At 47.4% G+C, this 71,485-nt stretch overlaps 1 protein-coding gene across 3 annotated transcripts; it reads right to left on the bottom strand.

Annotated features, from left to right (window-relative positions):
- Positions 1 to 15,192: 15,192 nt before the first annotated feature.
- On the bottom strand, positions 15,193 to 53,165 carry SLC6A8 (solute carrier family 6 member 8). 3 transcript variants are annotated; one of them, XM_053296055.1, is made up of 13 exons: positions 52,359 to 53,165; positions 41,735 to 41,866; positions 37,024 to 37,276; positions 36,744 to 36,876; positions 32,239 to 32,373; positions 31,240 to 31,343; positions 29,691 to 29,815; positions 26,305 to 26,417; positions 26,011 to 26,148; positions 23,545 to 23,647; positions 20,981 to 21,081; positions 17,063 to 17,233; positions 15,193 to 15,595 (listed from the first exon to the last, which is right to left on the bottom strand). In XM_053296055.1, exons 1-13 carry the CDS (start codon positions 52,642 to 52,644, stop codon positions 15,452 to 15,454), a joined length of 1,938 nt encoding a protein of 645 aa, XP_053152030.1. In that variant the 5' UTR covers positions 52,645 to 53,165; the 3' UTR covers positions 15,193 to 15,451. The 3 variants fall into 3 exon arrangements, with proteins under 3 accessions (XP_053152030.1, XP_053152031.1, XP_053152032.1); XM_053296056.1 differs by having other exon boundaries at positions 41,735 to 41,786; positions 52,359 to 52,492; XM_053296057.1 differs by lacking the exon at positions 52,359 to 53,165 and adding an exon at positions 46,160 to 46,163 and having other exon boundaries at positions 41,735 to 41,786.
- Between the last annotated feature and the right edge of the window lie 18,320 nt (positions 53,166 to 71,485).

The raw sequence follows: 71,485 nt of genomic DNA, 5'->3' as shown, positions 1-71,485 counted from the left end.
CCATCTAAACATGCACATAAAGTAGACACCAGCAACAGCCACTGGAGGGATGCTGTGCTGAGGCTGGATAGGCCCAGATGCTCTCCCCCTGTTGAAGATGAAGATAATCACCACTTTGAAAGGTGCATCTTTTGAGTTAATGGGGGTACATTTTATACATTTTAATACTACCTGTCCACTTGCATACTTCATCATACCTGTCTATTTGCATACTCCATCATTAAACTTGAAAAATGGACTGCAGAATTATATGAACTGCTGAATTAAGCTTAACTTGGTGAAGAATTTTGCACCTTTAGTTCATAGTGGGTGCTCATCCATTAGTTTTGCAGATCTGTAGAGCAACACAGCCCTCAACAGTCTAATTTAAAGACATTGGGGGGGGGGAGGGTTTCCTTTATGAATGGAAACTGAACACAAAATATCTCTGTCTTGTCCCTGAACCTTTAGACCAAAAAATGTAACTGCTTAACAAATGATGGATTAATTATCAGAAGCTGAGCATTCCTCTGCAAGTGCTGAGAAAAAGATATACTGTATATCTCCATCCTCGCCACACACAACCCGCCCCACAATCCTAGAGAGGTAGAAAGAAGATAGACTATAGTTTCTAGAACTTGTAGGATGCCATTTTGGTCTGTTGGAAAAAATCCCACAGCTACACTTGGGTCATTCTGGTTGGCCTTAATATTACCCTAGGTTGTAAGCAGCAAGGTTGGTTCTAGTAAAGCCAACTGTGGTTTTTATTGTTCCAGAAAACTGATTTATTATGCACTAGGACCAACCATGAGAGAGGCAGGGTTCTGGATTTGGTGGTAGTTTCTCCTCTATTAGACTGATGGGTCAAACTGCTTCTCTCAAGACCAAACCAGATATGACATGGGAGATCCATTATGGGATCTTCCATTGTCTGTCCCCACCACACCCCACCCCAATCTTAAAGGCTTCTGTGGGAGCTGGATTAGATTAGGGCTAGGGCAGAGCTGCTTTTTAATTCTTTCCCTCAAAGTGTTAGTCCTACTCCAAGCTACTGTTGCTGGGGGGAAAGAGGTACCTGTGTGGTTGAAGGAAAAACACCAGTAGCTGTTTTGGGGGATGATATTTTGATCAGGGAAACAAGACTGTGGTTGAGGGGGCAGAGGTAAATTTGATTAGTGTGCTAAAAGGGAATGTCTGAAAACTCCTATTCTGGGTGATAAACAGTGTGACATTTCAACTGGAAACGTCTTGTTCATGTTATAAACAACTTCTCAGAATGTGAGAATTCCAAGAAGTAACAACCACTTGGTCAAAGTGAGGCCCACAAACATATTGGTCCCTGACTGGATTCTTCTAGCATAGAGTATATCTCAGTAAATGTTAAAGAAAGAAAATAACTGCTGGATAAGACCCAGGCCTGTCAGCCCCAGTACTCTGTTTTCAGCAGTAGCCAGTCACAGAGCGTCTGTTTCACTATCGTAGTTAATAAAGAGCCCTTGAAAGATCTATCCTCTGAATTTGTCTAATCCACACACCCACACTCACACTTAAAAATAAAATAAAATCTGGCCTAGTGGCCATTACTACATTTTGTGGTTCCATAAATTAATCATGCATGGTGTGAATAAATATTGCCTTCTCAGCCCGGAACCTATGGTGGTAATCTTCATTGGATGTGGTGGTATTGAGAGAGAGAGAGAGATTTATCTCCATTTGAAATGGTATGAACTTCTTTAATATTCTTGCCTCTGCTACAAACTGTTCTTTGTAAGAAGGCTTTCACTGCCATTTCATCATGTGGCCACAGCGAATCAGATAAAATGAAGGGCAGAGAAGTAAAATGGTGAGAAACAGCCAAGGGGACAGTAACTAGTTTTGGAGCAACTGTAGAAACTGGGACTGTGCTGCTGATGCACTAAACTAATATTAATATTACCCAAAGACAGTGATATGCTGGAAGTATCCATTCCTTTACTCACAAAGCACAGGATGCAAAGATCCCCACCCCTTGGATACGTTAATGTAAATTAATGCACCTTGCTCATAAAAGTCTGCCAAGGTGTGAATGAGAAAATGGTTTGGAGGTGGGGAGAAGAATATATAGGAAGTGAGCATGTATGGAGTTGGTCCATCTAGCTCATAATGGTCTACACAGACTGGCAGCAGCTCCCCAGGTTTTCAGCTGGGAGTCTTCCCCAACCCTATCTGGAGATGCCAGGGACTGAACCAGGGACCTTCTGCATGCAAAGCAGATTGTCTGCCATTAAGCTACAGCCCCATTCTTGAATAACAGCGAAGGGACTTGCCTGGCTTCTGTGTTGCAGGATTAAGATTCTGTAGTGCAGTGTAGGCAGGATGCCTCTGAGTCCCAGTTGCAGGGGGGGTAACAGCAGGAGAGCGGGCATGCCCTCAACTCCTGCCTGTAGGCTCCCAGCAGCATCTGGTGGGCCGCAGTGTGGAACAGGAGGCTGGACTAGATGGGCTTTGAGCCTGATCCAGCAGGGTAGTTCTTATTGTAAGGACCTGGGGCCAGTGGCTGTCTCCATCAACTTCAAGTGTGGCCCTCTACTAAATTGTTGGGCCAAGGTGAAGCTTCAGCCAAAGCGGAATACTCTGCACAGTCCCTTGGCAGCCTGCAGAGACTATCATTCTCACTGTAATGGGAAAAGAGCCATCTTGAGCCCCTGCACCTTCTTGGAAGGTGTGCCCCTGTAGCTCTTCCCAGCGCTTTCCCCCAGAGCACTTAAGAGAGGGCTTCATCTCTTTTACGAGCCCTCCCAGCAGAATCCAGTATGGTGTAGAGGTCAGCACAGTGGGAAATGGTTTTCAGACTGGAGGGGTATGGGGGTTTTTGTTTTGTTTTTTTGCCAAAGTGGCCCCCCCTTGAAAAACAGTGAAATCACAGCTGTATTGAATGCACATCATCACATTTCCAGAAATGGTAACGGCAAATGCAGACAAAATTGAGGAAGACCAAAAGTCCATCAGTGGGAGCTGTGTGATTCAGCACTATGACTAGGCAGGACCACAGATTCCTACCACATGTCATGATCAAATGTGAGTGGGGCCAATGCTGGAGCCCAGAGATCTATAGTGATCTGAGTTAATGCCTTAACCTTTGGCTGGACTTCCAGAAGCTTCATGAAAAGCAAGAGCTCTTTCCAGGGAGTGGCGATCGTTCAAGTGGGAAAGTACATGCTTCGCATGCAGAACGTTCCAGGTTCAATCCTTACCACCGCCAGCTAAAAGAATCTCCAGTGATAGCGTTGAGCAAACATTATCTTCAAGACCTTGGATAATGGTTACAAGTCGGAACAGGTAATGGCACGGAAAGATAGTAGGCAAGATCAGGGATCCTCAACATTGGGTCCCCAGATGTTATTGCACTTCAACTCCCATAATCCCCAGCCCCAGTGGCCTTTGGTTGGGGATTATGGGAGTTGAAGTCCAATAACATCTGAGGACCCAAGGTTGAGAAACCCTGGGCTAGAGGAACCCATGGGCTGACTCTGTATAAGGCAGATCCATCACTTCAGCAGTGTCCTGGGATGGGACTGTGGATCAGATCCTTTGCAAGCAGAAAGTCCCAGGTTCAATCCCTGGCATTTCCACTGAGGACGGGGAAAGAGCTATGTCTGAAAGGCTGGGGAGTTGCTCCATCAGTGTAGACCGTGTTGAGTTAGGTGGAGCGACGTTCTGCTTCTGCGTAAGGTAGCTTCTTATCAAGCCTTCCCTCTTCCTTGAGTGTTCCACACATGGCAGGAACTGGCTAATGGAGGGTGGAGTGGGGAGATTGGAGAATCAAGTGACTGCTGGAGCAGAGTGCAATTCCCAAAGCACTCCTTGCTTTACACTCTCTGTCCCCCTCTGCCCTTCCCCAGTTAAGGGAGACCATCACTGGGTGTCCCTCCAGCAGTGCCAGAAACCCTTGATTCAGCCCTGCCGTGATGTCAAAATCAAAACTTCCGGCTATAGTCATGACAAGGCTCCTGGTAAGCTTTTTTCCTGTTGCATAAGCTGACACCAGCCCCCATCCAGCCCCTGCCGCTGCATGTTTAGTAACCCAAAGGTAACGGGAGCGGGGAAAGGATAACTTCCTCTTTCTTGTTTTGTACTGCTATGTATATCTTTAGATTTACTGTTGACATTCAATAAGAGTCAATAAATGCCTTTGGCTAGTCAAGTAATTAGACCCATAATATACCACTCATATGAAGGCTGAAAGCAAAGAGTATTCACCTTCATATTCTCTTGCTTTTTTTTTTTTTTTTTAAGAAAAGCTCCTATAGGAAAAAAACCTCCAGTTGCCCAACTGCTCAGAAACGTATGTCACGCAGCAAAAAACTGTGTTGACACCGCATAAAATGTGCCTAGCTCCACCATGACAGCTAGGAGCTAGACAATAAGCCATGAGCCACGGTTGTAAATATCCTATTTTTAAAAGATGCAGTTTTGTTTCTGTAAAAGACTGCATAGCCAGATTCAGGGCAATTTAGCTTGTGGATTACCCCTATGGCAACTTGTTCCTCCTCCTTGACTTCCAGCCATGTTCCCCTTACCCATGCAATACCCTCCCCATGCACACACGTTCTTGAATTGATGTTATTAAACCACTTCCAGTACTAGTCTACAACCTAATGTTACCTTCCCCATCACTGTGTTCCGATCTTCATTTACTTGCACTTGGTTGTGTTTTTTTCTCCCTTGGCAGACAAAAATGCAACAGGTGTCGTAGCTCTTCTTCACTGGAAGGCACAAAAGGGTGGTTTCACCTGTTGAACTGTTGCCTGCACAGAGCTGTTAAAGCCAAGGGAGCCCTGCCAAAAAAAAAAAAAGTGGTGGTGGTGGTGATACATCCCTGTGGAGTTTGGGCAGGTGTGAGTACCTAACCTGTAGCCTCTCACTTGCTCTGCCTGAGCTTTCCTTTCCATCAGGCCTGGTTTTCTTGGAGGAACTGCTGTGGCGGTGGCATCTGAGCTGCCAGACTTGGCAGAGGGGAACCTGAGGCACTAGCAAGGACAGGGCATTGACTGCTTGCTGTGCTCCAGGCCAGAAGCCTCCCTCCCCTCCCCTCCCCTCCCCTCCGGCTGCACAAGCAACAGAATGAAGCTTGATGACTTTAAGATTCCCAGCCATGGAGGTGGTGTGGGGAATCAAGTTCAAGTGGGAGGCCAGAGCAGCCTTCGTTCTGAAACCAAGCCTAAGAGGAAGCTCTGACCTCTTTGTTTTCTTCATCTTCGCACCACTCTGTGGCTCCCTTCTCTGCTCTCCCCTGCCAGAATGGCTAACTACCCATTCTGTTGCTGGCCTGGCTATTAAAACTAAGTTCTGGCAAGTAACCAATACCACCATCTAAAAAAGCCAGTAAGCTTCAGTGATGTGGCCCAACGAAGAGTGCGGGTTTGCCATTCACCCCAGGCTTCTCAGGCTCTGTCCTTGCCAAATTCCGCACTGGTGATGTCTGTGCCTTTTTGCCAGCTTCTGCAATGGCTCCACATACAACCTGGCAGATCCTGCTAGACTTTGCCCTCCTGGCCCATCCATCCATCCTTTCTGCCCCCTCCCCCCACAAGATACTCTTTTGCATAATATGGAAGAAATGCACCACCTTTCACATACACAAACTGATGCATGTGCATTCATAATTTGATACCTTCCCACACCTCTAGAGATGGGCGCAATCCATTGAGAACTTATTCTCACCATATCCTATGTCCAGCTTGCCTTTGTTGGGGATTTTTGCATGAGTTCCCAGTGAATGTGTGAGTTGGCAATATACTGTCCTGTTCCTTAATGCTCTTGCGTTCACCCTAACCTCTTCCCAGGGAAATGGCTGTGTTCTTTGGGGAGTGGGAGGTGCTAGTCTTCATGGCTGTGGCAAGAGGTCTGTGACCAAGGCTGCAGAGAGGTAACCCAAGGGGAAAGATAGTTCTCCAGGACCCTTCAAGCAATCAGTAGAAAATAATATGGCGGGGAGTAGCTTTGTGGGGCCCACCCTGGGGCAGACAAACCACCGCCGCAAGGAGCCACAGTGCTTTCTAAAGTGAGACGTTCTGGGACCTAAGTCTACCTAGAAGTCATTGCCCCCTAATTCCACATGTGTGAAGCTGACTGAGGCACCTAGCATCACTGAGTGAAAATTTGAAGAGATGTCAAGGTACCCCTAGCTGGCCTCCAGTGCAGAACTATTTCCCTCTTTCCCATGTGTTTTCAATATAGCCATTTATTATACCTGTGGAATCCTGATGTGATAGAATGGTATTTCAAACTGCTGGTGTGGGATGCTGCTTTTGGATGCTTCCCCTAGTTTGTTTGTTTGTTTTAAACCACCTAGAAGTAAAAATATATACCCGGGAGAAAGACTCAAGCCCAGTCTGATCCTTGCTGTGTTTTGTTGTTTTTCTTTCCTGCTCGCAGCGAGTAGTATTTCGACACATGGGAGCCTTCCAAAGTGAGGATCTCCGCTATCTGAAGTGCAGTCTAGCCCCTCATTCCGCTGCCTGTATCTGGAACAGGCATGAAAGGAGGGAGTGGTTTGGAAATTAGAAAGGGGAGAAGGTGGATAGGGCAGGAGTGTAGCTATAATTGAGCAGATAGGTTCAAAGAAGCCAGGGGCCCCAGCTCCACCTCACCCTACTTTCTCCATTAACTCCCCCACTCTGAGGGGCCATCAAAGAGGGGGAAACCCCCCTCCACTTCCCTAACTATGCCCCTGGATGAGGGGAGTCTCATACTTGGGCCCTCATATGTTGCTGGAGCACAATGCCCATCGTTCCTAATCCCACTGGGCTTTGCGACTTGTAGTCCAACGATGCCTGAGGGCCCAAGTTTGAGAACCCCTGGCCTAAGGAGAAAAGCTTCCTTTTGTTCTTGGCTCTTCATCCTGAAGGAGAATGGAACTTCAGGTCAAACCTGGAGAGTTGGTAACCCTGTGTCCTTGCCATCTCTTCCTTCCAGAGGGAAGGAAGCTATAATTGAGCAGAAGCGTTCAAAGAACCCCAGCTCCTGAAAGCCCCTGAGCTCCACCCTCCCCATTTTCTTCATTGCTCTCCCTCACTCTGAGGTGTTGCCGGAGAGAGGGGTGAACACAGGCCCCCCCTCTCTCCCCTTGCTATGCCCCTTCTTCCTTCTGTATGACTCCTCAAGGGGAAGAGAGCTGGTCTTGTGGTAGCAAGCATGAAGTGTCCCCTTTGCTTCACCCTAGTTTGCATTTGCATGGGAGACTACATGTGAGCACTGTAAGATATCCCCATGAGGGGATGGGGCTGCTCTGGGAAGAGGACCTGCATGATTGTATGCAGAAGGTTCCCAGTTCCCTCCCTGGCATCTCCAAGATAGAGCTGAAAGAGATCCCTGCCTGCAACCTTGGAGAAGCCGCTGCCAGTCTGTGTAGAAAATACTCAGCTAGATGGACCAATGGTCCAACTCGGTATACAGCAGCTTCTTCCTATGTTCCTATCTTGTTCCCTGCACCAACCATCCTCTGTTCCCCAACCCCTTTAATATCTGCTCCCATTAGCCACAACACAGCTCCTCGTCCAACACCTTAAAAAACACACACACATCATCACCGTACCAAACCGCAGGTTGTCATATCTCCAGCCATTGCACTGATTTGCAAGTCTCCGTTTGAACTTCCCACTGACCATCCACAAAGTATCTGGTGCATTAGGAACAGAAGTTGCCCACTCCCCAGCCACCCATCCTCAGTAAACAAAGCCACAGTCAGCTGGAAGGTCAGGGTGGCTCCTTTTATTGCTATGTTCCATGACAAAGTTAGCACAAGAAAAATCACAGACAGTACATAACCTGCGCTGGGAGGAGTGAGAGCTTGAAGAAGAGGGTTTGAGACAACACTGGCATTGAGACAACACTGACGACTTTAAAGCTGCAACCCTGGAAGACTGCGTTTGGATGCTCCCACGGCTCTGGCAATGCCCGTGTGAGCGAGTGTGCATGTGAGAAGATGGAGCTGCTCTCCCAGTTCCCTTCCATGGAAACGTGGCCCTGAGCAATGGTGAGACTGCCGGTTGCCATTTGCCCTTCATTTTGCAGGAAGGGGGAGGGCAGAGACTTGACACTTTCACAGAGCTGAGACCACCTTCTAGCTGCAGCGGGTGTTTGGGAAATCCCTAGCCAGGGCCAGTTCTCTGTTTCAGGGGGCTCTTAGCAAATTGGCCTCCATAGGTCAATGGGAGAGTGGAGGCAACATGGGAACGACTCTCCTGACTGGGAGCTGTGTTGCCACTGCCACCACATAAAGGCTATGGGCACATAGGTGGCTCAGTAGGGAGCCCTCTTACCAAGCTTCCCAAAGCCAGTGGGGAAAAAATAATTCCCATCGTTTGTGTGGAAATGGCTGATGGTAGAACTGGTTGGAATTCACAGGTTTATAGAGTCTGTTACTCTATACCCTAAAAACAGTGCTTCTCAGATTGGGGTCCCCAGAGGCCAAATGCCATTGTTGCTGAAGATTATGGGATGGTTGTAGTTAAGCAACATCTGGGGACCCAAGTGTGAGAACCCGGCTTATTTATTTATTTTAAAAATTTACATTTCTATCCCACTCTTTCTCTGAGGAGCTCAGAGTGGTGCACATGATTATTTTTATCCTCACAACAACCTTGTGAGGTAGGTTAGGCTGAGAGATACATGACTGGTCCAGAGTCACCCAGTGAGTTTCATGGCTGAATGGGGATTTGAACTTGGCTCTTCCCAGTCCTACTCCAACACTCTAACCACTATACTATGCTGGCTGACTTAAAACAATGCTTGTTAGCAAAACATTTTGAGTTAATATGCACCCTCTAAAAGATATAGAGGTCATTCATACAATTTAAAAAACCTGTGTTCTACCCAGGTTTGGGAGCTGTGTGTGCTCCCAGTTTTGGTTGTGTGGAAGCAAGGTAAGAGTAAAACCTGGGTAGAAGTGATTGTGTGGAAGCAAGGCAGGAGGAAAACCTGGGAAGCTTTTCCCACCTTGCCTCCACACAATCACTCCTACCCAGGTTTTACTCTTACCTTGCTTCCACACAACCAAAAATTGGGAGCAAACACAGCTCCCAAACCTGGGTAGAACACAACTTTTGATTGTGTGAAATGCCCCATAACTTCATCCCCCTTTTCCTCAGTCATTCAAGAGTGGACAGTACTGGATTCTGGGCCATATCAGCTTGAACTGCAACTTAGTAAGGAAAATTATGAAGAGGCATAAATATGGTGCTCTCTGCCATAGTTCAGGATGGGAGGTCAGTGGGCTACAGACTGCAGTCTTGGTCCAAAGCAACAACAAAAGACCACTGAGCTGGTTGGCATAGCCCAGCGAATTCCTCTCCAGTCATTATATGAGCAAGGCAGTTACAGTTATTATCTCTTAGGGAAGGTAATTTGTTTTTGTCAGAGAGAGAGAGGGAAAATTTCTGGCCTGCTTTTGGCAATCTGTGCCAGTGGTGAATGGCCTTTAAAACCACCAAGCAAAATCTGGCTGCATTTCAGGCCTTCATCAGTCACAACTCTTAGGACTTCAATCTGCTTGATCAAAGGGTTTGTTGTTGTTGTTTGCAGTCTGGGGGTGGCGCAGAGCCATGTCAGGACACATAGAAGAGGACAGGGGAGTAGTAAGAAGGAAGAGATGAGGTAGGACAAGAGCAGGTGCAAAGGGGTGTGTTTAGCAAAGCCTGGGGGGTTTCTGTGTGGGTGAAAAAAAGCCAACCCAACCCAAAGTTAGTTAGACTAAAAATGCTAGTCTGAGTCATACAAACCTACGGCCTCATTGCTCATCCAGTTGGGAAAAGAGGTTGCCCCCCGATTCTCCTTTCAAACATGCAGCATAAACTGGATGGAAAGTGCCCAAGGAATCACTATCGCATGGAGCTGTAGTCACCCTTGGCTATTCTCCATCAAGGTCCAAGCCAATCTGTTCAAGGACTGCTTCCTCCTGCTGGTCTCCTCTTCAGTGCCCTACCCTAGAAACCCTGTGCCCTTCCATTTGCAGCAAAAAGAATGACCCAGGAAAGGCATGACTCCCCAGGGTTAGGGCAGGTACAAGGATAACATCCAAAGCAATCTCCAGCAAACTGTTTTTACACTTAGCAGGGCTGTGCTATGGGGCATACAACAGACACTTCGGAAAAGGACTGACAAAGCATCTTGGTGAGAAGATTTTGGGAAAATAAATCTAAATTATTCCCTTGATAAGCCAAGGCAAACCTGGACTTCAACCAGTTCAGAACCAAAACCAAGTTCCACCTCTAAGGCTGTGTCTAAAGCAGAGGCCCTTAGTAAGCAAGAACTTTGTTTCTTAATGCATTGTTTCCATACAGTGTATTTCAAAAGCCTAGCAATTTTTACCCAGTTAACCCTACATGAGGGCTTCCTCTTCCCTCAATTGCTGCAGGGGGAGAGATGAGGTATTCTTTTAATTTGGAAGGTGGAAAATTTGAGTTTTTTAAAAAAATCTACCAGCTTTATACACATTTATCTCTATATCTAAATTGCTCAAATTGTAAGCGTGTATGTGTGTGTGCATGCAAACACTTTAAAAATACTGAAATGTTGACTTTGTAAGAATACTACATCAGTGTGTGTATAAAAGAAAAAAAATGTTGAAAAGCAATCTTTGTTACTGGCAGTGGCTGAATTTGAGCAGACATTAGCATGGTCAGATTCTAAAAGAGTTTTTTAAAGTTAGAAATGGGTTGAAAGCTTTAATTTTAGCTGCTGAGGATATATTTTAATTGCTAGGTCTGAGAATACCAAACACACACATCTTTTGGCTCTGATGCCATAATGGGAAACGATAAAGACACTTTTTATAGATGGCCTTTCATTCTAACAGTGAGCCACAGTTTTTAGCTTGCAATTCAAGAAACATCTCTAAAAGGCACCTATATTGAGATTTTGGTATACTATGCAAATATATTTAATCAACCAGTCAGTTAAAAGGCAGGCAATTAATCAACTAAGAATTCCATAATCAGCTGCCAGCCTCAGTTCAAAGCAAAACAAAAACAACTGATACAGATGGTGGAGAAGAAGGTCAAGGGCCAGAACGGAAGGTGGTCCAAACTGCTTGCCCAAAGGACCTTTGCTGGTGCAAAAGGACATGACATTAAAGAGTTCTGCTGTGACAAATCTTGTATACAATTTGGAAATAGCATGTAACCTGTGTGCAGAATGTTAAGCTTGCTTGACAATTGCAGGTGGGTATGTTGCTGCTGTGAATGCAGTAAAATGAAACCCATGTGCAACTGTTATATGTCATGATCTGCACGTGGCTTGCATCAGTGGTGGCTCAAGATCTTGGTGGGCTGGAGGCAGGGCGCCAAATACTGCCCCCCCTTGTGTCCACCCTCCTGCCCTACTTCCCCCTTGGGGGCGGGCAGAAGGGCATCTTACCACCTTGTTGGTGCCCCAATAACCTACTGCTTGAGGCAACTGCCCCACCTTGCCTCAAGGAAGGGCCGCCCCAGTTGCATGCTACTCCCCACTTAATGAGTGCTGCTGGATCGGGCCAAAGGTTCCGTTGCTCCAGCACTCGGCTTCTAAAAGAAGCCAGTCAGCTGCTTGTCAGAGGCTCACAAGCAGGGTATGAAGGCCACAGCCCTCCCCAGCATCTAGTATTCAAAGGTATACAGCTTTTTAACACGGCACTTTCTGTGCAGGGAATCTGTCATGCCTGAAAGGGCTCTATGGCTGTTTTTTGGGTGGGGGAAAAACCGGTTTCCACATTAAAAGCCCTGATAGGAGAATATGCCAGAGGACAGTAATACATATATGCTGTGCATGGATGGAACAAATCATTCAGCTATTGGCTAGTGTGAACACAGTTTACACCCCAACATGACCCTGTCCACTTTTCCTCCACCATTGCTACTTGCTGTACAGACATAACCCTGCCCTTTCCCTCCCAACTCCTACAATTTGCAAACACCCCAGTCTCCTGTATCATGAGGTTGGTTTGTTATGGTATTTAATCTCATATATATATATATATATATACTTATGAAACAAATATAGACAGAATATGTATAACTTTTGCCACAAAATAGAATTCTGTGATTTTTCTCTCTCTCTTTTTTTAACAACTTGCAGAAATATTAAGAAAAGTAGACATTTCTCTTTCCTGTAGAAGTGCTTCCTTTAAAAAATATACAAGTGGGAAGCTTTCTGCACAGTTAAAGTTCTGTTTGAGATATATAGATATATGTGTGTCTGTATGTATAATGCTCTCTCTTTCTCTCTTAGAAAATGTGCAAATTAAAAGCTTAGCAAAGGTTGTTTTGTGGGGGGCGGGCAGTTAAGCGTAGCGGGACACCAGCAACTTGATGTACAAGCAGAAAACTGGCAAGATTCTGATGGGGAACTATAGGGGGTTGGGTGTAATCTTGACTAGGGGCACGCAGGACACCTAGGTTCTTTTTCCGGCTCCCTTAAGTGAGAATTCCACATTTGTTTTTTCAAGTCCAGGGGACAATTTCCACAAGTGGTAGACAACACACACTGTTTTCACAATCCTCGATAGGGTAGGAGACAGTTCGGGAGCTGTGCACGCTCCCATTTGCTAATTGTCTGTAAGTAAAAAGCAAAGTAGGAGTGGGAGGAAGTGATCATCTGCTAAGCAGCAGCTGGGTCGGAGAGCACCATCCTACCCAGCAGCTGTACCCAGTTCTTTAACGAGGCAGGAAGAAAAGCCCTCTGATCAGCTGCTGCTTAGCAGGTGATCACTTCCTTTTTCTCCTCCCTTGCTTTTTACTCACAGATGAATGGTAACCGGGAACATGCACAGCTCCCAGACTTGGGTAGGACACGTCTCCTACCCTATTTCCAATCATGTGAACCATCCTACAACGTATTACTCAACACTTCCACAAACTGGATTCTGGCGTCTTGCATGGCACAGGTTAATTAGGCAGCCCACACAGTGAGTTCTAAAATGTGCTCCTTAGGATGCAGTCACATGGTTGCATTCATAGTGCTCCTTAAGTGCCTTTCACACAAAAGGCAGGGGTGGAAAGAAGATTATCCCTGGAGAAACCAGGTGTCTTTGCCCTCTCTACAGCTGTTCCAGGTCAGTGGTGGATTAATGGAGAGGCAGAACAGGCATTTGCCTATGGCGGCCAAATCTGAGGAGCAGCAAATTTTGCACCTCCTCAAATTCTGCCACCCTTTTTTGTTTAAGGTAAAAAGGGTGGCAAAAGCCCTTTTGCCTCTGGGTGGCAAAAAGGTTGGTACTCTGTTCCAGGTACCAATGCATCTGAACTGCCAGTACTTGGTGTGATATGTGCAAATACCAGATCTTTTAAATGAGCACCATGCAGAAGCCCTCCTGGAGTCATTCCACACATTACACAGGAGCAAACCAGGGGCTGCCACCATGTGCATTGTCAGCAGGGAGCTGCAGCCAATCTCAGCTCCTTGACCAGTGTACTTGTATGATGTGTGTGTTTGTCAGCCACATTCACACTTTGATTTTAGGTGTACTAAAAACTACCCAAAAAACCACCACAGGGCTCTCTGGGCACCAGGAGTCGAAATCAACTTGACGGCACACTTTAAAAACTACCTTAGGGTTTAGATGTGTGTCCCAAAAATGCAAGGCCTGAAGAGGCTAGAGGCTATGACCTCATGGTTTGTTCTCTGCTCTGAATCCAGAGGAGAATTAAGAGGTGGTGGCAGAGAGGGCTGGAAAGTAGAGGGAGCATGTAGAATGCAGGACATTTAGAGAAGGTATTTGTACACTTGGAAGGGATAATGTGAGGATTGAGAATGCCCCGCTCTTATGCACAAGTGTGAGATAGAGATATGCATGGAACAGGCTCCCTTTGAACCGCTGGTGGGGCGGGGGTGGCTTTAAGGACGGGGGAGCCTGCACTTACACACACCCCCAGCGCTCTGTGCATAAACTGTCCAGTGGGGTGGCAGTGTAACTCCTTGCCACTCTGTTGTTTCATTGACCGGAAGTGCCATGCCTGTGCGTGATGTGCACATGCACGGCAATTCCGGTCACTGAAACAACGGGGTGGCAAGGACGTATGCTGCTGCCCACCAGACTATTCATGCACAGAGCGCCAGAGGGGGAAGTGTGGTGGCAGGTGGGGTGGGGTGTGTGGCGGGATTAAGTGTACCCTCCCCTGTCCTTAAAGCCATCCCCACCCCCACATTCAAACTGGTTTGAACCTGGAGGTTCTGAACCTGTTTGGCATTCTAAGAATAGAATGCTGAAGAGGTTTGTGCACATCCCTAGTGTGAGAATGCCTCAAAAGCACTACCCTGAAGGGGAGCCATTTGAGGGGCCTTCGTAATACTATGAAACTCCAGTCTGTCTCTGTGATGTTTACAGTTTCCTGAAAAGCATTCTTGTAACTCAAACTGTAACATGGGGCAGGTTTCTAGCCTTGTCTACACACAAGTCCAACTCTAGTAAGTCTGAGGTTGGCTCTGCATACTTGGGTCTGACACGCAAGTAGATACAGATTTTTATTTTTTTTATTTAAAAAAATCCTTTCCATGTTACAGACTTCAGCAAGAGAATGCCTTTGTGACTTCTTTCCAAAATCTGTGGGAAACGGCTTCCAGTAATACTGTGATTGGCTGGCTACATGAGGCCAGTGAGGGTGGCTGTCGAAGAGCTGCTGCTGCTGCTGAGTTCAACAGGGCTACCTTTCTGCAGTCCTAAAAATGGTGTGGGAGGGCATGGCTAAACCATGGACTGGGTCAGCAACCCCAGCCAGCCCCTCCCCAAAGAAGGGCATTGTAGTGAGTACTGCCTCGCCACAGTGAGGCAGGGGCAGGACTTTTACCACCTCGGCACAAGGGGGGTGGAGTGGGGAGAGCTGAGATTAGTCCCTAGTGGCTCACTACAATTGGGTGGACGCAACTCCCCTATTCACCACTGTGGATCGAACCAAGGTGTCCTGGTTCCCAGCACCCTATCTACTTCCTTGTTTCTCTTAACTGTGCTGGAGATAATCTCTAACCCATTAAGAGCCCAGAGAGCTAGGGATAAAATTCAGGACTTCCGGATACCAAAACTTTAACCCACTGGGTGGGAGGGAATTCTCCCTCCCGTGCATTTGGCTAAATATATATATTTTTATATATAATGTATATATAGAAATTTAAAATATTTTATCTTTAAAAAATAACTTTTCTTTTAAAAAATGTAAATCTAAGGCTCTCTTTGTTTCCCCCCTTCCCTCCCACCCACCCCTATGGCCTTTAGAATTCCCACCCTCCACTCAGAGGGGCTGGTTATCCCTTCCCTCAGCCAGGCTTCATTCTGACACCTGAGGGGAGAAGGTGGGAAGTAGATAAAGAACCAGCAATACCTTTTCCCAACATGCAGGGAGCACTGCCCCCCAACTCAACACATGGCAAGTGAAGTGTACCCCTCCCCATATTGGCAGCCAGGAGTTGAGTGGCACAGAGAAATGGCGCCTCTTGTCGCTTGTGTATGGTGGGTGAGCATTGGTCACATGACACTCTCTAAGATGACCACTTTGGAGCCGCCATCTGAGACAGGGGTCAAGGTGGTCAGAGCGCCCATCTCCGATTCGGGCACCTTGTATTCCAGATGGTGTAGCCCCCAGATTGGCTGGGTGAGGTGATGCCAGCGCTGCGGGAAGAACAAAATAGAGGTTTACAAGTGGAGGTCTGCATACATCCATGAATGTGAATTTCTGTATGTAATACTTTCCCTGTGTCGGTTTCTTCTGCACTCTTTCACACAGGCATACTACTCACATGCGATACATGCCTAACCTACCTCACAGGGTTGTTGTGAGGATAAAAATAAACATGTAAATAAACTCTGAGCTCCTCGGAGGAAGAGCGGGATATAAATGCAAGCAAGTAAATAAATACATACATACATACATACTCACTCACTCACTCCTAGGAACATACTACTCATACATATCATTAACATGTTCCCCCCCACACACATAGTTAACCAACACTTCATAAATACCCTCTTCACTGAGTTTCTTCCTACCCAACAGGGCCATCTCATCTGTCCCTAGCCTAAGTCTGTTAACAGTTTTAAAAAATATATATATATTTGGGGCATAGGAATGTTCATAAACATTTCAAAACACAGCAGCTAGAAAAGACTCATTTCAACCACCTGAAGCCAGAGCTTGCACAGAAACTACCTATGGAGGTTACAAACAGTGCAGTCTGAATTTACCTAAATATTTTTCTTCTGCTGGATTTGGGGAATTAATTGGTAAAACCATGATTTTTCTGCAAGATTTTTCTGCTTTAAGTTTGGTACCACATTTGACTGTCTATGACCACAGTAATGCTCTAAAAGATTATCCAAAACCTTGCTTTGGCCGCAAAGCGATATGTAGATAGGTAACCAAAAGGCAAGTAAAGCTGACTGTGATGGGGTGCTCCCCAAGCATTTACCTCCACATATTTGCACACTGGAAACAATTCTGACGCAACAGTGTTAAAGTACCAAGAATGGCAGAAGCATTTTAAAAGGATTTCGTGGGCTATGTAGGAACTGCAAGGACTGTATGTGCTGAGCAAGCGCGTCCAGTTCTCGAAACAAAGCCAGTGCAGGCACGACCAGGGTTTGGACTGACAGGTTCTGATCAGCAGCGGCACATGCTGCATTTCATGGCCACAGCTACTGAGCTGCACCAGTGGGAGCGGGAGCGGGAGGGCACTCTGGAGGGGGAAGGCAAGGCAGAGGGACAGCTATTGGCTCGTAATTATAATGGCCTGTGCAAACTGACGTCATTGGCCTGCACAAGTCACAACAGGCCTTTATGTAGGGGCAATGGTGCAGCACACCCAGTCACTGCACAGCACTGACAGCCAGTAAGCACAAGGGCCCTTCTGCTAGCACCTTTGGCTGTTGCTCAGCTGTGGCCAGCAGGGCCTGCAACAGGTGTGGCTCCAGCACCTATCACGGGCCGGAATGCTACTCCGCCTAGCCTTGTGCTGATGCAAGGACTGCTTCCTGATGGTATCGTGGAGGTGGTGTGGGAGCTAATCCCTGGATCTGGGAACTCTAGGAGCCGTGAGTCCCAAGCGCCACCGTCCTGGTGATCTGGGAATGATGCCTCACCTCAGCCAGTGTTCCCTTGGCACGGATGAGTTTGTAAAGGGCGGTAAGAGGGACACACAGCATGGAGGACAGTGCAAAGCCCCAGCCGATGGCTTCTCCCCACCAGGGGTAGATGTAGCTGTTGTTGTAGATCAATGGCTTGTAGTAGGCAACGTTGAAAAGAAAGATGCCCTAGAAGTGGAAGAAAGAGTGGGTCAGGGACCGTAAAGCTCTTGTCAGACTACACCCCTGTTTCCAGCTTCCATTGCCAGAGGAGACAGGCTTTCTGACTCCCAGCCCCCTCTCCCCCCACTTTAGTACCACACATATACAAGATCACACTCTTGGATGACAAAATTGCTCACATCCTTCTTTTTCATTTTTGCTTAGACTGGGGAAAAACACGACTCCTTTTCAGCACACTGCTTGAACATTTCAGCCGTGCTTTAATGGCACTGTCTCTAGGGAGCATGCAAGTAGCTCCCTAGAGAGTCCACAGCATGGGTGCTGTCATCATGGGTCTATACAGGTTTGCACACCTATTAAGAGATGCAGACATCCAAGATGGTGGTACCCATAGCGTGGGTGCTCTAGGGAGCAACCTGAATGGTCCCCAGAGTGTCCTGACTCTGTGGATAATGCGGTTGCTGCCGCCACGCTGCTGCTGATGTAGGTGGTTTTTCCTTTGTAAAGCGCTGCTCACATCACTGGCAACTGGATGGAAACCTGGAGGAGCATTGAAAGTGTTCCCTAGAGAGTCCACATTAAAAGCACTATCATCTTGTATGTTGGGGTGTGTGTCTGTGTCTGTGTGTTTATGTATGTAGACTCAGGTTTGCTATCCCATAAAGTATGTGCCAGATGTGATTACTACCAAGAGATGAAGTAAGGCAAAGAACAACTTGTTTAAAGCCCTGTTTGAGCTGAAATGCACACCTAGGCCTTTGCCAGGTCCAAGGGCATTTCCAAGGAAGGTTGCTTGTGAGAAGACTGCCCAGCCAAAAACACCCACCTAACCCTTGCAAGCCACAGTGGCCTGTTTAGATCAGCTGCTGGGAATCTGGGGATCCTGTCCATGGGAATGAGCCATATGGGCACACAAAATCCTGCATCACTGAGATGGTAGGGTCTGACATGAATCTTGAGAATCTTAGCTTCTTTCTTAAGAGTCTCTAGGACATAACGAAAATCCCAGGGTTAGGGGTCAGACCCACAAGAGGCAGGCTACTTTCTGCTTGGTGGGTTTTTTGCTATTATTACCTCCACCATCTCTTAATTGGGTTCTACCCACAGAGGACTGGCTCAATACAGCCTGACAGCACATGTGAACAGAAAGGGGTGTGCTGGGAATGTGCCCGTTGGGATGTCCTCCATGGATGACCCAATGCCCTCCTGGTATGTCCCTTAAAAACATGTGGGAACTGTTAATCCAAATGGCCCCTAAACACGTGCTCCAAATATTTGTTTTAACAAATATTTGGAGCGCATGTTTAGGGGCCATTTGGATTAACATCCCTCACACATGATTAAGGGATGCGCCAGAAGGAATGTCCCAATGGGCATGTCCTCAGTGAACTGCCTTCCTGTTCACATGTGTTGCTGCTGGGCCATATTGTTTGAACTGGTCCAGAGATCGAAATTGCCCAGAGAAAAGGATGCCATTAAACATACAAGCTATGTCCTGGTTGGCACCAGAACAGTCATTTTTAAATATTCCTTACAGCAGCAGGTGTGACTGAGCACCTCCCCCAGAACAAAAGGTACCAGAAAAGAAGGGCGTTCCTGCTCTAATTCAGATCTGATTTCATGTGAAGATGAAAATTTTTAATTGCAGCTATGGCACCCACAGAGAAGCATGAGCAGTGGTGGTTTTTCAGCTTTTACCTTAAGTCCGGCCTATCTTGTCTCTCTAGTCCAACTCTATAATTCCACCCTTATCTTTCAAGAACAGTAAGGCTCTGCCCCCACCAGAAACCACTTCCTGGTCTATGAGGCACCAGCCCACAGAATAAGCACCTCAGGGGACCTCGCAATCCTAATTACCCGTAGCAGCACTATGAAAAAAGCCGCAGTGGGGGGAGGGGGGAGGGGGAGCTAACGGGCAGAGTAGGTAGTAAGCAGATGTGCAATCTGTGAGGAAAAATGTTCAACATTGTCTCCCAAGAACTTCTCCTTCACAGACCTCTTTGTAATGAACAGGAGCAGTGCAGGAACATGGTAGTTCCTGTTAATTTCAATGAAGATTGTGCAGGAGAACTTCCTGGGGGGTTACTCATAGGAAACATAGGAAACTGCCCTATACTGAGTCAGACCACTGGTCTATCCAGCTCAGTACTGTCTTCACAGACTGGCAGCAGCTTCTCCAAGGTTGCAGGCAGGAATCTCTCTCAGCCCTCTCTTGCAGAAGCCAGGGAGGGAACTTGAAACCTTCTGCTCTTCCCAGAGTGGCTTCATCCCCTGAGGGGAATATCTTGCAGTGCTCACACTTCTAGTTTCCCTTTCATATGCAACCAGGGCAGACCCTGCTTAGCTATGGGGACAAGTCATGCTTGCTATCACAAGACCAGCTCTCCTCTCCAGGAGTATCCCCCCAGGGATACATGTTATAGTTAACGTGTTGTTAACTAATAAAACACTTAATGTGCCATTCTGGATGTTCTGCCTCAGCCACCAATATGACTTGGTTTGGCTCTAGGTCTGCACAACCCTGGGCCCTGTAGCACCACTTAGGCATACAACGTATCATCCTCTTTTCTCAGGTACCACTTTGCCCACTTTTCACTCTCAGCTATGGTCGCCGGCAGTGGTCCCTGTAACAGGGATTTCCAGATGCTGTTGACTTCAACTCCCATCCTCCCCAGCCAAAGGCCATTACAGCTGAGGATGATGGGCATTGTAGGTTGTGGTCAACAACATCTAGGACTCCCTGTTACAGGGACCACTGGTGGCCACTGCTGTTTTTTTCCTTTTCTTTTCTGCCCCTGTGCCTTTAATAGCAACTTGACATATAGAAATACATGGTCTCAGTGCTTGGGAAAAGCTTTAACTGATAAATGTGTGTGTGCAGCTGGCTGCTGTTAAAGGCACACAAGTAGGAACAGTAAAAAAGGTGGCAATCTTATTCCAAGCCCTCAGTGGCTTGGATCCAGGGTACTTAAGAGAGCGCTTTCTTTGTCATGAACCCTGCCACCTATTAAGATCATCTGGGGAGGTCCTGTTGCCACCAGCCCGTTTGGTGGCGAACTGGGACAGGGCCTTCTCTGTGGCTGCCCCTGGGGCTTTGGAATATGCTCCCAATCAAAATAAGAACATCTCCACCTTGGGTTGCTTTTAGGAAGACCCTCAAGACACACCTATTCTCTCAGGCTTCTAACTGAAATTAGTTTTAAATGGTTTAAATGTTTTTATCCCACACAATTCTTTTATCTTTTCTTCTGTGGAACTGTTTTAATTCTTTTTACTCTGTTTTATATATGTTGTGTTTTAAATTGTGTACACCACCTAGAGAGACACATATATATTTATTAATTTGTTTATATAAATATGATAAAATAAAATAAAATAAATAAAGCACTGAATCAGTAGCAGAAAAAAAACAGCAGACAGAGCTACACCTGCTGGATTTCTGCCCATTACACAGCTGTTTGGGGCCAGAAGTCCTGCCAAGGAAAACAAAGAGTTAAGGAGAGTGACAGATTTCCATACAAACATGCCTGAAATGTCATCCTGTCCATGGGCCACATTGCTCTAGGCCAGGGCTGCACAACTTTGGCCCTCCAGCAGATGTTGGCCTAAAACTCCCATAATCCCTGGCTATTGGCTAGTGTGGCTGGGGATTATGGCAGTTGTAGTCCAAAAATAGCTGGGAGGGCCTAAATTGAGCAGGCCTGCTCTAGGCCCTAGAGTCTAGGGTGCAAGTCAAAAGCAGAAGAGCATTACCAGGCAGACAAGCGGGGTCAGGAACATCCAACACCACTTCATCCAGGGGCAGGGCCGGTAGCCAATCATGCAAGCGATGTCATCCATGAAACGGTCAGCTCCTGGAGGCGAGGGTAGGGGCAAAAAACTGGTAAAAAGAGCCAAAGCCATCACCTCCCTCGCATCCTCCAATCCCCCTTGCAATCTCCTGCATCCTCAGTGGCTCTTGGCCAATCTGCCCCTCCTCTCCTTGTTGCTGCAGATACAACAGGGACCTTTCAAGGACACAATTCTGCCTAGGCCTGTGCAGCCTAGAGGGGAAGGGAAAACAGAAATGCCCTTGACTGGGGATGGTGCTGAACAAAATGCCCCACATTCAACCTTTGCCCACATTTGCTGCATATTCATTCATTCATTCATTCATTCAATTTCTATACCACCACACAGAAATGTCCCATGTCGGTTTATAAAAATAAAACAATAAAACCACAGTTAAAAACCAAACATTAAAACAGTCAACAATTTAAAAACAGCAATAACTGCAAGAAAACCAGCTTACAACTGGCCAAAGGTTTGCTTAAAATAAATGAATCTTGAGAGCTCTTTTAAAGGCTATCATATGTGAGATCACACCTTTTTCACTTTTAACAAATTAAGCTGGAATAACCCCCATCCCTGGCCCTGTGTGCACATAATAGCTAAGAGGGCAAGCTTGTGTGGATGAATTGCCATTCTTTAGCCACCCTAAAGAAACTACCCAGTTAGTGGCTATAGAGCAGCAAAAGGGCAGGCTTCCCACTACCCTTTCAAGGTATGTTTTACAAGTGGATTCTAATCTGTATTCGTAATTGTGAGTTCAGAATCAGGAGGTGATAGTTCAATATGACGTATTGTGTGGCATATGTGGCGTAATGCCAATTAACCTTCTCCTCCCCCAGAAACATGCACAGGCAGGGTGGGGGAAAGAATCCACCCTTTTATTACTCTTTTTATTAATCTCATGCTGATTATGCACATGGCAGGGAAATCAGGGTATACAAGTGTAGACAAACAGCAGATCACAGGGTAAACTTGTTCCTGGATTGGATCACGTCCGACTTCAGGTCATGGTGGTGGGGTGTAACATGACTGAATGCCCTCATATTAAAACAAACAAGCAAACAACCAACCCAAAGACTCCTCCCAAGGAGAAGAGTGATCATCTTCGCTTCCATTCTCACAGAGTCATTTTCTGCGTGCAGGATTTTTTTTCTCCCCGAGCAGGAGCACTCAGCCGTGCCATGCCCCCACCCCACCCCATTGACAGCCTGAAGTAGTAATTCCAGGAACAATCTTATCACATCATTGGCGCTCTAGAGCAGATCAACCTTGAAAGAGAACAAGCCTGTGTTACGCAATCGTGAACATGTGCACACAGATTTGCTGCTGCTCCTCAGTAGAGACCATGAAACGTTCTGCTGTCTCAGGTTGAAGAGCTGTAGCAGTTGATGGTGTAGCATGTGCAATTCTAGGGCATCAACTCACATGAGGTTTGAATCACCTTTGAGTCACAGTGGAACAGAAAACTGAGAGCTGTTTGTTCGGCAGAAAAGCATTCTGTTCAACTTAGAGAGTTGAACAGAAAGAGAGCCAGCGTGGTGTAGTGGTTAGAGTGCTGGACTAGGACCGGGGAGACCCGAGTTCAAATCCCCATTCAGCCATGATACTAGCTGGGTGACTCTGGGCCAGTCACTTCTCTCTCAGCCTAACCTACTTCACAGGGTTGTTGTGAGGAGAAACTCAAGTATTTAGTACACTGCTCTGGGCTCCTTGGAGGAAGAGCGGGATATAGATGTAAAAATAATAATAATACTAATAATAAATAATAACTTCGCTTTCTCACATTTGCATTACAAGCCAATTAAAAGCAAGACCTGCTTCAAAGTCTCCTGAGTGAGAATGCCCTATGACAGGGTTCAACCCTAGTTCCTGTTTTCAAAGCCAACCAGGGCTCAACACCCATAGATTTGAATCTCTTGCTGCCATGTGTAGTCTAGGCTTTAGCTGGCACCATTTTTCTACTCACATGCAAGCTGGATGGAGAAGAGAATACTTCTGAGCACGTGAGGATTGTCTCCCCCTCACCATTCCCTACTGGATACTCATGGACCAGCTTCCAAATACAGCAGATTGTTTCTAGGGAGGTATAAACTTGAGCATTTTTCCTTTTACAAGAGGAGCATGGGGGTTATGTGCTTTATGCTGCCTGGTGTGTTTGTGTGTGTGCGCACACACGTGCTAGAAACCACAGTTCTAATTGCTCTAACCTCAAAAGGTAGGTTTTATATCTAATTTTAATAGAAATAAAAAATAATATATCTCCCAATTTATATCTAGTGTTTCCCCTCACTCTCTCTTGTGCCCATGAGGACTAGAAACTTATTTCCTTTATTTTGTCCACTGCATTCTGTGAAAATCTGCACCAAGTAACTTCCATTCTGATGGACCCGTGTATCATGACAAGACTTGCAGTTCGCTCCCACCTTGCCAACCATTTCTGCAGATCCCCCTTCTCTCTCCTTAAGTGCGAGTTGCACATCTCTTACCGTAGACCCAGGCAATCACCACGCACTCCCAGAAGGCCTGCCATAGCAGTGTGGTGCCACTTGCTGAGTAGTAGTCGAACAGCTGGAAGACATACATGCCCCCCTAAGGGGGAGGACCTGGGTGTGAGATGAGCATGACACAATCGCGGGTTGCAAGTCGGTTTCTTATTTCCAAGGTGCAGCTTCCACTACCCCCCGCCCCCACACCTGTTTTCCTCTTCAATTCTCCTGTTATACCTAACCAGGCTTGACCAGAGAGACTGAAGTTAAAATTGGCAGAACAGAATGACTCTCGTTGGGGGAGTGGCCTGAATCCGACAGCATGATGCTGGTCTTGTGGTAGGAAGCATGACTTGTCCCCATAGCTAAGCAGGGTCTGTCCTGGTTGCATATGAATGGGAGACTTGATGTGTGAGCATCGTAAGATATTCCCCTCAGGGGATGAAGCCGCTCTGGGAAGAGCAGAAGGTTCCAAGTTCCCTCCCTGGCTTCTCCAAGATAGGGCTGAGAGAGATTCCTGCCTGCAACCTTGGAGAAGCTGCTGCCAGTCTGTGAAGACAATACTGAGCTAGATGGACCAATGGTCTGACTCAGTATAGGGCAGTTTCCTATGTTCCTATGCCTTGGGCTGCATATTTTGGGCATTCAGTAAGGATCAGAGTGAGAGAGTGACAGATCTGGTTCGTGGAATGCTATTTATGCAATACTTATTTATGCAACTTATACAATATTTCTATTCTGCCTTTCAGTTCCAAAAGGGATCCTCAGCTAATCTGAGCTCCTTGTTCATTTCAGTGAGGCTTACGCAAGAGAACCTCCCAGTGCAGTAGGCCTATGTTCATTAGCACGTGCATATCTGGAGATGCCCCTTGGATCTGCTGCCTCAAGTGCTACCCAAATGCCACTGGCCTGCCCCTTCTAAACATTCCTCTGGGGTTTTCAGAAATTGGCAGAAAGGTGCTTTATCCTCCTCTTTTATTAGCCTACTTTCCTTAAGGAAAGTAAGCTTATGAGATCACCCAGCATTCTGTGTGTGTGTCATCAACTTTGCAATGCCTTGACAAATTTTGACCCAAATCAGGTACAGTGGCAGGGACATATAGGCATAGCTAATGATGATGTCATCCATCCCGATTCAAGATGGCAGACGTGTGAACATTTGAGGTGCAAGAGGGCTAACTTGTGAACCGCCTAGCCAATTTGAACCAAACGTGCTACAGGTGTAGAGACACATAGAGACAGCTCAACGGCATAGTTTGCGGTGATGTCATCTACCCCGATTCAAGATGCCAGGTGTGTGAACACTTAAGGCTGAAGTGGGCTAACTTGTGAAGATGGTAGTTATCAATTAAGATTATAGTGAAAGGAAATTAGGCAGATTAGATCTTACCAGAACTTGTTTATTTAGATTAGTTATATATTGCCCTTCAGGCCTGGCCATTCAAAGTATAATTTAATAGCAGAAACACTCCCCCCAAAAGAAGTAAAACAATATTATCAGCAAAAAAATACATGATACAGCAATCACTATCCTTAAACCAGCCCAATACAATGGCAGCATAAAATGTTACCCATCAAATCTTATGATTAAATGAAGATTAAAAGGCCTGAGAAAATATAAAGAGGCTTGCCTGATGTTGAAAAGACATGAATGCGACCGGCAAACCTCTCTGGGCAGAGAATTCCACAGACAGGGCACCATCTCACCTCAGAGGGTGGAGGCACCTGGGGGGAGGCCTCCCAAGAACATCTCAGGACATGGGCAGGCTAGAGTTCCTGTGGGACCCTAAGCCCTGTATGGCTTTAAAGGTAGGTACCAGCAGTCTGAATTGTGCTCAGAAATAGACTCAGAAGAGCCAATGCAACTCTTTAAGCACTAGCAAAATGAGTCCCCAGTGGCCGGTTCCAGACAGTAACCTAGCGGTTATATGCTGGATTAACTACAGTTTCCAAGCTGTTTTCAAAGGCAGCCCCACGTGCAATGCATGGCCGTTGTCTCACCCCAAGGTCATGGATAACTGTGACCAAGGGCTGCAGCTGGTTGGAGGTGCTCCCTGCTCCCGATGCCATTTGGGCTTCCAGTGACCCCTCAAGACTTCGGTGCCCCTGAGGCAGGGCGCCCAATGCCACCCCGATCACACACCCTCCTCCACCTCTAGCCCTTTGTCTTAAAAAGCAGGGGAGGGGGCAGGAGGGCATCTTGCTGCCTCACTGGCACCCTAGTAATGCTGCCTGAAGTGACCACCTCATCTCGCCCCACAGAAGGGCCGCCCCTAGCAATGTCACTTTGTCACTGACGGAGCTGAGAAGGGGGAGTGCAACTCTCTTCGAAAAGGACGGAGACCACCTTCCTGAGAAGGCAACTACCCCCCCTCCCCACCCAGTACCTTTGCCTCACTCTAGTCGGGACTAAGCACCAGAGTTTATTAACCCCCATCTGTCACAGGGCTGCAAAGGCTGCTGTACCTCAGTCACCATGGACAGCTCAATGAAGAAGCAGACCACACAGGAGACGGCCACGATGACCTCTCTCTGGAATCGGAAGGCGTAGGCAGTCGGGAAGAAATCCAGGATGCCGGTGATAAAGCCTTCAACGCCCACAAACTGCAGTGGGAGGGGGGTGGTGAGGTGAGGTGAGGTGGTAGGAGAGAGTAAGGAGGGAGACGGTGAGATGCAGGGCAGTGAAGCTGCTCTCCTCCCCACACTGGGGCAGCAGCCCAATTCTTTGGGGCTGCCTCTCCTCTACCCTGGACAACTCACCTGGCTATCTAAGCCCAGAAGCAGCAGCATGAAGAAAAAGAGGGCAGCCCAAAGTGGAGCCACTGGCATGAGGGTGACAGCTCGCGGGTACGCAATAAATGCCAGTCCAGGTCCTGAATGGGGGAAAAGGAAGAGACAAGGATGGAACTCCAGGATACCTGGCTCCCAATCAGGGTAGAAATCTTCTGTTGCATATAATTTTGGAGGCCAATGCAGACTCGAAAGTGTTTGGCTTTCAGTCAGATACAATGCATGTTTCTAGTCCTCAAGGTTGCAGGAATAAACTTGTCGTTTCAGTTATTTGGGGATATGGATTTAATGCTCTGTACTGTTTCTTGCCTAGGAAAATCAGAGCAAATTAGAAAATGCTTGCCTAGGAAAATCAGAGCAAAACAAGTTTATGTAAACCGCCTTGAGTCTATGGAAGTCAGGCGGTCAATAAATTTGCTAAATAAATACATTAAAATTCTGTATGATTGATATTAGAATGATCTGACCAGATACAATTAACAAATTATTCATGCATAATAGCTTGATTTACATAATTTGCCCTAAATTCTGGTTCATATTAGCATAGAATATAGATTCTTTTACTGCATGAAGGTCTACCTATTTCCACAATTCCACTATTGCCCAGCACAAATGCTGAAACTGGTCCTAGTCTAGAAATTCAGGATCCTAAAAATCTTGATTTTCACTTATTTTTACTCTCTTCCAATCATTTTTTGAAAAGGCAAATTTCAGCCCCTTATGGCTTCAAATGTATGAACAATAAGCTGGAGGGGAGCTGGGTGGTATTTCCAGGGCGCAGAGTCTCTAGGTCTTGCATCGCTCCTTGCCTCTCTCCATAAGTAGCAGAGGCAGAATAACTTATGCAAAATAAGAAAAATATAATTTGCATTAACTGAGGAGCTCAGGATTCAGTTCTCCGCACAGAATATTAAGAAAGCATCATTTCTTAAACAACAGGTCATAACAAGCAATATCATTTTATCAGCAATAAAACTACAAAAGAAAACGCCTCAACAGCATAAAAAGAGAACAAACCCAAGTGTGTTAAACAATAAGGAAAAACTATGCAAATTCGTATAGTGGGAAAAATCAACTCTTCCTGTAAATCCAGCCTCTTACAATTAATCTTGTATCATGAAAAAAATTCAGACCTAGTTTTAGCAACAGCAGCAAAAACACCATCACACACTACTTTAGGATAAAATGTTAATCACAACAGGGGCATAAATAAGTTTAAATTTAGTTGGCCATTTATGCATCTGACTCAACAAATCCTTTAGATATTCCTTCTGGATCTATCATCAGTTGAGCACCTAAAGAGATAATGAGGGAGATGCTCTCTCTCGTTTCCTCTGCAAACAGAATCTTTGCTCACTTTGTCTCCTCACATACAGGAGGACCTCGGTATTTGCGGGGATTCCATTCTTAACCACTGTTGCGGATACCGAAACTGCGAATACCGAGGCATGAAGTGAATGGGATCGTGGGGGTTGGGTTCCGAAGGCACGGAAAACTGCAAAAAACGGGCAACCTTGCCCCCCCCGGCCAACCAAATAAAATGCCCTAACGTGCTCCGCAGGTCCTCAGCAGTTCAGCAATGCCCCCCAAGAGACTTAAATCCACCCTTTTTTGAAAAAGAAAAGAAAAAGAAAAACCAGCATTAAAAAAAAAGAAAAAGATTTTCTTTGAAAAGGAGCCACAAAATGGCTCCCAAACACAAAATGGCGACTGGAAATGACCTTGGAGGTAATTTCCAGCCACCCCTCGATCCACAGATTTGAACCCCTTTTAGCCTTTCCCCTGCTTGTGTATACTGAGGTTGGGTGCCAATTACCCAACCGTGGATGCCAGAAATGTGAACAATGAGGTTCTACAATATCTTCCTTCTTCCTAATCTCAACCCGGAAGACAGCAAATGCTACCCTCCTGAGACAATGTAGCTCTGTTTAACTAACACTCAAGCTGAAATGTTTTCTTAGGTGTTTACATGACCAAAAAAAAAAGGTGAAGATTTTTAAACTCCTGTGTGGTATAGAACATGAATTCCCTTTATGCAGAGCAAGTTCTTTTAAGCACAATGTTTACACAGCTCTGGTTATCTAGCTGGGCCCTACTTTGATTATCTACTAACACTGCTTCCATGGAATGTTAGTTTCTCTTGCACCCTTAATCAGGTTCTCCAGAAATGCCTCACAGCTCTGAATACAGTAGCAGTTCCCTCACCAGCTGACAAGGGAGCAGAAGCCAAGTTCCCAGTAATGGAGAGCTTAAAAAGACAGGTAGCCCAACCAACCAAAAGGAGAAGCAGAATGAGGTTAACAAGACAGCTAAAAGCAGAGGGAATCCAAATATTTAGGAAACAGAGGGATGTGATTTGCAGTCAGGACGATTTGCATTCCTAACTCCCTAATTCCGCAAGCAATACAATTTCCTGCAAAGAGAACAGGTTATGGAAATTATTTTCATTTGGTTTAAGAGCCTGAGAAGCAAATTTTCAAATAATAGAAAAGCAGGGGGCTATGCATGGAGATATGAAACTGCTAAGTGGTCAAAGAGGCACCTTTTAAAAGTGTATCTCTTCTGTTTAGCAGAAGAGTGAGTGTCCCTATTCAATCCAGCACAGAATCCCTACAGTGGCTGCTGCTGGTGTCTCCCATGTATGTATGGTTGTTGTTTTTTTAAAAGTCTGTAAGCCCCTTTGGGATAGGGAACCATCTTCTCATAACTTGCTATGTAAACTGCTTTGAGAACCTTTGAGTACTTTTTTTGCAAAGTACTATAAAATATTCTACATGATGTAACAATAAACAACAGCAGCGAGGGCTAGAAACTTATTTTGTTCGTTTATATGAATGCTGAGATCCTCTGGATGCATACTGCATTCTGGACAGAAGACTATGGTGATGGGAGAAACTCATGGAACATAACTACACTTACACAAGTCCCATTCATATATAGTGCTAGGAGGCACATTCCCATTGTGAGATTCCATGCTGTTGCAATAAGTATATGAATGCTGGAACCACATGGATTGGACCAATCATGTAGGACCTTCTCACCATGGGAGTGATGCATGGACAGGATTGGGTGGAAAAGCATGACTTGACTGGCCCCAGTATCCACACAGTTCTGGCACCCAAATGTTTTCAGCAATAGTGTGGGATCCCACCACGCAGAAATGCCTCTCACACTACTAGTAGTATGTCTGAATGGCATCTTAGAGGTAAGGGACCCAGACTACAGCTCTACATGTGGTTCCCAATGTGCCGATTCGCTAACACTCTACTTTTGACGGAACCAGGACTTAACCTGAGCATCCCAGCTGCTCTCTCACCCCCAGGTGACTCTGTGAGGGGGGTGGGCTGAGCACTCACCAGACTCGGCCACTTTGGCGATGTCAACGCCCTGTTCCGCTGCCATGAAGCCCAGGATGGAGAAGACCACAAAGCCAGAGAAGAAGCTGGTCCCACTATTGATCAGCGCCAGGATGATGGCGTCTCTGGGGAGGGAAAGCAAAAAGTGCTTGGGATCAAATGAAGGATTCAGGCTGGCCTGGAGGGATTCTTCTTATTTGATTAGGCATGGATAGGAAAGGGGAATTTCAACAGCAACATTATAAAAAGCCTGATGAGAGACACCTCTCTGGGACTTCCCTTCTAGTTTCTCTGGGGCGCGTTCAATTATCCAGGCAGCTGACCTAGAATGCAGTTGAGAATAAAATGTCAGGGGACTTCCTGGTTGTTAACCTGGATGTGGTGGGAAGTTATATATATGGTTACATACGAACAATAACTGCTAACATTCCCATTGAGATGGCATGACTGCAAATGTGCCTTTCCTTTTATGTACCTGAGGCAGCTTAAGGTCACTCACATGACCTTTTTAGCCAGGTGGGGAGGGCTGGAGGGAGAGACAGGAGTGCTCCTCCTTCCCCCCCAGATAATCTTCTTTTCTTTGTGGGCCACGTGGCTCGTACACCCACACAGTCTACGCTGCTCTTGGCAGTGCAGGCATCCTGGAGGCCAGGAAAATGCAGCCCGGCCTACAGATATTCCTAATGCACCAGATGAGGATTCCCTCTCAGCCAGGTGCCTGCCTGCAGCCTGAGCAGACATATGACCGGGGGACGGGGGGAGGATGTGCTTGCACCCTTCTACCCGGGTAAAAGCCCAGGTAAAAACCCTGGGCTACCCATCCGGAGGAGCAGTGCCAGGATCGGCCATGAACCTGGTGCTTCGCACAAGCGGCCCTACCCCAGTAGGGTTGCTCGTGTGAACAGCCTCCTTATCTTTCAAGTCACGATGCAGTTGAGGATCCAGAAAGGTGTGAGAAGACAGGCAGAGGGGGGAGGAAGATGATCTTCTTGCCCTGCCTCATTTTGATGACACAACATTAGGTTTACTCATAAGGAAGGAAAACTGAAAGGCAGGGCTGAGAACTCAACAGCTATAAAAACTATTACGCACAATATTTATTCCGGGGCTGTATGCTTTCCTGATGAAACTTGTTCTACACAATGGACAAATCAGTCAACTAGGGCTGACACCTAGAGTTAGGGAGGGGGTGTCCCGGTGTCCCTCTGGCTTGCATTTTTAATAGTCATTAGATATGCAGAAACTAGCAAGCGAAGCATTTCAGAGATAAAGAAACATTATCAACTGCCAATGTCTGCTCATCAATGGCCTGACTAACTAGCTGTTATAGCAACAGCAGGACAGCCAGACATTCAAAAAGTCCGGCTTTTCCAAGCCTGGAGATAATTAGCAATGAATTTTTGTCTACCAGGCAGCTGATAAAAAGGACCTGCTATTTGCTGAGGCGGGGGGGGGGGGATAAGTGGGAAACATCAGTCTATTCCTCCTATGTCCTGCCTGCTCTCAGATCCAGCTGCATCCTCTGGCTGTGTAGGAAATGGGCTCTCACTTATAGCAATTGTTGTTGAACCGGTTATAGCTGCCCAGGGCAGTGAGTGCCCCCAATCCTATGGCATATGAGAAAAAGATTTGGGTCCCAGCATCAATCCACACCTGAAAGAAAGAGAAAGAGAGAGGGGCGGGGGGGGGGGGAGAGAGATTGAATTGTTAGATGGCTGAACTTGGGAATCTTTGCTCCAAGTCCCTTCTGACAAGAGCTGCCAACTTTGTGACCTGCTCCTGTTGCTCTGCCTTGAACAGCAGCCTTGATCTGCAGTCCTTAGCAGGTGCCAGCCTTTACACCAGGCCTGCTCAACTTCGGCCCTCCTGCAGATGTTGGCCTACAATTCCCATAATCCCTGGCTATTGGCTGCTGTGGCTGAGAATTATGGGAGTTGTAGTCCAAAAACAGCTGGGGGGCCTAAGTTGAGCAGGCCTGCTTTACACTCATGCTGTGAACAGCTTCAGCAATCACTGTAGGTGTCACAACAGTAGTGGCTCCTTTGGAAGTAAGTAACTGAATAAACTGCAACAGAGTCCTCTGAATAAGAACTCATTTGATCAAAATGTGTTGAGATTTATACAACTGGCATCGAGGCATCTCCTGAACCTGTTGGACTTCACTCCGCCCCCGTGGTGTTTTTGGTTAACCCATTCCTTGATCCAGGCCAGCTTCTGAAAGGGGTTTTAGTTACTTGTATTCCAGCTGTGGCGCAGAGGCAGGGCTAACAAACAAGAGCACTCAAAAGCACTTGCCTGTCTATACATAATATATATTTCATTAAACGGTTAATATTCCTGATTCCACGCCCTTGCCTTGTCCTTGCATACCACAACTCTTTCCCTTGGATTCTACAAACCAACCAACGCCCCCCCCCCCCGATCAATTAGCAGAACCTATTGGCTGTGTTCTGCTAATTCCCGCCCCTTGAGCTGCTGTTACAGGTGCAGCTCTAGAGGCAGCTGGATACATTGGCAATCCAACCCCACCCCAGTGTCTTCCACTTACCTGAGGGGAGGCCAGTTTGGACCAGTCGGGTTTGAGATAGTAGATTATCCCATCCTGAGCTCCAGGCAGCATCACCCCTCGGATTAGCAGTATGATGAGCACCACGTAAGGGAATGTAGCAGTGAAGTAGACAATCTGTGTTGAAGGAGGGAGGGCATGAAGACTGCACAGAATAGCAACAGAAAGCGGGGCACGGGGTGGTGTTTCAAAATACAGGCAAATATATAACCTGTGTGCCTCCTTTTTTACCAGCTCAGAACCTGTACTATTAAGAGAAGCGTGGCATTCAGACGCTTTCTGTACTACTCATGCCAGGAAACGTTTCTCCTGCAAAATGTCCATGTGGCAAGCTTCTGTGAAAGGCACTTCCTACCAGATATAACAAAACCATCACGGAGCAATAAAAAGCCTCCTTAAAAAGGTGTGAATACCTTACCTGGGAATAAACCATTAAATTCAATGGCACTGGCTCAATGGGGGGGGGGCTGCCCCCTTTACCCTCCTGGATGCCCATGGGTAGAGGAGTGTGGAGACTAAGGCAGTGGCTTTAAACCAGCTGTGTTCTGGAGACACTGGGGTTCATATAAACCTGATAAGCTGCCTTACCCCGAGTCAGACCCTTGGCTCATCCTACTCAGTTTAGTCTACACAGACTGGCAATGGCTCTCCAAGGTTACAGACAGGGCTCTTTCCCCAAACGTGCCCAGAGATAATAGATTGAACGTGGGGCCTTCTGAATGCAAAGTATGTGCTCTATGGCTGAACAGCAGCATCTCCTCTCCAAAGCATACCAGAGGTTTCTTGACAGAAAGTGTTCCCATAGTCAAAACGCTGGATAATCACTGAACTAAGGGAATTCATTGAGCAAGACACATAGGGTCTGTATAGCATCTTGTTTCAGCATTTTAGAGGTAACTCTAGGCGGCAGGACTTGAGGCCCATGCACACATTATGTCCAATCTTCATACAACAAGTGTGCAGTGTGCACAGGTACAGATCTGTACACAGGTACAATCGTTCCCATGGCATGTTGGACACAGGTACAACAGTACACTTCCTATCTGTAACCATGCATTTGAAGGGCCTGCATCCAGATTCACTTTTAAAACGAACACAGGTACAGTCGTTCACGTCAACACATGTACGAGTGTACAGACATCTGTACACTCTTACAACATAATATCTGAACTGGGCTTTGTGGGAAGATGCAAGAGCTGGAGAAGTGCAAACAGCCTCTCTCCTCCAGCAATATCAACATCCCCACAAAGCATGCTGCACAGCTTGGGTTAGTCCCGTGACTATTCCTTGTCAGCAGCTTGGATGGCTGAAGGAATCTAAGCAGATGGAAGACTCCAACATATTTGGGTTGTAAGAGTTGGCAGAATTACTGCGCACACACCTTCACTGTGGGAGACAAGGAACTATGGCGCCCCCTCCTTACACAGGAAGGGGAGCCACCTGTGCTTCCTTCCACAGTGAGCATCAGTGTTCCCTCTAACAGGGATTCTCAGATGTTGTTGACTACAACTCCCAGAATGCCCAGCTGCAATGGCTTGTGCTTGGGGATTATGGGAGTTGTAGACGACAACATCTGGGAATCCCTGTTAGAAGGAGCACTGGAAGTAGACATCAGGTTTCCCTCCTCCCTCACCTGCTATGAGGTACACCAGGCAGAGGAGGGGTAGCAGAAAGTGTGGGAGAAGCAGCAGTTGATTCATCTCCTGCTGCATTGGGGAATTTCCAGTTGAGACCTAACAATCCTAAACATTCATGACCTCAGTATTGAAACACTGAATGGAACTGGGACTACAAAGCACCCTTTGTTTCAGATGAAAGTGCTCTGGACATTAATAATGGGGGGGGGGGCAGCGGGGAGGAGGAAAGAACTTCAAGGCACTGGCTTTCATCATACTTCCTTCTGATGGGAAAGCAAGTCCATTAGTGATCAATCTCGTTTCTCCCCTGAAAAGGTGCTTAGACATCATTCCCCTGATCAACTTTCTTCTGGCACTATAAGAGACACTTTTCAAGGGATAAAGGCCTCTGGCTAATGCTGAATGCTTGAGAACTCTGGTAAGGTCTGGCTGCCCAAGCCCAGAGACAGAGCACAGGTCTGGATGGACAACCAGCAGCTAGGTGGCCTGCTCAGGGCAGTCTCTCCTCAGCCAGGCTGCCTGCACACAGCTGTGGCCAACTGTGGGAGGCCAGGTCACATGTGCCTTTCTGCCCAGGCCCCAAGGCTGCTGCCCCCCACCCCCAGCTGCTGTCTGGTGAGAAATGTCAGGCTTCCTCAGGCATGGAACTTGCTGACGGGGGGGATTTCGAAGGCACTGGCCATGCTCGGGAAAGCGAGAAGCAGGCGCTGGGTATCTGAGGGCGAAAGGAATGCCTATGCGTGTGTGACAGAAAGAGACTGACTTTCTGCTTCTTATATGTGTACGCGCTGTGCAAGGTTGAGGGGTCACTTTCCCTTTTGCATGCAAACGGGGAAGAGCCAAAGGTCAGTGGCAGAGCACACATGCTTTTCACACATCAGTCTCAAGTTCTATCCCCGGCATCTCTGTTTAAACGGATCTCAGGTAGCCGGACTGGGAAAGGGAAGGCCTCTGCCTGAAGCTCTGGAGAGCCACTGCCAGTTTGAACAGAAATCCCTGGGAAAGATGGGCTAAACTAACTCCTGCTAACTGGTGACGATACAAAATGGTGGCTATCTTCTTGCACTTAGCAAAAAAGAGAGCCACTGTCCCTATTCAGCCCAACGTGGTGTCCCTCCCAGTGGGTGGCTGTTGCAGGTGTCTCCCTTGGATTTCTTTTTAGATTGTGACAGGGAATCATGTCCTTGTTCCTTTTGCTACATAAACCACTTTTGTAACTTTTTGTTGAAAAGCAACATACAAATATATTTATTTTATTTATTATTATTATTATTATTATTATTATTATTATTAATAGATAAATCATCTGACTCAATACAAGGCAGCTTTATAAGATTACCCCATACTCTTCAGGAGTATTTTCAGACAGCGGGCTTTACCACGAGTTTACTGCGAGTTTGAATTTGCCAAAAAAGAGACACAAAAAGTGGGGTTTTTTAACCCCAGACATAAATTGGGCTCTGCTCCAATGCCTAATGAAAAACGCAAATTGTGTCTGGAGTGCTCCCCAATAGCTCACAGGAACTTCGGGGTAAATCTGGCCAATATGTGAATGCACACCCTCCATTGAGGAGAAGTGAGCTAAAAGCCCTTCAAATGCTCCAGTTGAAGTGCAGATGGAGAGCCAGGAATAGGGATGTGGGAAACTGCCCCCAACTGAGAAATGTTGTTAGCTTTATCGAAACTCTTTCTCACTCTCCTTGGATGTTTCACCTGAGCACAGCCCCTTACATTTGCCTTGAAATTTCACTCTGAGAAGAAATTAGGGGCAACACCCAAGCCCCAGGTCCCCCCACTGTCTGGAAAGTTGTCTCAGCAGCCTGGTGCTTCCAACAGGAGATCCAGCAGTGGTAAAAGGCAGATGACACCCATAGAACAGCTTGACTAATAAGCTGCATCAGTGTTTTCTGTGGGCCTTGAGCCAAGATGTGTGGAATGCTCCTGAACAGAATCGTTGCTAGTCTTTATCCAAATGTCACCCCCACACAAAATCCTCTGGATGTCTTAACTGAGAAAGAACTTCCAAATTTGCTTTAGGCAAAATTCAGTGGTGACTCTGGCCAGGAATATCTCTGTCATCAGGAGGAAATCCAGAAAGGGAAAGTTTGGCTGCTGATGACAGTAGTGTCTCATAGGGCCAGAGTGCATGCGATGTTAAATCTGGCATTAGAAGGTGGGCTTAACTTGAAAGTGGACCATTTAACAATTAGCCACAGGGGGTTGCTACCTGTGTCAGGAGGGTGGTGCACAGTCAGGGAGGACAACACCACTTTCCCCTGAAGTTCTTTTTGCGCTGAGAATGCCCCCCTGCTGCTGAAGCAGAAACCTGCCCCCAAACGGCAAGGAATAGTTGGGATGCAAACTGTACAGCATCTGGGCATCTTATGTGGAGCTGACACATGCCTCATGTGTCTCCTCAGGAAGTGGATTTTAAGCTCCATTAAGAGTGACAGATTGGAAGATGGATTTGACCCCAGGGCACAGTCTACTGAGGGACAAACTAAATGTGGCAGTGAAAGACTCCTGTATTAACATTCAGTCTGCAGCCAAATCCATATAAAGCATGGGGATGGGGAGGAGGTGTTATTTTAAAGTCCAGCATGGGTAAGCAACAACAGGGAATGAACCCTTCCCCACCTGTCCTTGTCTGACCCATTACTATGAGGCCTTTGAGTACTCTTGAGAAGAAGCAGTCATGTGCCTTCCTGGAGCCCTAGGTGACCTTTGCCATGATTCACCTGCAGCTTCTCCCCCATCTCCTTGCATACACACACACACACACACACACACACACACACACACACACACACCCTCTCTCATACGGTTGAACGGCCTCCCCCTAACCCCTACCTTTCCTGTGGACTTGACGCCTTTCCAGACACAGAAGTAGACAAGGACCCAGCAGGCTAGAAGGCAGAGGGTCACCTCCCAGTTGATAGCCCCAGGGAGCTCTAGGCCTCCCGACAGACGCAGCACCTTGTTCCTGCAGTTAGGGAGAAAACAGACTGACTGAGCACTGGCTGGGGGAGGAATCAGTGAGTGCTGCCCAGATGGGCCCAAAGGAGACCTAGCCCAGTCCCTCCCAGGGGGTCCGAGGGCCAGAGCAGGAGGAGAGGATACCAGGACTCACTCCCAGAACTCAATGACGGGCGATCTCTTGTCGGAAAGTTCGTCACAGGTAAGGTTGCTGCTGGCGGTGCCGTTGGCGCAGTCGCCATGCCTGAAGATCTCCATGCACTCCAGGGAGTTCCAGGGATTCCCGCAGGTTGCCCAGGGCAGGGTGGCCGTGAAGGACTTCACCAGGTAGTAGAAACCCCAGGCCAGTACCATGATGTAGTAGGTGTTGCAGTAGAAGACAATCACCATAGAGGCAAACCCCAGCCCTGTGGAGAAGTTAAGTTACTTATGAAGAGAGGGGCAAGGGGTACCTGAGATGCCCCCAACCCAGACGTCTTGAATATGTGGGTGCTGCCGCCTCTGTTCCCTGCGATCTCACTGAATGGAGGACCTCTCTTATAGCTCTTTCCCTTATACGCACAAGGAAGTGGTATGTGGATTTAACTAAAGGTTTACCCAGCAACAACTCCATTTTCTCCTTCACCTTTCCCTCCCCTTTCCTTTCTTGACTTCTCCGCCAACACTCTCTTGGGATAAATGTCCAAACAAACAAATTGCAAAAGATAACTGGACAGGATACAACAAAGCCTTTAACTAGGGCAGTGGGTCCTCCATGCAATCCATCATAAAATAAACACAGTTCCACCCCACAAATCCAATGGCCTTTACAAATCATTCAGATTGGTCTTTGAGATTTCCGGGGCATCGGCCACTGAAGTGTATCCTCACAGCCACCAAGGCTAAAAACTTGGTTTTGTTTGTTTGTTGGTTTAAACATAAATCCTGAGATTCTCAGGAAACCAAATTCTGCAGCCAGTATCACATTCTGCAGAATCACAGTATATGTAATCTTCGTTCAATGTCTGCTCTATTGTTTTTCAGAGTTTGCTATAACTGTATTTTGCGTGTGTGTGGGTGTGGGAAGGTGCCTTGCGGCTTGCACCCTTGGGAAAGGTGGGATAAAAATCCTTTAAATAATAATAATTATTATTTAATAATTATTATTGTTTAAATAATTATTTGTTTGTTATTTCTCTGTGTAAACTGCCCTGAGCCATTTTTGGAAGGGCGGTATAGAAATCAAATTATTATTATTATTTCTTGTTTACACAGTCAGACAGGTGTTATTGACTGGTTTGTTTTATCCAGACATCGAGTCCTTCCCAAGGACCTGGGATGGCTGAATCTTATTGTCAATTGTTATAGATATCATCGCAGAATATAGGCTGTTCCCAGTAAAGCTGCTTTCTGTAATTGGCTGATGGTGATTTCTGTGGCCCCTATGGTGTTGAGGTGCTCTTCAAGGTCTTTTGGAACTGCACAAAGGGCGCCAATTACCAGTGGGATTATTTGGGTCTTTTTCTGCCACAGCCTTTCAATTTCAATTTGTAGATCTTTGTATTTGGTGATTTTTTTCTATTTCTTCTATTCTGCTATCCCCTGGTATTGCTATGTCGATTATTTTCACTTGTTTTTCTTTCTTCTCGACTACAGTTATATCTGGTGTATTGTGTGGCAGATGTTTGTCTGTTTGTAGTCGGAAGTCCCATAATATTTTTACATCTTCATTTTCCACCACTTTTTCAATTTTATGGTCCCACCAATTTTTGGCTACAGGTAGCTTGTATTTTTTGCAGATGTTCCAGTGTATCATCCCTGCTACCTTGTCATGCCTTTGTTTGCAGTCAGTCTGTGTGATCTTTTTACAACAGCTGATTAGGTGGTCCACTGTTTCATCTGCTTCTTCACAAAGGCGGCACTTGCTGTTTGTGGTGGATTTTTCTACTTTTGCTCTTATTGCATTTGTTCATAGTGCCTGTTCTTGTGCAGCCAGTATTAAACCCTCTGTTTCTTTCTTCAAGTTGCCATTCTTAAGCCATTGCCAGGTCTTGGTGATGTCTGATTTTCCACTTATATTGTGCAAATATTGACCATGAAGGGGCATATTTCTCCATTTTTCTGCTCGGTTCTTGACTTGTTCTTTCTTGTAGGCCTGCTTTCTTTCATTGGTGTTGAATAGTTTCGCGTTATTGACCATTTGAAGTGCATCTTCTTAACTGTCCTTGATATATTCTTCAAGGCCTCTTTTCTCCTCCTCTACTGTTTGATGGACTTGCAGCATTCCTCTTCCACCTGAGCTGCGAGGGAGGTATAGCCTATCTACATCACTGCGGGGGTGCAGAACATGATTGATGGTCATGATTTTCCTGGTCTTACAATCTAGCGTCTCTAGCTCTGCCTGGGTCCAGTCTATTATTCCTGCAGTGTATCTGATAACAAGTATAGCCCAGGTGTTTATGGCTTGTATGGTGTTCCCACCATTGAGTTTGGACTTGAGGATTTTTCTAACTCTCCTGATGTATTCACTTCCAATTTTTCTTTTAACTTCAGTGTGTGCAATGTTATCAGCCTGGAGAATGCCCAAGTATTTGTAATGTTCTTTCTCTTCCAGGTTCTTGATCTTGCTTCCATTGGGCAGTTCTCTTCCTTCTGTTTTTGTTATTTTCCCTCTTTTCATTATTAATGCAGCACACTTGTCTAGTCCAAACTCCATTGCTATATCGCTACTGAATATACGGACAGTGCTTAGCAGTGATTCTATTTCTGACTGAGACTTTCCATACAACTTCAGATCGTCCATGTACAGCAGATGGTTGATTTTACTTGATGTTTTAGATGTTTGGTATTATTATTATTATTATTATTATTAATAATAATAATAAATGAACAAAATACAGTATCTGATTTTAGCCTCCTCCACTCTTGCGTCACACTGCTCTATCCTCCTCTCTCCCTTCAGCCTTTCCTGAAGTACCCTTGACTCAACTTACCAATTCTTGTGCTATTCCTGAATGTCAGTGGCAATCACCCACCTCACTTTCCACTCCTCTCTTACACCCCTAATGTACCTGAAGGGACTGTCACGTCTATGTTTTGTACAGCTCCTTGCACAGAGGGAGCTAATGAAATGTTACGTAATGGCGGGAGTTATCTGCTCCAAACAATGTCCAGATCAGGAGACTGACTGGGTTAAAAGGGTCAGGAAATTATAACCTAGGTTTTCAAACTGTGAGTTGAGAGTGGATGGGATAGGGAGGTCATGAGAGCGGAGCCTTAGGAGTGATCCATGGCTGCTGTATCTGAGGGCTCTCTTCCTGAGACCCTGAACAGGAACTCTGCAAGCCGCAGTCAAGGGCTCCGTTCCTGCCATCTGCATAAATGCCTACAGCAGGCCTGCACAACATATGGCCTGCAGGCAGGGGGAAGGGCGGCAGGAGCAATGGCAAGGGGCTACGGGACCAGGGGGCTGGGACAGGCGCTGCCGCCACTCACTGCCTGCTGCCGCTCTCCCTCACTCCCGAGCCACTCTGCTGCCATTGGGGCAGGGAGCTTCCAGGGAATGAGGGCACATGCACCCTGATGGACACACAGAGCACATGCACCCTTATTCCTAGAAGACTCCCAGCACCATTGGCAGCAGAGGGGCTCAGAAGGCAGGGAGTGCAATGGCGGGCGGCAGTGGTAACTCATGCCTTTGTTACCTCTCGTTTGGATGACTGCAACGTGCTCTACCTAGGGTTGCCTTTGAAAATGATTCAGAAGCTTCAACTAGTCCAGAATGCAGCGGCCTGCCTCCTCCTGGGTGGCCGTAGATTTGATAGCATCACACCTCTTTTATGGTTGCTGCACTGGTTGCCTGTTCGCTTCCGGGTCCAATTCAAAGTGCTGGTTCTCACCTACAAAACCCTTATGGGCTTAGCACCTGTATATCTCCGGGATCGCCTCTCTCGGCCAGTTGTATCCCGTCCTGTGAGGTCTTCTCAGCTGGCCCTCCTTAGTGTCCCAGGCCCTGGTGCAGTGCGTGGTGCCTGGGCCCGTCGGAGGGCCTTCTCTGTGGCCACTCCTCTTCTTTGGAACACCCTTTCCCCCCGGATGCATCCAGCCCCCTCCTTAATGGCTTCTAAGGCCCTTCTTAAGACCTACCTTTTTTGCCCGTCTTTTGCCCTTTAATTTTACACACACACACACACACACACACACACACACACACACACACACATAGTGAGTGGTATTATTGTTGTCCACCACCTAGAGTCTTTGGAGGAGGTGGTATATAAGAAAATGTTAATAAACAGATAAATATCTAATATCGATTCAGCTCAATCTACACATTCTTACAGAGCCAGATACAGGAGCAGGCAATCTGCTGGAGGCACTGATCATTTTAGTTATTCTGAAAATTAAAAAGTTCCTCTAAGATTAGAAACGTTTGTTTTTATTTGCTTCTGTATGGCATGAATAAATACAGATCCATGCATGCACACTTACCATCTTGCATGATAGTGATAAGTTATGGGTGCAGATCATGCATAAAAGGGGCTATATATGCAGTGAACAAATGAGGGGGCACCAAAACAAATTGAGCCCCCCCCCCAACAAAGATGCTCCTTGCTTGCAGTGCCATTTGGTCTTGGGCGAGCCCTGAATTCTTGCGCATGCCAACATGAACAAAAATCTCCACATGCTCACCAACTCACCAGATGGTTGGCTGTGGAGCTTGAGGAGTAGGAGTTGAGAAAGAGGCTCCAAATTTAAAATTTTAAAAAGAGGGACAGGACCTTTCCCTGCAAGCAGGAACTGTGATGAAGCAATCCTAGATTCGGTGTGAGTGCAGGGTAGGGAAGCGAAGGATCTAACTGGTTCAAGGAAGGGGAGCCTCTTACCTTTGAAAAGTGGTGCGATGTTCCATACATTGATGCTCCCGGCCTTCATGAACTGCCCCAAGGAAATTTCCAGGAAGAAGATGGGAATTCCGCCAATGAGGGCAATAAGAATGTAAGGGATGAGGAACACACCTGTAGCCAGGTGAGCAGCACAAAGTAAGCAACAGTCCCCAACTCTTCAATCCCAGCCCCTCCAAACCCCTCCCCATAGCTATGTGTACTCAGTGCTAAAACAATCCAAAGCGATGGGAAACATCCATACTAGCTAGCCACAACAAAGCACCACCGAAATCAATGAGACAAGTTAGTCATAACTAACTTAAGTCTCATTAATTTCAATAGCACTTCCTGACTTAATCTGGATGTTGCCCACTGTGCCAAGGTAACACAAATCTTGTAACAAGAGAAGCTACATTGTGTGGCATACATGAACTAGTCAAGCAAGCATGGCTTTTCTTCTTTTGCAAAACGCATCCTGTATTTGTTTGGGTTTTTACTATTTTTGCATTTTTATTTTTATTTTGCTGCTGTTAGTTGGGTGGGAGGGACACAGGAATCTAACACAAGGCATGGAAGACCCATCCACTAGAAATCATATTCAGCCACTGTTTAGCATCTGAAGCAACATCAGGCATAGAACATTTGCCAGCTTTTCTCTCGTTCCACAGAACTGCACACACAACCAACGCTTCTTAGTGCCACAACTCAACACCCACCCCTGTTTCATAGAAACGCGCCCTCCTCCCAGTTCCATCTAGAGATACTTTGTTGGCAAGGCAGAAAGCTCTATGTACAAATAATTGTAAAACATACAGAGGAAGGACAGATCCTTGAGAGAGTTGCTACTAGGGAGTTGGAAAGAGGCTAGATACAAAACAGAATATATTGTTCTCTGTCATTCTCCTGCCAGCATTTGTCCTCCTGGACGTCTCTGAACTCTTCCACAAGTATCTGTTCTGAAGTATTTTTTCACATGCACAGGCCCAGAAAGGGTCTTTCTCAAGTTAAATGGCTACAACATTGAAGGTTTCACTGGATGTTGCTGCCATCCCTCAAGCCTCTCCTCCTCCCCAAATAGCCTTTGCTTTTCCTGTCCCCATTGTGGCACTGGCATGCCAGGCCCATGGCTGTGAGTGACAGGCCTGTGTGTTCACAGCGCACACACGTGGGTCTCAGTGTGAATCGCCCCAGGGGATACTATTTATATCCCAGGTCCCTGGGCGAAGGGAAGGCCCAGTGCTGCTTCTCTTCCTGAAAATCCTGTCTAAGAGGATAATCTTGGGGATGTAAGATCTTTCCCATGGGGATTAGCAAGGCAGTAGTTGGGGAAACCCATTCATCAATGGGAGCTGGAGAGGGTCATCCATAACGCAGGGATTGCAAACTCATGTGTGTGTGTGTGTGTGTGTGTGTGTGTGTGTGTGTTGGAGGTGGGGAGTGGTATGACTCTGGCAGTGTGTTTGTGTAAGACCTGGAGGAGTGTGGACAGGCATGTGTCCACACACAGTTCACACACAGGACTTTAACTATCAAACCTGAATTAAGGCTGTTCCACTAAGGAGTGCAGATAGAAGCTCATATGACTGAATGCATATTGTGGAAAAAATCCTTCTGCACACAAAAGTAAATGTCAGGGAGAAGGGTTCTAGCACAGTCTTTCCCGTGACATGCTAGCTTTCTAAGTGAAGATAATTTTTTATATACAAGTGTATTCAGTTACATAAGCCACCACCTGCAGCTGGTACAGTTGCACAGATTTACCACATCAATGAAAACAAGCCACATCTAGAGCTCCCTAGTGCTGGGAATCTGTTTTCAACCCCAACCCCACCCCAAATATTTTGGTCCTGAGGTAGCAAAATCCAGAAAAATGAATGGACACTGTGCAAAAGCAAGGTTGTGTCCCACACTTCAGAGGTCCCTGTCTCTGATGTTGTTCTCCTTCATGGTGCCCAATAACTACTGCATCATGGTAGGACCATTTCTGTTTCAAAGCCAGAAACAACTGCTGACATTTATGGAGAGGAGAGCTGGTCTTGTGGTAGCAAGCATGACTTGTCCCCTTATCTAAGCAGGGTCTACTCTGGTTGCCTATGAATAGGAGACCACATGTGAGCACTGTAAGATATTCCCCTCAGGGGATGGAGCCACTCTGGGAAGAGCAGAAGGTTTCCAGTTCCCTCCCTTGCTTCTCCAAGATAGGACAAGACTTTTTTATTTTTATAGGACAAGACTTTTTTTTAATTGAACCAACAAACTGAGAGAGATTCCTGCCTGCAACCTTGGAGAAGCCACTGCCAGTTTGTGAAGACAATACTGAGCTTGATGGACCTATGGTCTGACTCAGTATATGTCAGCATCCTACGTGCCTATGTAAGACAAGAACAACTCTGAGAATGTTCTCTCTCTCTCTCCCTCTCCAGAATAACTACAGCCCAGAGTAACTTCCACACGTTTGGGATTAGCGAGTTGAGATTCCGAATACAGAACATGACTTCTGGGCATATGACTAAGAGGCATCTGTTGGGCCACTGTGGGAAACAGGACGCTGGACTAGATAGGCCTTGGGCCTGATCCAGTAGGGCTGTTCTTATATTCTTATGCTCACATTTCATCCCCAGCACTTTCCATTGTTTGAAATAACTCAGTGAATGATAGTTCAGTTGGGGGATTTAGGGATCTCTAACAGGATTTTCAGCACCCTCTCCAAACTACACTACAGTTCCTAAGATTCTTTGAGAGGGAAGCCATGATAGTTAAACAGGTATCCTCTATAATAAAAGCCTTGGGTGTGCGCCCGTGTCTCTGCGCCTGTGACTTCCTTAGCCGTTCTGGGCATGAGCAGAGCGCATGCCCAGAATGTCCGAGGAAGATACGGCTGCAGGCACCAGGCGGCCATGTTGGCTGGATGGCCGGCCCGGCCATGGGAAGGCCGGAAGCAGTGGCCGCGGGAATGGAGGGACTGTGGGGAGGGCAGAGGCGGCAGCGGCGGGCGGCACTCTTGGCGGCGGCGGCGGAACTCTCCGCCCAGCCGCCCACAGCGACGGCGGCACTCTCGGCCCGGCCACCCACAGCGGACGCTGAGAGGGAGGGGAGGGTGAGAGAGAGGGGTGGGAGGGGGAGGAAGGGCAAGAGAGTGGGGTGGGAGGGAGGGGAAGAGAGGCAAGAGTGTGGGGCAGAAGGGAGGGAGGGAGAGTGGGGCAGGAGAGAGAAGGGAACAGCCAGCCCCAAAGAGCGAGCTGCAATAGCGGTCTACTAGCGCCCGTTAATTTAACGGGCTTAAATTCACTAGTACAACCAATAAACTTTGCATTTTAGATATGTCACGACCACTGCCTTTATAGATCAGAAAGGCAGAAATTAGAGATGAAGGTGACAACAAAACCACCCCTGATGCTATTCATTTTTCATTGAACATTATGAGACCGTTGCCCATGTGAATGAGATCCAAGGCTACAAACAGAGTTTTGCCTCAAACACAAAAGTTCCAAACGGAAGCAGTTTACTTATTCATCTGCCAGCCACTGACTGACTGGATCTCAATCAAAATGTTATTGCACAACCAACCCTCAGAAATGGCTGCATGGGCCTAATTGTTCTGTGGTTTTTAGACAGCTGAATACCTTCCTGGCTGGCTGAGGATTAAATGAAGGCGATGCCCTGTGTCACTTTCACTCAGAGGGGAGGCAGTGGATTATCCCAGCCTCCTCATGAGCCAATACCCCTCAGCCACTTTCCCTAGAAAGCACTGGAAGACGGGAGAAAAGGCAATCCAGGCCAGAGAGTTTGTCCACCAAAGGCCTCTTTATCCCCTACGCCGGCCCTGGCCTAACCTCAACCAACTGACAATCCCTTTCACTCCAAAGTGCTCCTTCCTTCACACAGCTTTCTGCTCCTCTCATTACAGCTCCCTCTCTGCCCCCTTCCCCATACCCTTCATTTTCCTGATGAAAATACAGACATGCCTGTGAATGTGCGGGGGGGGGGGGGCGCAGCCAAGCAACCCGGGGAGGTCTTGACGACCAGCATGCCACACATGGAAAGCAGGTAATTAAGTGCATGCCAAGCCCATGATTCCAGATCCCAACACAGGGGAACCAAGCCCATACCCGCCCACGTTTTGCAGATGATCATCAGGACACAACCAATGCTCATACCAAGGGCTACGACCCAAGCCCCCTACCCACTATTAGATATGGCTGAAGATGGGAGCCCACTCCGTGTGTGCCCTGCATGCGGATTTAGTGCTGTATCCCCATTTACAGGCAGGTACACTAGAGACACGATCTATCCACCCACCCACTTGCAGATGCAGTTTCTAGAGACTCTTGGGTGGGAGACGATCATCAAAAATGACGACTCCAGCAACTCACATGGGGGGGGGGGAGGCATCCCCAAGAGACTAAAACAAGGACAGTGATTTACCAGCGACAGGTTCCAACAACTAGGGACTGTCCCCGGTAAACAGAGACAATTGGAGCCTAGACTGCTCCATCTAGCTTCTTTGATTGCCTGGATAATTTCCCCTGCTTCTGAGCTCCTATAAGCCTCAAAATGTTATTAGAGAGGTTTAAACTCTTGCCCTGTCGAGGCTGAGAGTCAAGAGAGGCTTGGTGGCCATGCTAAAGCTTGCTTCTGTCATGGCCCCCTTCCTTATTGGCCTGAAGAAATCATTTCTTTTTGCAGAGCCTTGGGCTTCAGCAGGACAAGACCTGGACCCTCCAGTCCGATGGGATCACTCTTGGACATCCCCATAGACACACAGAAGAACACACCATCTCTAGGCCCTCTGGCAGTCTGGTTCTGGCAGTCTGTTGGGTGCTGGCTCAACTCAAGTCCATTCAATGAGACTTTATTAGCATAACAAGATATACAAGTAATGTCAAAACACCTGGGAAGACAGATCCCAGATCTTTCCAGTGAACGGGGAAAGGAAAAACAATTCATCCCACCCAGAAGGTGCAAGAATAACACAGCTAGGGCCTCCGTAGAGTGTTGCTTTCTGTGTTTCAATCCTGTCCATTTCTCTTTCAGTAGCAGGTGGCTGCCTACGGGACACCGCATAAGCTCTTCTGCCTTGGGGCTGAGAAGTTTCTCTCTCTTCTTTTTTAAAACAACAGGGTTGGAATCTGTTTATGCCATCTAAATTCATTCTCCGTGAACGTCATCGGCACATAGGAAGCTGCCATCTACTGAGTCAGACTCTCGGTTCATCTAATTCAGTACTGTCTCCTCTGGCTAGCAGCCGCCTCCAGGGCTATATAGGAGTCTCTCCCAGCCCTACCTGGAGATGCCAGGGACTGAACCTGGGACCTTCCGCAGGTGAAGCAGATGCTCCACCACTGGGCTCCATCCCCATCCCCAATGTCAGATGGAGACTGGCTCCAGGGAGAGTCTGCCAAAGCATAAGCTGCAATCTGCGTATACAACATTATCAATAAAAATGGCAGACTTTATTTCAAATTTTCTAGAGCGCAACAAGATGAGGATTAAATTAAAAAAAAAAAGCAAAGGTACCACCTTTGAGCCACCTTAAAGGTCGCAGCGGGGAAATGCTTGACTAACAAGCAGAAGGTTGCCGGTTCGAATCCTCGCTGGTACCGATATTGGGCAGCAGCGATATAGGAAGATGCTGAAAGGCATCATCTCATCCTGCGCGGGAGGAGGCAATGGTAAACCCCTCCTGTATGCTACTCAAGAAAACCACAGGGCTCTGTGGGCGCCAGGAGTCGAAATCGACTTGACGGCACACTTTACTTGACCACCTTTGGAGGATCATGTGGTTTATGGAGCCAACTTTGTCAGTGTGATCAGCGTCCTCTGCAACACTAGCTAGCACATTCGCCCTTTGCTGTCAGAGCGTGGACTGTATTTTAGGACTGCATTTTAATCCTGCTTTCCCAAGGAGCTCAAGGCAGTATGCACCATCTCCTGCCCAGCCCTTTTAATCTTCACAACGATCCGGAGAGGTAGGTTAGGCTAAGAGAGGGAGAGACTGGCCCAAAGTCAGCCAGTGAGCTTCATCCCTGAGCAGGGGGTTGAGCTCAGGTCTCCCTGGTCCAAACCTGGCATCACACTGGCTCTGTACACATACCAGAGAGGGAACTCGGCAGGGGGAAATGTATGCAGGGATGTCAGCTGGGCTCAGTCATTTTCCCCAGGGAGCCTGTGTGTGTGTCTGTGTCTGTGTGTGTGTGTGTGACATCATCACAGTCATGCTCGCCAATGGCACAAGAAAGCCTGCAGATCCACTGCCGACCTTCCGACTGTGCCTGTCTTCCTTTCGAGAAGAAACGAGGGGAGAAAAACTCATTCCATCCTAGGGGAGACTATGGAGATGGTAAACTTGGCATCATGCTATGCAGTCACTTGGCACTAGACCAGAGACAGAACCACAGTGAGCACGATGACGCCCAGTGGGATTCAGAGGCCGAGGGAGGTAGGCGACTCCCTTCAATGAGGCAGGGCGAGGCGGTCACCTCGGGTGCAAGGAGGCACATAAGGAGCAGCAAGTGTTGCTTCCCTGCTACCACAGGCCCCACTCACTGCCCTCCCTGCTGGCCCCACCCTTCCTCTTCTTTTCCTTCTTCTCGCTGCCGAGGTGAGCTAGGAATGCCCCTTCCTTGGCTTAGTGGCATAGCCCAAGAGTGTTAGCCCACGGGCCACTGCCTCAGCAGCACAGCCACAGAATGCCAAGCAGCGGCACCCATCTAGTGAGTGGGGGGGGGCGCCATATCGTCCTTCACCCTTGGGCTGACTCCATCCCACCCCCGCCACAGAAGCTTCAGGTGCCATGTGAGGATTCAAGCTAGCCTGGAAGCCATGCCCTCTAGCCTGCAAGCCAAGAAGCGTGAGGGTCTGGCTGCGATCAAACTCTTTATGATGGGAGGACTGAACTCTGTGTGTGCAGAGTCACTGTAGTCATAACTGCATCGACATCTGTTCTGGGGGCTGAGCCCTGGTTTTGAGAAGAGGCTATGGTGCTCAGCTTAAACCCTGGTGATGCCCATCTCCTTTGCCCCGCGTCCTGGCAAATTTGTCCTTCCCATTGACTTTGGCCATACACTTTGAGCACTAGGTTGTGCCCATTAAACACACCTGAGTGGAAATGAATTATTCCTTGCTTCTCATCAACTTGCTTCTCCACATCCCTCCCCGTTCCATCAGTTAAACATGGACCAATCACGAAGCAGATTGTGCTGATGTCTCATCTTTGACCATAACAGGTCAGGCACTCTATTGAGCTTTAATGAGTAGAAGCAGGTTTGCCCAGGAGTTCTTGTTCAGGCTCTCTGCAGATCCAGGCAATGGACACTGCGCCAAGGACACCCTTAGCTCATGCCAGGGGATGTTATGGTGTATAGGTTTTATGACTTGTCTAAACATTAGACTGCCTAAATTCTATTTTCAGGGCTCAGGAGTGTGTTTGGGCCTCTAGGGAAACTCAGAAAACTGTTTCCTCCATCTTGCCCCTTATACACACATACCCCAGTGGTGGCATTTTTGGGTGGGTAAGCCGTGTCCAACATGTTAGGTTTCTGAAACAGAAATGGGAGGGCAAGCACTTTTTGCCCACCCAACATTTGCCAAAATAATGGGGAATGTGGGGACAGAAGGGGCATTTACCAGGGGAGAGGGTTTACGAAAGAGTAGGTGTTATGCCTTCCTGTGCCCCCTGATTCTCCCCTGCAAACACCCCTCCTCTGAGGCAGTATTGCCTCCAGTCAGTTTTGAAGCCTGTCTGAGGGGAGGGGAATTACAGGGAAGGGAATTAACTGATAAGTGGTTAAACATCCACTTTCATCCACTGATGCTGCTCTCCAGTTGTTCCCTGCACTAGCGTTGCAAGCCAATGTGTATAGTGGTTGGCGTGTTGTACAAGGACTGGGGAGACTTGGGTTCAAATCCCTGCTCAGCCATGAGGCTCACTGGCCAGTCACTATCCCTCAGCCAAACCTACATCACAAGGTTGTTGTGAGGTTTAAATGGGGAGGAGTCATATATATCATCCTGATCTCCTTGGAGGAATGGTGAGATAAAACTGTGAATGAATGAATGAATGAATGAATACAAGGAAAATGCTCTGTTTTTCTCCTCTTCTTCTTCTTCTTCTTACATTTATATCCCGCTCTTCCTCCAAGGAGCCCAGAGCAGTGCACAACATGCTTAAGTTTCTCCTCACAACAACCCTGTGAAGTAGGTTAGGCTGAGAGAGAAGTGACTGGCCCAGAGTCACCCAGCTAGTATCATGGCTGAATGGGGATTTGAAGTCGGGTCTCCCCAGTCCTAGTCCAGCACTCTAACCACTACACCACGCTGGCTCTCTATGTCTTATGTCTAGCTTGGTCTCAGGTCACCGCCAAAAGCAGCCCTACGAAAAGACAAAGTGAGGCAGTGGTTTTTGAATGCCTTTAATGATGACAGGCTTAATCGACCAGGAAGATCTCTTGCACAACTCTCACTGAAATGGATGGGGAGCTACACAAGAGCATGGTAGAGGCAAAGAGGACAGTACTGCTCTTATGCAGCGCCCGTCCATCTCAGGGTGTGTTGTGCAGGAGATGTTCCTTGTGCCATATTTTTATTAAAGAAACAGTATATGTGACTGAGTGTGTGTGTGTGTGTGTGTGTGTGAGTGAGACAGACTTTTTAACCTCTGGCACAAAAATGTCAGGCTGCTTTAAGTCATAGCTCTGCATACCAACAGACCCATGAGTCAGGCAGGGTGCAGGGATGGACGCGTGAATCCTGCATCATGGTCATGAGTCCTTTGGGCCCGGGAGCCAGTGGCTGCCAGACAAGGAGGGGCACTACAGCTGTGAAGGAGGGGCGAGTGGGCCATGGTCAGGCTGGGGGCACCTACCGCATTGCTGTGCTCCTCTCTGGTAGTGCTGCCCCCTTGTGTCAACTCCTGCCCACCACAACCAGCTGGGCACAAGCCTCCTCACCTGCTTATGCCACCTGCCCCTAAGCCATGATTCTTTTTGCGGGGCCTGGGGCGGGGGTGTGTGGATATTGTTGTCCCATGCAAAGGACGCTGTCCGGCACTCCCAGTGGCAAGGTGGAGGCTGCACTTTGCTCCTTGCCTAGCAATAACGGTGCGGGATGGTACATTCAGACAGGACAGTGCCGTGCCGAGCTGCCTCTTGCCCTGCCCTCCCATGCATTTCCAGTTAAGACAGGATCCTTCCTGCATTTAATCATGCCTATCTTACACCCTCATCCATCATCTTCTCCTGCACAGACAGCATCTCATCCTTTGCACCCTTCCCTGCAACTTCTCCACCCATTGAGAAGAATCGCTTTCTCATGTGATTTCTCAATGCCTTGTGTTGATAAGAGGAAAGGGGAGATTTTCCTCGCATATCTCCACCCAAGATCTCTTTTTTACAGGACAATGTCATGCACAAGGGTAACTCCCTTCCCAGCACCCAAGTTCAGGATCCCATCTGTTGCCTTCTGGCAAGATTCCCTACGTGATGTTATGACTCACTGTTGAAAGTGAAAGTTTGGGAATAATTTCTGAAATGCAACCTGCAAGACTTTTTCCGGAGGAGGGGGGAGGCTGCAATCCTATACTCACTTATTTGGGGGTAAAGGTAAAGTGTGCCGTCGAGTGGGTATCGACTCCTGGCAACCACAGAGTGCTGTGGTTGTCTTTGGTAGAATACAGGAGGGGTTTGCCATCACCTCCTCCCATGCAGTATGAGATGATGCCTTTCAGCATCTTCCTATATCGCTGCTGCCCGATATAAGTGTATCCCATAGTCTGGGAAACATACCAGTGGGTATTCGAACCGGCAACCTCTGGCTTGCTAGGCAAGTCATTTCCCCATTGCACCATTAGGTGGCTATTTGGGAGTAAACCCCCTTAATCTAATGGGACTGGCTCAATCCGGGGGGGGGGGATCTGCTGCCCCCCCCCACTCTGGACACTGGTGAAATGCAAGACCCCAGGGCTCAAGATTGCCTGGCAGTCTCACTCTGAAGTTTGGATCTTCATGATCCCAGGTGAATGTAGGGCTGGTTGTAAGTACACAAGTACACAGGGGAAGGCACTCTGCAGATGCCCAGAATCCACAGTTTCACCCTGACTTTTGAAAGAGGTCCCAGGGCTAAATGCCAAGAGCAATAATTCAGCTCTGTCCTTGCTCCCTGTAGCCAACGGACCCTATCATTGGCCTTCCAGTGGCTCCTAAGTGATATTCTTCTTGCTGCTGTTGGGGATTTCCGAATACATCCTTGTCCCTTTAGTTCAGGACGTTTGCCAGGTCACAGGAGGAGATCCTTACAGAGCTCCAACCTTCATTTCAAGGCTGAGTGCTCTAGCAGATTCCCTCTCCCGCTGGCCAGGACCAGAATGGTCCTTGGATCTCACTCTCGGTAAAGGACAATGCCCCGCCCGCGCATCTCTGGGTTGCAAAGGGTCCCCTGCCCAGATTCCTCTACTAAAGGATCACATCGCACCACCGGATCCAGAGGATGCTCACTCGGACACCGGAGCCCGTCCCCCTGGCAAGAAAAGGGCTGGAACCCGACCAGACCCTCCCTTCATCCCAAAGCGGATCTTCCCCCACCCCATCCGCCCACCTCCCACCCCGCCACGTGCCCGCAGGCTGCTCACCTCCCCCGTTCTTGTAGCACAGGTAGGGGAAGCGCCACACGTTGCCAAGACCCACGGCGAAGCCCACGCAGGACATGATAAAATCCATCTGCCGGGTCCAGGTCTCCCTCTCGCGGGCCGGCAAGGCCCGGGCCGGCCCGGGGGGCTCCGTGTCCTCCCCTTTGCCCGCGGCGGGGGCTCCCTGGCACATGGCGGCGGGGTGCCCCGTCTTTTTCTCTGGCTGTTCCACGGAGACGCTGTAAATGCCGCCGCAGCCGCTGCTCTCCGACGAAGCCCCCTTGGCCATGCCGCCGGGGGGGACCCCCGACTCCCGGCCGCCCCCCTCCAGGCGGATCGGGGCGATGCTCGAAGGCGGGTGGGCAGAGGGGCGCTGTGGGTGCGGGGAGAAGCCCCCTCGGAAGGGCGAGCGGGAGGCGGCGGCGTGGGGGGGGGTGTCTGTGGCGCGGGAGGGGCTCGCAGGGGCTCGGCTGTGGGGTTGGTTGGGGGGGGTTGGCAGCGACTCAGAAACAATCCACGAAGCACTTGAAGGTCAACCTGAAAAACCTCATGTGTTCAGTGGACGCGGGGAAGGGGGGTGTCGGAGGGTGAAGGTCGGCGAAGGCAGCCGAGGGGGAACACCCCCGCAGGACCCCGCCCGGAGGCTTGGCAGGGGGTAGGGGTGGAGGGGGGAGGACGAGCCCTGTCCGTCCGCAGCGCGCCCGTCCGTCTAGGCTGGCTCCCTTGGCGCTTCTGCCGCGGCCGCCGCTGCTCAATCGCCTCCCCTTCGAAGCGGCTTGTTGGGCTTGCTGCTGCTGGAGGGAGCCCGCGTGACGTCAGCGCCCCTCCTTCTCTCCCACCACTGCCGCGGCGCCGCCGTCGCCGTGGAGCGGGCGGGGGGGAGAGAGAAGGAGGGACTCACTGGAGCGGTGGCGGGGGGCGGGGGGAGGCGATGGATTGCAGCGGCCGCCCGCGAAGGAGAGCTGTTCTCTTTCTTCTCCCCCCCCCCTCCCTGCACCAGTCCCCTCCCGCCCCCGCCGCGCTACGTCTTTCTGCTGCATTTATGTCTTTGGAATATGTGTGTTTTGCTTCCCGCTCCGAAAGGACATACTGTATACCTACGTAAAGAAGCGCAAGATTACGGCTGTATCCCGCCCCCCACCCGCTCACCCGCCATGCATACAGACGATGCGGGCAGGCTGTGCCTATACGTGCCTGCCTGGGAGTGCAGTCCCGCTAAATTCAGGGGCACTTTCCGGCAAGCGGGTCCAGACGATCGTGCTCTACATTCACGATCACGAACATGGCAATAATACTAACAAATCTCCCGCAACATTAACCACCCTCCCTCCCAGGGCGCCTTCATCTCCAGCCTTTTCCATTTTACTTCAACTCTCCCCCGCCACTGCCACAAGGGTTAATTTCTACAAAGAAATGGGCCGGGCCTGAAGCCTTCGTCGTCCTCGTTATGAGCGAGAAAGTCCGCTCCTCGCAGCTCGATCCTCGTCAACAGATTGATTCTCTGAATTGGATTTACTGCTTTGTGCTTAAGATCCCAATCCCAGAGAGGCAGACGCGGCACAGCGCGACTCCTTTCACCGAAGTCAATCCTGTGGCATGCAGTTATGCGCTTACTCCCAAGTAGGCGCCTAGTAGCGTCAGGGTTGCAGCAAACCGTAAAAGAGTCTTGTGTGGCTCCTTAATGTCATAATAAAATGTCACAAGACTCTTTCTGTGTGTTTCCTGTAGCACGGAGGCTGCAAGCCTATGCCCTGACTGTGCCTTAGGTACTATTCACTTACTACCATATACTTGCGGCGCCTTAAGTTAAAACTCTTGTTTGCTTTAAGAAATTAAGGCACTTTTTGCGTTAATCCCCGATGTGTGCAGGCTGCAGTTAGTGATGCTTGGGGGAGGGGGGGAACTTAGCCCATGCTCAGAGGCACTCTCCTCTCTCTTATTACTGAACGGATGTGTTGCTGTCTGTCTTCCCACCACCACCACCCCATTCCATCACACACACACACACCCCATTCCAGCCTGTGCTCTCTGTCTCTCTTACTTACACACACATTTGCTTAGGGCAGGAGGGGCTCACTTGTGTGATAGAGCAACGGGAATAAGGAAATACTGTTCGGGCGGTCTGGAATACATCTTTCGTAAGGGCAGCCACGTGAGTCTGTGTAGCAATTCTATAGCAAAGAATCTTGTGGCTTCACTCTAATGGATTTATTTCCGCAGAAGGACTGCAGCCGCCGGCTTCGGACGCTCTGAACACTGAGCTTGCGCCAAGCACATAGTAGCCACTGGACAGGTGCCCGTGAGCAGCCCCACAAGCTCCGGAGCACAGCCGCCCTCGTCGTTAGCTCGGAGAAGAGAAAATTGAGGGGGCGGGCGAGGGGGAGAGACATGATCGCTGTTTTCAGCTGTCTGAATTGCTGTCGCGGAGGAGGAGGAGGAGGAGGAGCAGCAGCGGGCTTCATCTCCGTTGCTTCTGAGGGCAGGACTGGGACCAGGGTAGTTCTGAAATTACAAGGAAGCAGAACGAGGCTAGAGACATCCAGAGGAATTGCCTTCCTGTAGGAGTTGCTTAACCGTCCGTGTAGTAATCTGCTACCTGCCGTGATGGGCTCCCCTTCGCTGGAGGTTTCCGGCCATCCCTCACAGGGACACGGCAGCAGACCTGTCCACTGAACAAGGGGGTTGGTCTACAGGACCTCTGAGGTCCCTTCCAATTCTAGAAGTCTATGATTCATCAGATACAGGATGAAACCTATCTTGACGAAGTCCACTGCAGTACATGGGAGCATATGCTATAATCAACATGTTCGTCTTTAATGTGTGAATCAGTCGATGGAACCAACAACTTCTGCATCTTAACTCTCCTGGCCCAGACCCCCTGGTTACAGTTACTCAGTGGACAATGAAATGCATTTTATACATGGAAGACAGCAAAAGAGTCACGTGGCGTCTTAAAGACTAACAAATTTGTTGTGGCATCATCTTTCATGCTCCAGAGCCCATGTCATCAGATGCTTTGTCATGGACTCTGCCCCCACAAAAGAGGATGCCACAATAAATTTTTTAGTCTCTACGCTAACACAGGGCTCTTTGTTGTGTTTGCTGCGACAGGCTAACACGACTACTACGCCTCTAGACTTGGTGCATGGCTGGAGGAGGCACTTCCCTCTTCGGTTTCACCTTCACATCGTCTAAGCTTTGATCCAGGCATCCAAAAAGGTCCCAGGGCTAAGAGCAGGGTGAACCCAGACTCAAGGAAGCCTCCCAGCCAGCCAGTTACAGTTGCCCCATGGCTGCATCACAGTCACATCATGATGATGGGATGAATGCATTGCCCTGTTGGTAAGAACAAACAAACATGGCAGCAGCTAATGCAGCGCTATTGATTGCTACTGCCACCCAGACTCTCTATCAAGTTGGGCACTGGGCAGGGCCTCAAGGCTGGCTGTGGGCCTTCTGATGATCCTGGGCTCCCAGCCAGTGCTTGACTTGGCCAACAACGGATGAAGTTCCTGCTGTTTACACTAACTGGCAGCAGCTCTCCCTTTGAGTTTGAGATGGGGGTAGTTCCCAGCCTTACTTGGATTGACCCTGGGGCTTTCTGTGTGTCAAGCAGATGCCCTGCTCTTGAGCTAAGCTCCATCCGTTATGACACTTCTCACATTTCCTTCAAACCTCTCTGTTTGGCCTGGCCTTCCAGGGTTTGTAAACTGTTTAAAATGTTTTAATTGTTTATGGTTTGAAATGGTTTTGAAATGGTTTTGTAATGATTGTTTTTAAAGGACTGTTTCGTGGGTTTTATTTTTGCTGCTGTGCACTGCCCAGAGCCGTTTGGATGGGGAGGTATATTAACGTCATACATAATTAACTAATAAGTAAGGGAGAGCCAGTCTTGTGGTAGCAAGCATGACTTGTCCCCTTAGCTAAGCAGGGTCCGCCCTGGTTGCATATGAAAGGGAGACTAGAAGTGTGAGCACTGTCAGATATTATTCCCCTCAGGGGATGGAGCCGCCGCTCTGGGAAGAGCATCTAGGCTCCAAGTTCCCTCCCTGGCAACATCTCCAAGATAGGGCTGAGAGAGATTCCTGCCTGCAACCTTGGAGAAGCCGCTGCCAGTCTGTGAAGATAATACTGAGCTAGATGGACCAAGGGTCTGACTCAGTATATGGCAGCTTCTTATGTTCCTAAGTTTATTTCAACACAACACAACAACCTTTCCCGCATCCCTTTTGACAAGTATTTTCCTGTCAGCTGCCACCCAACCTGCCCTGCTGCCCTCAAGCCACATCAAACTCCTACACCAATCCCACTGCAGTCAAGTGTAGACACCTTTTAGCACCAGAGGGTGCCCATACACCACAAGGCAGTGCTGCTGACTTCCTAAAATGAAAGGCGATGGGGCTCGGTCCTTTGTGGAAGTTACCTTTCCTTACCTCAAAGCCCATACTCTTCCTCCCAAGTGTGCTGAAATTGCTTGTAGTGATGAAGACACGCTGCCAGTGTTCCCTCTAAGGTGTGCGCACATGTGCACACTCACAAGTTTTTTGATGTCCGCTCCGTTAATTTTAGATCCTACTCAAGTTAAATCAGGAACGCCCCACTCCAAATGCACATGCACACACACTGCTGCCCCGAACAAAATCCATTTGCACCCAGATGGAAAAAATTAGCGAGAACACTGCACTCTGAAATATGCTCAAAGATGCACGCTTTCTTATCATAACTCTGATTGTTCCATCCAAGCTCTGGCACTTAACATAGGTTCTGGCCTCTAGACTAAGCCTTGGGTTCAAATTGAGCCCTGCAGTGGGTCAGAGCCTGCCTTTGGAGTGTATCTGTTTGCCTTTTCTTGCTCCTTCAGTCCTACATTCTTGATACCCAATACCTCCTTGACTACAGGCCCTGATACCTCCCATCTCCTGAGCTCTATTTCCTGATACGGGAGGGGAAGGACATTTGATTGGATCAGAATCACCAACCAATCAAAACCAAATTAAAAAAAAATGGGGTGGGGGGGAGATCCATCCTAGCCAGTTTTTGTGGCTGCTGGGCCAGTTGCCAGATTGTGTGTGTACAAGCCAGGATCTGGAACTGGCTGTCAGCATTTTGTGAGCAAATACATATTTAAAACAAAAAGAAAAAAGAAAAAGAAAAACAGGAGCAACAACATCTTCCTTAATGGGCTTGCTTCCTTTAACTGCACCTGATGAATGTGGGCTGTGGTCCAGGAGAGCTCTGATGCCACAACAAGTCCTTTAGTCTTTAAGGGGCTGTCACAAGATTTGTTGCTGTTTATACCTGAACTTTGCAACGTGTCCACACAGCAGGCTGTGGATGGGTTGTGGAGCTCAGCGCCCTCAGAGCTCCATGTTTCCAGCTGCTGCAGCATGAAAGACTGCCAAGGGCATGCGTGTGGACACACATCAGGGTAGCTGCCCTTCCACAGGTTGTGTTGTGCCTGGGTGGGCAGAGTGGGTGGTGAGGTAGCATGGCAATTGGGTAGCAGCAGCTTTGGGGATGGCTCTTGCAGACATTGCTCTGCATAGCTCCTTCTTCACCAACCCACACTCAACAGGCCAACATAGGAACAAATAGGGAGCCTTTCTTATTTATTCTGCTCCTCCCACTGAAGTCCATCAGGCTCCACTCCCTGACCAGGGAATCTCTGAATCTTCTCCAGCATCTTTCCCCCAGCTCTTTCAGATACCAGCAGGATGTTCGGAAATCAAAGGCAACCCTCTAGAGCAGAAGAAGCCAGGAGTCAGGATTTCAGAATCACCTTGTGCAAAATGGACATTGGATCGTCATGAGCAGGACCTTTTCCGGAGGTGAGGGCCAAAGACTGCAATCCTTTATCCACTTACCTGAGAGTAAACCTCCATTAATTCAGTGGGACTGGCTCAATCCAGTGAGCGGCAACTGTCCCCCCTTGACCCCTCTCCAGACATCTATGGGGGTTGTGTGTGTGTGTTTCTTGCCACATCCACAAGATTACAATTCTTGATAGACCTATCCTCCCTGAATTGGTCTAATCAATTAAAAGCTACATTGAAGCTAGCAGCAAGCATCACCACATCCTGAGGAAGTGAATGGCATCAATAAATTACGAGTTCTGTACTGAAGAATTTGCTCTTATTGGTATGGCATCTACAGTCCATCACGGTCGTTGGGTAACTCTGAGTTCCAGCATCATGAGAAAGGGAAACACATTTATCTATTTCCACACCATTCATAATTGTATAAAGCTCTATCACGTATCCTCCACCACCATAGAATCCACCCCCAACAAAAAGGTTCAGCGGACTTGATCATGTTGACACAGTGCTTTTTCTGTGTTGTATTGGTTTGAAGTGAGGTCTTTGTTTAACTAGCCCCTTTTAACATCCTATTTGTTTATTTGATTGTTACATAATTACTCATTTGAATGCTGAGATTTTGGAATAAAATGTGGGGCACATGTTCAGGACAGAATTCTACATTTCAGGTTAAAATACAACTCTTGCCCGAAACCTGCCCCCAACGGAGGGGAGAACAAAAGGCAATGCAGTATGAAATCTCCCCCAAAGGCTGAAACAGTCAGATGAAAATTGATGTGCATGTTTAGAAAATAATTCTACATTTCAAGTCTCTATACTCAGTCCCTATACCTGTTTCCAATGGGGCTGGGAAAGATTTAGAACCTACCACAAAGTGATACATGCTTTGGGGGGAAGAGAGCGATGTTGAAAGAAAAATTGGTGTGCATGTTCAGGATGACATTCTACATTTCAAGTCTGAACATCAGTCTGACCCTTTACCCATATTCAAGGGAGCCAGGAAAGATGCAATACACATGCCAAAAATGTGTTGTCTCCCTTGAGATGAGATGTTGCAATGAAATTTGGCATGTATGTTTATGATGTAATTCTCTGAATTCCGAACACCTGCTCAACCCTTTCACTAGTTTTCGAGGCAGTCGGGAAGAAAAATGCAAAATAGATTGTAATATAGTGTGAGGCCTCACAAACACTTTGCTTTTTTAGTTAAAGTATGTTCATGGGTAATGAAACCACATGAAGTGATCTTAAGTACTGTCAGTAACCCTTTTAAAAGCAGTTTCTGCTCGCTGGGGAAGGAATGACAGCATGTGGCAACTGCTGCATAACAAGATATTGGAGGTTTGTGGGAGTGAGGACAAAAAGGGCAACGCAGATTTTGGGTGAGGGGAGCTTTACCCTACACATTACATTTCTGAAAGAAAGATAACAATAATGCTCCTATCCTAAACCTATTTCCTCTGAACTATCAATTTCGATGGAGTTAAATATCAAGTAAGTATACTTAAGAATGCAGGCTTATTTTAATGTCCAATTTATATGGTTCAGCAGAGGGGGTGGGTGGGTTAATGTTACATCTTGATTGCACAGCCATTGGCCAATTAAAAAAAAAACCGGCATTACAAGAATTACAAATGAACAAAATACTGAGTCAACAAACTTAAAACTACATAGAGATAAAACAGAGTTCAAATAACTGCAGGTTCAAATATTTTTCAGTCAATACCAAACATTCTTAGGCTTTTTAATGCTCCATTATTGTTATATATATCTGGTACGTTCTTTAGCTTCTTTAGCTTCTTATCATTTTCAGTTTTAATTTGAACCGAATAATTGTGGTTTTTAATTTGACTTTTTAAACAAAATTGGTTAATTTATTACTTTTATTGTATCTGTGTCTGTCTTATTGTTGTGAGCCACTCCAGCAGTAGTGCACTGGAGGAGTGAGGTATAAATATTTTAAATACTACTACTACTTAGGACTGCAGGCTGATTTTAATGTCCAGTTTATGGTTCAGCCACGGGGGTGGGTGGATGGAGAGAGTGTGTGTGTTGTGGGGAGAACAGGCGTAGTAGTTTGCTCCTCTGGTCCCCTGCCCAGTGCTACCGGCCTTCATTATGAGATAATTTACGTCTCTAATCACTTTGCTTCCCCAGCATGCCGCCTAAGCCACCAACCTCCTGAAATAAACAGGATTTGCCTCTTAACCCGGCCTCGGAGAGATCGCTTTAAAAAAAGAATCCAAGCACGGGCACATGATGCCCGGGAAGGATGCCCGTCAAGAAGCAGGATCCGTCCCCTCACGCTCTATTCGTGGGATGGGGAAGAGCTTCTCCCTAGTCCCTCCCTCATGGGGCATGCATGTGACTTGCCCAGCACAGACCCATTCCTCCCTCCTCGCCTCCAATGATCTCGCCTCTCCGGGAAAGGAAGGGGCCCCGGGCTCATCATTCCTAGAGGCTGTTGCCCACTGACCGGGACCAAAACATGGCCCTGGGGTTGGGAGGTCGGGTCGCTTGTTTGGAGGTTTTGCTTTGCTTTGCATCGCTTTACAAGGAAAGCAGGGGACAGAGTTGCCTTCCTCCACAGCTATTGCTTGTAAGCTGTCTGTCGCAGGGCTGCACCTCCAGACCTTCCAGAAAACCTTCTGGGCTCTGCCTCGGGACTCCGGGGGGCTCCTCCCGCAAATCCATCAAAGACACCCCCTCCTACCTCTGGCTCCGTTCTGGGTGGGCCCTATTTCCTGACTCACACGGCTGCGAGAAGTCTCCATACGAGTACCTGAATGCTTGATTTCAATTGTTAGGCACCTTATTTTCATATTTATTGGACATATGTTGTCGGGTAGGGTGGGAGAAGCAGGGAGGAGGATTACATACGGAAAATCACACACAGAGGCACTGTCTCTTAAGTTACCCCTGGACTTCGGCAGGGCCTCCACAGACCCAGCCCCCCACCCCCAAATCCTCTTTAGTCTGTCCCGGGTGGTGTGATCACCCGGGCGAGCATGATGATGCTTAATTTGCTGGGGGGGGGGGGGGCGTCGGCTCCAAAAGCCACTAGGTCCAGGCTCCAAAATTACCTAGGCGCACCTCTGCTCACAAAATATGTTACTAATAATAATGAGGACCTTTTTTATCTTTGCTCCTCCTATCACTCTCATCCCCCCCCTTTACTCTCCCCTCCATTGTCAAAATTTAGACTGCAAGCACCTTGGGGCAGGGATCTTAAGTGACTTCATAAAGCACCACGTAAATTCATGGGGTTGTATAAATAGCAATATATAAAATAACAATCAAAAATGGTTTGGGTCTAAACCAGAGAAGCCCTGCCTGATACATACCATGTCTTGCCCCAACGATATAGCAAAGTCTCTCTTGTGCTGCTTAGACCTTTATCTGAGCCAGAGCCTCTCACTGTCTCCTGCCCCCTGTAGGCCCCGTATCCCATTCCATCTCCTCGTTTCCCTTTACATGAAGGAAAAGGTCATAGCCTCTGTGGAATATTGTCTGTGTGTGTGTGTGTGGGGGGGGGACATGCGTTTTGCAGCTGACACATTACTTACCCCCTATCCCAGATGGAAGAAAAGTCAGCAGATGGTGAGTTACATCCCCTCTGCTGAATAACAAATGGGATGAGCAATTCTGCAAAAAATGGGTGAGATGGGTGGGGAGGAGGGGGGATTTCCATGCTGTCTCAGGAGGAGGTGAAATTTCTGCTGTAGTTCACACACAGCCTTTTGGGGATTGGCTGTGGCCCATACAACATTTGGGTTTGGCATGGAAATTTAGCAGTGATGACCCACAGACCTGCTGCTCTTTGTACAGAGCAACCTAGACTACTCAGGGCTTTTTAGGAAAAGAAATGAATGGAAGGGGATGTGGGGGTGGGGTGGGCAGAAGGCCCTTGCTCTACTATGTACTTCTTGGGTGACCACCTTGGGCATATCACTTGATCTCTCCAGGCCTTGTCACCTTGCAGGGGTTGTAATCACGTGAGTCTTTTGTATAGTTCAATGCATTCTTGATCAAGTTGCAACCTGAACATAATTGAATGCAGCCTAAATCTCCTTTCCCCTTTATCTCCTTGTTATTTTTTTTAAATGTCAAGCCTTTTGTAATCCCTAACCATCTGAAGCAGTTCCTTCCTTCCTTCCCCTCCTTTATTGAGATTGTGATATATTTGGGAGAGCATTAATCTTTTCCCCCCACCAAAGAGAGGAATTAAACCAGGATGACTAGGTTCTCTGGGAGAGACTTTAGAACATGGGGTTGGGAGCTGGGTTTTATTTCCAGATGTGGTCTGCAGATTGCTAAAATGAACAAGATGATGGGCAACACCCCAACTAAATTACTCATCAAAAGTCCTATTGACATTAAGTAATTCTTTAGAATAGCTCTTGAGTAGTAATATTGAGTAACTTAATTTGGATGTCAACCATTGTAGGTTACAGGATGTTCACCAGCATAACGGAGTCATTGTTTGCACAATTCTTATATGAGCAGAAAGCACAGAAAGCAGGTATTGGATCAGTCATCAGAAAGGAGACAAATTGTTTTTGTATAATAATACAAAATGGATCTACACACATTGAAGGGTGGGGTATAATTGCACAGAAAGAAAGAATAAATAAATAAATACATAAATTTTATTACCAGACCAACTGACTCTTTCACATATAGCATATAATTAACTTGTGGAAGCCACTGCCACAGGAAAGCCTCAGGATGGTCACAGACCACTGACAAAAAGGCTGTACATACAAAAAAAAATATTATTTCAGATCCTATATAACCAGAGGGAACCATAACTTTTATGGAGTCTTAGTCACAAGCTAGGAACATAGGAACATAGGAAGTTGCCATATACTGAGTCAGACCATAGGTCCATCTAGCTCAGTATTGTCTACCCAGACTGGCAGCAGCTTCTCCAAGGTTGCAGGTGAATCTCTCTCAGCCAACTTGGAACCTTCTGCTCTTCCCAGAGCGGCTCCATCCCCTAAGGGGAATATCTTACAGTGCTCACAGATCAAATCTCCCATTCATGTGCAACCAGGGCAGACCCTGCTTAGCGGGGAGTGGGGGAGAGAGGAGGAAAGCCAAGGGTATTAAATAAAAGACTTCTAGAGGGGCTTGGAGGAAAAATAGGGACTTCTCTATGAAGGCAAAAGCTTTTAAAAGCAAAAATAGTTCCCATATGCTTAACAGGGGGCGAGGGCTCTAAAGCCACCCTCTTTTGGTAATAAAGCAGCTTTTCTGGTAATAAGGCACTGGACTATGAAGCCAAGGGATTTGGCTTTTTTGTTCCGTAGCTACTCAGTAGAATTCTGCCATAGTATTGCAGCACATGTTTTAATGTTGTGTTGTAAGCCACCCAGAGAACAATTTGTTATGGGGCAGCTAACAAATAAAGTTTATTTATTTACATTGTTATTAATTTATTATTATTTCTTTTTTACACAGTCGGACAGCTGTTATTGACTGGTTTGTTTTATTCAGACATCAAGTCCTTCCCAAGGACCTGGGATGGCTGAATTTTATCATCAATATTGTTGGTTATTATAGATATCGCAAAATATAGGCTGTTCCCAGTAAAGTTGCTTTTTGTAATTGGCTGATGGTGATTTATGTGGCCCCTATGCTGTTGAGGTGCTCTTCAGATTGTTTTGGAATTGCACCTAGGGTGTCAATTACCACTGGGATTATTTTGGTCTTTTTCTGCCACAGCCTTTCAATTTCAATTTGTAGATCTTTGTATTTTGTGATTTTTTTCATTTCTTTTTCTTCTATTCTGCTATCCCCTGGTATTGCTATGTCGATTATTTTAACTTGTTTTTCTTTCTTCTCCACTACAGTTATATCTGGTGTATTGTGTGGCAGATGTTTGTCTGTTTGTAGTCGGAAGTCCCATAATATTTTTGCATCTTCATTTTCTACCACTTTTTCAATTTTATGGTCCCACCAATTTTTGGCTACAGGTAGCTTGTATTTTTTGCAGATGTTCCAGTGTATCATCCCTGCTACCTTGTCATGCCTTTGTTTGTAGTCAGTCTGTGCGATCTTTTTACAACAGCTGATGAGGTGGTCCACTGTTTCATCCGCTTCTTTACAAAGGACACTTGCTGTTTGTGGTGGATTTTTCTACTTTTGCTCTTATTGCATTTGTTCTTAGTGCCTGTTCTTGTGCAGCCAGTATTAAACCCTCTGTTTCTTTCTTCAAGTTGCCATTCTTAAGCCATTGCCAGGTCTTGGTGATGTCTGATTTTCCACTTATATTGTGCAAATATTGACCATGCAGTGGCTTATTTTTCCATTTTTCTGCTCGGTTCTTGACTTGTTCTTTCTTGTAGGCCTGCTTTCTTTCATTGGTGTTGAATAGTTTCTCGTTATTGACCATCTGAAGTGCATCTTCTTCACTGTCCTTGATAGGCCTCTTCAAGGCCTCTTTTCTCCTCCTTTACTGTTTGATGGACTTGCAGCATTCCTCTTCCACCTGAGCTGTGAGGGAGGTAGAGACTATCTACATCACTGCGGGGGTGCAGAGCATGATTGATGGTCATGATTTTCCTGGTCTTACGATCTAGCATCTCTAGCTCTGCCTGAGTCCAGTCTATTATTCCTGCAGTGTATCTGATAACAGGTACAGCCCAGGTGTTTATGGCGTGTATGGTGTTCCCACCATTGAGTTTGGACTTGAGGATTTTTCTAACTCTCCTGATGTATTCACTTCCAATCTTTCTTTTAACTTCAGTGTGTGCAATGTTAACAGCCTGGAGAATGCCCAAGTATTTGTAATGTTCTTTCTCTTCCAGTTTCTTGATGTTGCTTCCATTGGGCAGTTCTATTCCTTCTGTTTTTGTTATTTTCCTTCTGTTCATTATTAATGCAGCACACTTGTCTAGTCCAAACTCCATTGCTTTATCACTACTGAATATACGGACAGTGTTTAGCAGTGATTCGATTTCTGACTGGGACTTTCCATACAACTTCAGATCATCCATGTACAGCAGATGGTTTATTTTACTTGACGTTTTAGATGTTTGGTATCCGAGGCCTGTTTTGTTTAGTATTTGTGAAAGTGGACTCATGGCGATTACAAACAACAGAGGGGATAGTGAGTCCCCTTGGAAAATACCTCTTCTAATGCTAACCTGTCCAAGTGTCCAAGTGTCTCGCCATTGATTGTTAACTGTGTACTCCACATGCTCATTGCTTTTTAAATAAATATCTGAATGTTTTTGCTGACACCAGTTGTTTCTAAACATTTTAGTATCCATGTGTGAGGCACTGAGTCAAAGGCTTTCTTGTAGTCAATCCATGCAACACTTAGATTGGTTTTTCTTCTCTTGCAATTTTCTGAAATCATTTTGTCAATCAGCAGCTGGTCTTTTGTGCCTCTGGTGTTCGGGCAATTTCATTTCTGTTCAACTGGAAGCTGTTTGTTAGTTAATAAGTGTTGCATCACTTCATCTGCTATTATTCCAGTTAATAATTTGAACATGGTGGGCAGGCAGGTGATCGGTCTATAATTACTTGGAACTGCACCTTTTACTGGGTCTTTAATGATGAGATGAGTTTTCCCAGTTGTTAGCCATTGTTCAATATCACCTCCTTGCAAAATGTGATTGAACTGTTTTGATAGTTGTTTATGAAGGCTTGTTAGGTGTTTAAGCCAAAAGCCATGCAGTTCATCGTCGCCTGGCACAGTCCAATTTTTAATTTTCCTTGAATCTAGGTGGTATTTTTGGATCAGATACTGTTTGGTGTTTTCATTCTTCAGCTTCTTGTCTTTCATATCTTTCAATTTACTAGCATCTGATCTAAGCCTGGCAATTTTATTTTCTAATCTATTCTTCCATTTAGTTGATGTACTACTTTCTTTTTTTACAGGTCCACTGATCTTATATCCGAGCTCTTGTGTTGTTATTGTTGCTGCACTGTACATTAGTTGGTTTGTTTCTTGCAAATTCTTGGTTGTTATTTCTGCAAGTTCAGCATTGACATCTTTTAATGCCTGAGCAAGTTGTTTTTTGGCAACTGTTTTTAGAGCTGGAAGTCAAACCCTGGTGGTTGTTTGGTTCATGTGCTCAGTTATTTTTTGCTTTAGTTCTTGTTGCTTTTCTGTTAAACGGCATTCGGGTTTTTGAGGGGAAGGCAAAGGGGAGGTTGCCTGGTTTTGATTTTGAAACAGTTCAGCAACAGTTGCATCCTCTATTTCCAATACCTCCTCCTCCACCTGCGCCTGAGCAACTTCTTCAGTTGGTGGTAATTCTTCTTCCATGTCTTGAGCCTGTGTTGCTCCTTGCAGTTCTTCCAGCTCAACTTCTGTGAATACTTTATTTCTTATGAATCTTCTCTGGTCTGCTAGCCTTTGTTCTGTTATTTCTGTATCTGGATGCTTCTCTTTCCAAATTTGGTACATGCTTTTTAAATAACCTCTTCTAGTTGGACTAGACTTGTAATAGCAGATCATTATTTCCTTGTTGGTGTTTTTCGTATATTTTTTTCGATTATGTCCAATGACTCCAGCACCTGGCACAGTCCTTGTTGACCCGGGTGACGACCGATCCAGTATAGATTTATTAAAGTTATGTCTCACCATATTGTTGATGGGAGAGGCACTCTTCGTCTGGCTCCTCTGGTGAGACCTGTCCAGTATGGTTGGACCAGGGGCGTAGCTAGCCCACCGGTGGCCCGTGTGTGGCTGCGGTGGGTGCCCCGATAGCCCCGCCCCCTGCGTCTTACGTCAGATGCAGGGGATAGCCACGCCCCCTGCGTCTGATGCCAGACGCGGGGGGCGTGGTCTGGCTCCTGAATGGAGCCTTGAGGCTCCGTTTGGGAGAAGCAGCAACTGCTGAAGGGGCCGCGCGGCCCCTTCGGCAGTTAGAGAAAGGCTTGTGCTGCGTTTGCAGTTCAGCCCAGGAGCGGCTTTCCCCTGCAGGGAAGAGCCGCTTCTGGGCTGCGTTGTGAACGCAGCACCAGTCTTAGCTCCTGAAGGGGCCGCGCAGCCCCTTCAGGAGCTAGCCTTTTTTTTTGCTTCCTACGGGGCTGCGCGGCCCCTGCTCGGGAGCTAAACTACCGCCCCCGTGTCTGACGTCAGACGTGGGGGGCGTGTCAGGGCTGCGAATGGCGGCTCCTGATTGGGCACGGCTCGGGTTCTTTGAACCCGTTCGCCCAATTATAGCTATGTCCCTGGGTTGGACCTCTGGCATAGCTCTCACCTTCCTCAGAGCACACAAGCCCCACAACCACGCCGAGGTAGTGCCTCACTGGGGGTATTATTATTATTATTATTATTATTATTATTATTATTTCTTGTTTACACAGTCAGCAAGGTGTTATTGACTAGTTTGTTTTATCCAGACATCGAGTCCTTCCCAAGGACTTGGGATGGCTGAATTTTATTACCAATATTAAATTGATCTTTAATAAAGTCTTTACCTATTTTGTATTCTAGAATTCTGGTCTCTTTTCTGCTTCACCTGGGCTTCCAAATACTGTCCTCCAAAGATTTCCAAACCCATCCAGGAAAGAAATAAAACTTCCGCTCTTCTGGGCTAGGAGATCTGTTTCAGAGTGGCTTTTACGGCGCAGCGGGGAAATGTTTGATGAACAAGCAGAAGGTTGCCGGTTTGAATCCCCGCTGGTACTATATCGGGCAGCAGCGATATAGGAAGATGCTGAAAGGCATTGAGGGCACACTTTACCTTACCTTTAGTAAGGGCAGGGAAGTCATGGCTTTCTGCTTGCAGAATGGAGGTGGGGCCCTCTGCTGTTATCACATGGAATTTCTGGTCACTTCCATAAATGGCCTGCTAGTTTTCCTGAGACTTGGGCAATGGATCTCAAAATGTTGTCTGGAGAGAAAGGTGTGGACCTAGCTTCTTGGCTTCAGATTTAACTCCCTCCCCTGGAGTCCCTACAGGTGTGGTACCAGGTTGCTGGAGGCAATGCCCTACAATTGGCCCCTCATGGTACTCTTCCTCCCACCCTCTCCCCTCATGACACTCCATCCCCCTGCCTCGGCATACTGGAGGTGAGTGGGGGGGGGGATGTGGAGGCGGCTTATGGGTAGTGGACATACTGGCAGGCCAGTCGACGACAGCTGTTGCCCCCCTTGGCAAATGGAGGGCGATGGGGTATGGGATGGTGGCAGCTTTCCCTCTTCCTCATCCTTAGAGGATGGAAAAAGGAGAAGCTGTTATGCCCTGCTGCCCCCCACCATGAGCCAAGAGCAACCCACGAGTCTCTCAGTGGTGCCTACTTTCCCTCCCCCTGGGTGAACAGGCCTCCCTTGCGTTGTTGCAGGGGATTCTGGGAGGACTCCCTTTTGGGGTGGGGAGAATGGAAGGAGTCAGTGTGTCATCGTGAGTCTCTCTTGCATTGCTGTGAAACTCTTTTGGTGCCGCTGCCTTGGGCCACCCAGGTCCCCATCTGCCAATGGAAGGTTTCCATTGGCAGTGCGGTGGGCAAGTGAGTGCGGAGGCAGCAGCACTAAAAGAGACTCCGGGCGGCACAGCAGACTTAGCAATAGCAATAGCACTTACATTTATATACTGCTCTATAGCTGGAGCTCTCTAAGCGGTTTACAATGATTTAGCATATTGCCCCCAACATTCTGGGTACTCATTTTACCGACCTCGGAAGGATGGAAGGCTGAGTCAACCTTGAGCCCCTGGTCAGGATCGAACTTGTAACCTTCTGGTTACAGGGCGGCAGTTTTACCACTGCGCCACCAGGGGCTCTTGTGGGGTGGATGCCTCTGTCTGGCACTCCCCACTCCCCCATATAGGCCTTTGGGTGTCAGATGAGGGGGGCCCTTGGCCAGGGCCAAAATTGGCCAACCTGTGATGTCCTCTCTGACTTGAAACTTAAGGCCAAGCCCCTGAAACCTGGTCTCTCTCGGTGGCTCCACATGGCACAAACCAGCATCATCCCCTCATGACTGGGGTTTCTCAGACTTGGGTCCCCAGCTATTGCTGGACAAGAGCTCCCATCATCCTCCCCAGCCACAACGGCTGTAGTTCAGCAACCGCTGGAGAGCTTCAGGCTTGCCACCCTGGGTTAGTCCTCACCGTTCCTCATTTTCCCTAATGCAAACCACACACACTTCTGCCCCAAGTTGCTATTTGCCTTGTTCGGGAAAATGTACAAGAACATATTAGTTTTCCCTAACAGGGCAAATAGCAGCTTTGGGGTAGGGGGAATTAATGTTGGGAAAAGAGCATAGGCGTGTGAGATATATCTCTTCAAAGTCTCATGTAGTTTTCTCTATGAGATTCCTATGGCCATTCAGAAGGAAACAATACTTTCCAATGGCCGTTCTTTGTCATTCATTTTATGAACAGATAAAGCTGCCTTCTAGCAAGTCAGACCACTGGCCCGCCTAGGTCAATACTGTCTACACTGACTGGCCGTGGCTCTTCAGAGTCCCCTACTACTAAGCTGCCCCCTCCCCACTGCAACATACTTTTTAGTATGCAGGCAGGTGGAGGAGGGAACTGAAACCTGACAAACTGCAATTCTAGAGCACACAAAAACCCAGAGCTGAATTCTGCTTCTGACCTCGTGGGAGCCCCTTAAACTGGGCCACCCTAGACCTCTGCCTAGGATCAATCCATATATTCATCAAAATCAGTTGATAAAGCTTTTCCTGTACTCTACCATTTCAGGCTGTGAACTGGAGGTAACACATCCGAATGATTCCCTTCCCACACAAAATAAAACTCTCTACCCATAGAAATATAGCATTTTAGGAGGAAGGCCGGCCACTAGGCTGAACCTTTCATCCTGACTTGCTAGCTTTCTACAGAATGTTCAGAGAGTTCTTTCAGAAGGAGAAGCAAGCAATATTTATTCATTCATTCCTTTCATAAATCACAGGGACCTGCAGGCCTGGTTCTTACATGTATATTGTATTGATCACTTGCATTCTTCACTTGGTTAATATACACTTGATTACCATCAACTGAATGTGTGCACTGACTCAACTGAAAGCACTGCGTATTTGTATTTGTATTCAGAAATCCAAAAACTTTCAGTTTAAGATGAGAGTTAAGGTGCTTTTCATTTTCATTCATGCTCTAAAACGAATGGAAATTGCAAATCAAGGTGTCCAACGTAACTTCTAAGCTGTGAAGACTTTGTACAGTCCAGTATATGATGATGGCTTTAGAAATGAGGCTCCATGCACCCACACTTTGCCTTGAACAGAGGTGCATTAGGCAGAAATTAATCAGAGGCATCTCTAGGAAGTGATTAGGGAAACTGCGCCTGTGAAATGTCTGCCTGGATGTCTAACTGAAAGACCAAGGCAAAGTGTGAGTGCATGGAGCCTCTTCTCTGCTGCTGCAGTCCAAAGGCGTCTCACGTGTGGGTTATGCTCCTCCATGTGACTCTAGAAGGCAGGACTATGCAAATTAAGTTAGGCTTTTTAAGACTGGGAGGAGCATGAAACCCCCCCCCCCATTCTTTTAGTCTTTCTTGGCTCTAAGGCCTAATGGCGCAGCAGCCACCTAATGCACTTAGAGAGCAGGAGGCTGTTGGTTCGAATCCCTGCTGGTGTGTTTCCCAGCAGTGATGTAGGAAGGTGCTGGAAGGCATCGTCTCATACTGCGTGGAGATGGCAATGGTAAACCCCTCCTGTATTCTACCAAGAAATCCACAGGGCTTTATAGTCGCCAGGAGTCGACACTGACTCAACAGCACAGTCTTTCCTTTCCTGGCTCGAAGGCAGCTTCTCCTCAGCTCTTATTAGTTTTCTTGATCTTTTCTTAGGCTCTTTGTTTTTTTCAATATATATATATATAGAGAGAGAGAGATAGCTCCAGTTTGCTTTTCAATTTCATTTCCCCCCTCTGTGCTTCTACTGTTTTTCTCTGCTCTTTTGCTGCATGGAAAGAGCAAACATGGGACTCCATGTGAGGGTAGCAAAAGGCAAACAGGGCCTCCCAAAGGCCATTATAGCAGCCGGGAACCCACCCCTGAGGTCCTGTTCACTGGCTTGCTCAGAGGCACAGCACAGCTCTGTGGAATGCGCGGCCCTGGCCGAACAGCTGACAGGTGTGTTCCGGAGAAGGGAGAGCAAGAGCCGCCATTTTGGAAGGCAGCGAAGTGGCCCAGGCACCAACCTCACTGCCGCTTCCCGCCAGCCCCGTGGGCAGCCCGCCATCTGCGGCTGCAGCCCCGTTTCCCCCACATGCTCCAAGAAGTCTTGTGGGGTGCGCAGAAGGATGCCAAGGCCTAGAAGCCCTAACTATGGCCTTCGTCAGCGGCCAAAAGGCACAGAGGAAAACAGGAGCCCCAAAGGCAATG

This window comes from Hemicordylus capensis, chromosome 2 (assembly GCF_027244095.1).
Source record: "Hemicordylus capensis ecotype Gifberg chromosome 2, rHemCap1.1.pri, whole genome shotgun sequence".
Taxonomy (NCBI): domain Eukaryota; kingdom Metazoa; phylum Chordata; class Lepidosauria; order Squamata; family Cordylidae; genus Hemicordylus; species Hemicordylus capensis.
The sequence above is the reverse complement of the archived record's forward strand: the minus strand, read 5'-3'. Positions and strand labels throughout refer to the sequence as shown.

Excerpts from the sequence above, each read along its gene's own strand:
- SLC6A8 (XM_053296055.1), bottom strand. The coding sequence starts at position 52,644 with ATGGCCAAGGGGGCTTCGTCGGAGAGCAGCGGCTGCGGCGGCATTTAC. Across the intron at positions 37,277-41,734 it reads CATCGCACCACTTTTCAAAG|GGCTGGGGTTTGCCTCTATG; the intron begins GTAAGAGGCTCC and ends ACTTCTCCACAG. Across the intron at positions 29,816-31,239 it reads TTCAACAACAATTGCTATAA|AGACGCCATCATCCTGGCGC; the intron begins GTGAGAGCCCAT and ends TTCCCTCCCCAG.